The sequence below is a fragment of the Lynx canadensis genome, chromosome F2, assembly GCF_007474595.2.
Source record: "Lynx canadensis isolate LIC74 chromosome F2, mLynCan4.pri.v2, whole genome shotgun sequence".
Taxonomy (NCBI): domain Eukaryota; kingdom Metazoa; phylum Chordata; class Mammalia; order Carnivora; family Felidae; genus Lynx; species Lynx canadensis.
Genome location: NC_044320.2, coordinates 73,264,183 through 73,336,271, shown reverse-complemented (window position 1 = coordinate 73,336,271; position 72,089 = coordinate 73,264,183). Strand labels below are relative to the sequence as shown.

Sequence of the window (72,089 nt, the reverse complement as noted above, 5' to 3'; positions counted from 1 at the left end):
AAGTATAGTTGGCATACAGTATTATTAGTTTAAGGTGTACAACATAGTGATTCAGTAATTATATACATTACACAAATAAATGGATTTTTTTTTTTAATTGCACATACCGTGCCTCCATTCCAGAAAGTCTGTCTAATTGTTCTGGGGTTGGGCTCAGCAACTGTGTCATCAAGGCTAAGACCCACTGCCCTCTACTGTTACTAATTCTGTCTAGGACATATAGAAATTATTTTGTCTCTGCTTGAACATCACTAATAACAGCAAATTTACATGTAGCATTTATCCTATTTTCCAGACAACTCATCCTTAGGAAGCTCTGTCTTCCACATAACCACAATTTTCCTGCCTATGCGTACATTGGTTGGTCAGGTCCCACCTTTTGTTGTACACTCATATTCTCCTCCATATCAGGGAAGGATTCATGCTTTGCTGATTCTGCAGAGTCTCTGTCCTTCCCTGATATTTTTGCAAAGATGGAATTAATCAGGCCACTCTCTGCTTCAGTACATCTGTTCCGTTCCTTGGAGCTCTCAGGCTTCAACTCACCCTGCTTTCCAGCCTCATGGCCTGCATTCTTCTTCCCTCTTCCTAAATTCTCTTCCCTCTCCAGCCTACTCAAGGATCACTGTGTTTTGTTCTGAAATGGCCTTCCTCCCTGGGCTTATTCCTACTTATCCTTAGATCCCAGGAAGGACAGCTTCTCCTTCTCCCCACTTCTCACTCAGGAGCTGGCCTCCCTGGTCTGAGCACCACAGTACCTTCTTCATATCTTTCAGAAGCAGTTACCAAGTTCATGTTTTCCAGTGTATGTGTCACTGCCTTCCCACTAGACTTTGATATCCTCACTGTAAAACATGTATCTTACTCACCATTCAATCTTGAACTCATAGCAAAGTGCCTGACTTAAGTTAGAAGCTTAAGTAAAGTGAATGAATGAATTAATGAATGAATGAATGCTGTATATTTTCCAAAACAATCCCATAAAAGGCTTCCATTTTCTAACCTAAAATGGTGTTTGTTCTTCAACTCTTCCCAGAGTGGCCTGGTTCAGACCTTTAACCAGTCTTGGTTGCTTTTCTCTTAAATATAAAACTACAGTTAAAAACTAAAAAAATCTTCCCATTGCTGAGATCCTTCTTAAAGTGTAATATTCCACTGAACACAACAGACGAGACGTGATTTCATGATGTAGGACACAGTAGAAACAGTCCCTCTACTGCTGTCCAGAATTAGTTTACAAAGGAAACTTTATGTACAATTGCCTTGTTTCTAGCGACCTCACCGCAATCATGGTGAACTTGCTGTCACTTAAACCCCCAGACTAAATCTCCCATGTGCTGACGTCTAATTAACCTCTGTTATGAATTTAGTTTGTTTTAAGAGTCAAAGGAATTCTTTTATTATGGTAAAATATATATAACATAAAATTTACCATCTTAGCTATTTTTCAGTGTTTAATTTAGTGGCATTAAGCACATTCATATTGTACTACCATTACCACCATCTTTCTCCAGAACCTGTTCATCTTTCCCAACTGAAACTCTGTGCCCTTTAACAACTCCCACTACCTGCTCCCACCAGCCCCTTAAAACCACCATTCTGCTTTCTGTGTATGAATCTGATGACTCTACGTACCACATATAAGCAGAATCATACAACATTTGTCCTTTTGTCACTGGCTTATTTCTCTTAACATAATGTCCTCAGCAGTGACCCATGCTGTAACATATTTTACATCATTATACATGTATGCCACATTTTGCCTATCTATTCATCCATTGGTGGACACTTGGGTTGCTTTCTATAATAACATCTATTGTATCAGGCTATTCTACCCCCAGAAGTACATCTAGATCCTGACTCTATAACCCCCCCCACGTGTGGTATGCTTGCAGCTTCTATTCACCTGGGAGGTGTCCTCAACCCCTTTATCAAGTGGCAGTGTTGCTTCTAAAGGACTTTGCAGGCCCTCAGCATACCCACGATCCTTCCCAACCTTGAATTTTGACCAGGGCTTTGGTCACAGTAAAGTCTTTCTCACATTTAAGGACCCTATTCAAACATCAGGTTTTCTCCAACACCCTCTCTCTTCCTAACACTACAGCTGAGGTTCCAGAAAACCTTTCTGCTCCGCAACAGCCCCACTTGTGATAAATTGCAAGTATTTTAATTACGTGTGCTTCCTCCTCTCTACTATGGGCTCACGCTAAATATAGCTTTAAACCCCCAGGGCTTAGTTCAGTAGATGGTACATACTTGGTACCCAGTAAATGTTTTGTTCTGTTTTTAATGAATGAATAAAAACACGAATCCTCACTGCCTTCCAAAATTGAAGAAGTAAATTGAAGACCATATATTCTGTGAGTAATTTTCATCCTCTGTCCTCTAAAATGGCCTAGTGTTGTTGTTTTTGTTTTCCTGCATTCCAATATAAAGCTGTCCGTTAAACACGATACACCGATCCCAAGTAAAGATCAGATTATTTAACAAAAGAAAGATTTGAAAGAGACCTACCAGGAGAAAGAACAATGATAGATCGGCAGAGCAACATTGTCTTCTCGTAACGTTGTCTGCTTTCCTCTGTCACTTTATGGGGCACCTGGGTGCAAGGCTTCAACGCAGAGAACTGTAATGATTAGATCTTTATGCCTAGCTGGCCCACCCTGCGGGTGCGTAACTCACTTTGCGGACTTCCAGCTCCCAAAGGCTTCAGATACAAGTAAGATGGAGTTGACTTTGATAACACAGAGGAGCAGCCTATCAAGAAATGGCTCTGTCCAGCAGCAAGCGGATGCTGCGCTTTCAATTGCATAAAAATGGTACCATTTATTTTGTGGAGCGGCACGGTAGCAACACATAATGAAGATTAAACAAACCTTCCAGCCTGCTGGTTACTGCAGCCACTCCTTCAAAGCTTCAGTTGCCGTTTGAAAGTATTGCTAATGTGGACCGAATTTGCCACAACTAGCAGGAATCCAACATTAGAAAGGACGCATTTAAGTTACAAAAGAGACGCGCTAACATAAATGTATGGAGAAAACACAAGGCCGGATTCTCTGTGTCTAGTTTCCAGTCAGTAAGTTTCATTTGCCTAAGTGAGCAAATTCACCCAGATATTGAAAAAAAATGTACCTTTATCCGTTAACCCTAACCTTCAAATATGTCCTTAAGTAGATGCATTTATACCTGCTACCATTCAAAGAAAGACTGCAACCTTTTTCGTGGTTACGTGCGTTACGTGGGTTATGTGGTTACGTGGCTTATGTGACTACGTGGGTCACGTGTGTTATGCGGAAGTGTCTCGGATGCCGCTAGAAGCTGGAGAAGAGGGAATGAGGTGTTCTAACCCCTCAAACCTTTCCCAGTGCAGCAAGTTAGTTTTAGATGCTCCCCACGTGGATCATCTCCAAAACAGAGTCTATGATTTCAAAAAGCCTGATAATCACGATACTAAAAAAAATAGAAATCTAAGGCAGCAGAATCTTAGGAAAAGGACCCAGGACTCAGATCTAGGAGAGCTGAGATCCAGGCTAAGCTGAGCACTAATCAGATCAATGCTAATTGGACAGACCACAGAATTGAGACCTCTCTGGGTCTCAATGTCCTCGTCTGAGAACCGATGCAATGAATAAGAGTCCATAGTGCGTTTCAGCTCAAAGATTCTGAAATGCACATGAAAAATTTTGAATGATATTAATGATCACTTGTGGGTATGTAAACACAATTTCTGTTTCAGACATTTTAAAAGAAATGTTATTTCTTCATGCAGTGACATTCTGTATAATAAATGTAATGTGTGGGAGTCATCGATCTTTAAACGTTGTTTCTCATCATTGGTGCTTAATCTCAGTGCTTCCTTAAAATTCTGTCCCTGTTGTTTTTGGTTGCCTGATTGAAAACTGCAAACATCTGAACCAGACCTCCTATTCAATTTGCTCAACTTATTAATTATTTAAATTATGTGGTTCAATTAAACTGAAATGGAGATCCCTAGCACCCCAAGGTGATTAAGAGAATATGAGATCTAATCCATAATTCAAAAATTATGAAGATATGATTGAGCCCAGGAGCTCAAGGCTGTTCCATATGTCACAGCAAGTGTTTCTGTATGTTGCTAATAAAATCTTGAATGTACTGCTAAGTAATAATATATTTGACTTTCATGGGGCGCCTGGGTGGCGCAGTTGGTTAAGCGTCCGACTTCAGCCAGGTCACGATCTCGCGGTCCGTGAGTTCGAGCCCCGCGTCAGGCTCTGGGCTGATGGCTCAGAGCCTGGAGCCTGTTTCTGATTCTGTGTCTCCCTCTCTCTCTGCCCCTCCCCCGTTCATGCTCTGTCTCTCTCTGTCCCAAAAATAAATAAACATTGAAAAAAAAAATAATATATTTGACTTTCTTGGGTATATCACACCTAAGATAAGCAAGCATTGAAAACCATATACATACACATATATTTCCACACATATATACATATACACACACATGGATGTATATGTGTATACACACAGGATTTTCAGAGAGCTTATCTCATTTAATTTGCACAACAGCCCTACGAAATATGTGTATATATGTGTGTGTGTGTAATTAAGAAATTATCAAAGAAGTTAATGACCCTGCCCAAATTCACATCTAGTAGGGATCAGAGATCCAGAATTATGAGATCTTATTCACTGTTCTATCCACTACATCTTGTACGTGCAATGCAAGGACCTTGAGGGAGACGTCCTTACCTATGGCACTCTCGCCATCTAGTTGACAGACAAAGCGTGGAGGAAGCACCATATGACAAAGGCAGCATTATTGAGATGCCTGATGAGCAGTATGACCCACGGGGGCTGTGAGAACTCAGAGAAAGGGAAAAGATTGGCTGGGTAAAGAAAAGCTTCAGGCAGGAGGTAGGATCTGACCAAAGTTTTGAAGAATGAAGTTTTGAGTCCATGGGGAAGCACAGGAGGCATTCTAGGGTAGGAACAGAGGGCACGAGCAAAAGCTTGAGAGGCAAGAATGAAAAAGCATCATGCAGTTCGAGGAAGTGGTGACGCCCAGGCCCAAAGCTGAGGGAGAGGAGGAGGACCATAGGGTTCTTTTCATTACTATGCTTCAAAACACACACACATGTGGTATACACATTCTTTTGCATACAACTGTTACGCAATAAAAGTTGAGCAGATTTAGCAAAGTATATTCAGGGAATAATTAATCGAGCCTCCTGGAGATAGATACAGGGCCTATAATTTGAAGACAGGAAAAGAAGATTTGGCAGATGGGTTGAAGTCAAAATGAGAACTGACTTGAACACAAGAAAGAAACAATTAACAGTTAAGGACAATGGATATCATTGGGGAAATATTTTAAGGTCCGTGTAATGACGTTATAATATCTTTGCAAATATGAAAACACTCTTCTGTTCACTGATTGCAGCAAATTATATATTTAATGAATAACCCTGGATAATCCTGCATATTCCCCTGGTTCTTGTCCACACAGTGGTTGCTGGCAGTGACCAATAAATGGGGCTGAAAACATGGACATTCTATTCGCGTGCTAGGAAATATTTATGTTTCATCAATCTTCTTATCTTCAGCATGCCAGTCACCTAAATCTTGTCGATACATAACCATCTAATAAACAAAGCGATTTAAGGGGCGCCTCGGTGGCTCAGTCGGTTAAGTGGACAGCTTCGGCTCAGGTCATGATCTCGCGGTCCGTGAGTTCGAGCCCCGTGTCGGGCTCTGTGCTGACAGCTCAGAGCCTGGAGCCTGTTTCAGATTCTGTGTCTCCCTCTCTCTCTGACCCTCCCCCATTCATGCTTTGTCTCTCTCTGTCTCAAAAATAAATAAACGTTAAAAAAAAAAAACCTAAAAAAAAAAAGCAATTTAAGCTAGTTGGTGTTCTTCTAGAAGCCAGAGATGATGTCTGTCTGCCTCACTGTCACATCTCTAGAGCCGAGGATTTGAACTTCTATAGCCATTCAGTTAGTACTTGTCAAATACACAGATGAAAAAGAGAGAAAGGGAGGGAAGAAAGGAAAGAGCACTTACCTTCCGTTTCCTTTTCCCAAGTACATCTGTTTGTTTATCACCTACAAAATCATTCTACACATAGTTATTGAGTGCCTTTTATGTGCTAGTCAATGTCCTACATGCTGGGGATACAGCAGTGATCAAAATGGATAAAAACTGCCTGCCCTCATGGAATAATTTCTAAATGAATGCCTCAGAAATAAATTCTTTATCATCCCTGCAGAATGTGACTTCTGGTTTGATAAATTAAACTGTGTGTGTGTGTGTGTGTGTGTGTGTGTGTGATTTTGTATCAAAGGATTTTACTAGTTTTCAGTTAAGAGATGCTAAAACATTTTTTTTTCAAGTTAATCGGATCTTCCTAAACTTATGCAGTTAAAGCCTGCCACACATTAGATACTATTGCTCTGGTATTGGAATGGTGTATTTAGGGAAAGGAATAAAGAAATCCATTTTGTTATCATGGTATTTCCCATTTTGTAAGGTTCTAGTACAGAAATGATAACATAACTCTTTATAATAACTGGAAAGGGCCTACGATACTTTCAGCCTAACAAGGTCATGTGAAGACTAAGCCACGGTCTTCATTTCACATTTCTGGATATGGGGCATTTGGCAGACCTCTGGTTCCTTTTCAGCAGAGATCAGTGGGGAGGGAGCTATTGGAGGTATAAGTGTGGCTCAGTCTTTCAGCGATCACAGGCAGACTCTTGTTTTATTGATTAAAAGGAAAAGGATTCATCCTTGGATAGAATGATCCAAAGTTATCCATGCTAATGTGAGCTGAACTCCCAACGAATTGCTTGGGAACATACCAAACGCTATGCAGAACTCTGGTTACAGGTAGATTTTACTTAACTATAGGGCCAACGTACCATTTCATTAATCTCCCTTCTCTCTCCACTCCAAGGTATCAGTGTGGTGACGAAGGGATAGCCCCATGCAAGACCAAGCCTGCGACGCGGTGTAAATAACATTAACATCCTACAATTTTTAGGCATCTCTTTATCTCACAACAGCACACATGCTCGCATCTGCTTCACCGTTGGAGCCCCATAGCTTAACTAGGCCTTTTTAATTAAATTGCTTTCTTCAAAATCTTAACTGGATTTTCATTCCTGGCTTTGTCTTCCTTCAGCTAAATTACGAAGAAGAAAGTAATGTGCTATCATTATTTGTCTTAATTCCTAAAATAATTTTATAGGTAATCTAATAGGTGATTTTCAGTTCAAACAAAAGCACCCAGAGAAGGTCCCTGTATGACTGTAAGATACCGACTTGTCCTTTAAATTCCCACCGTCCTGTATTAGAGAATTCTTCCTGGAGGCACGGAGGATGAATGTTTAAAAGCTCATTAACTGCTAGTCAAAATAAATCCTTAAAAAAATGTATTTTAATCATACGGAAGGTCCAAATGGCTTTCCAACCAGAAACAACTTGTACTCTCCCATCATATTATTAACCACACATTAGAGTTTGTGAATTGCCTGACCCCACTCCAGTAAAATTCTATGATGGCAGGGAATGTGCCTATGTGATAACTGAGTAGCTGCTGAGTAAATTTATGCCCTGAGGTTAACATTTTCCTAATTAAAGAAAAAATTTAATGTTTATTTACTTTTGAGCATGCGCAAGAGAGACAGTGCATGAGTGGGGGAGGAACAGCGAGAGAGGGAGACACAGAATCTGAAGCAGGCTCCAGGCTCCAAGTTGTCAGCACAGAGCCCGATGTGGGACTCAAATTCATAAACTGTGAGATCATGACCTGAGCCAAAGTCGGAGGTTTAACTGACTGAGCCACCCGGGCACCCCAACATTTTCCTAATTGGTATTGAAAGCATAATTCTGAACAAAGGATATATGAATACGTAAATATAAATATATATACCACTTTTTATATGTGCAAATGTATGCATATATTACGGAAGACAGAATGGCTGTTTTTGTTCTGCTAAGAAAAGCAAATGACTATCTCACACTTTTTGACACCTTTCACTGTTTGACAAGGCTGTGGAAGTTTCTCCGGCATCCAAAAAGGACAAATTATTTTGTTAAAGGTAGAATGATTAGCAGAGAGAAATTCTGACATATCAGGGCAGGGAAGGAACATGGAACAAGCAAAAGCCAATGTTTTCTAGAACTTAGCATCAGAACTTTCTACATCAAAGGATGAAGAAGACAACAGATGGTTTTCTCCTTCCTACCATCTCTCCTCAGGGAACAACAGCGATTTCTCTCACGGGCCTCTCTATTTTGCCAATTTTGCAGGCTAGTGTTATCATTGATGCTGGGAGAGGGGTAAGTCCCTAATTGAATATTGCCAGATTTAACAAATAACAGGAGGCTATGCCTCGGTAAATTTGAATTTTAGATAAGTAAGGAATAATTTCCAAATATATGTCCCAACTGTTCTATTTGAGAGTCCTGTATTTTCTCTGGCAATCCTACCCCCATAGCAGATAAATTTGAATTTTAGACAAACAAGAAATAATTTTGAAATATATGTCCCAACTGTTCCACTTAGGAGCCCTTTATTTTCTTTAGCAACCTTATCCCAACCCTACCGTGCTTCCCTAGAAGTATATTTCAAATTGATTGCAGGCTTCCTAGAGTTCGATTTCTTTGTTTTTATGCTACGCCTGTGCCATTTGGCCTCTCTCAGGGCTGAACGATTAACTACACTGGAGATGTTTAAAAATTTTTCTCAGGATAGGGGCACCTGGGTGGCTCAGTCCGTTAAGCGTCCAACTTCAGCTCAGGTTACCATCTCACAGTTCACGGGTTTGAACCCGGCATCAGGCTCTGTGCTGACAGCTCAGAGCCTGGAGCCTGCTTCGGATTCTGTGTCTCCCTCTCTCTCTCTCTTTCTGCCCCTCCCCACTTGTGCTCTCTCTCTCTCTTTCTCAAAAATAAATAAACATTCAATTTTTAAAAATTTTTCCCTGGATATTGTATTTGTATGTCATGATGACTTCCCAGTTTTTGCAGAGAGTCCACTCACCCACCCACATCGTCTTCCAGCAAGTTCTCCATAGTAGCTACAACGTCCCAAATATTGGCATAAAGGGGAACCCCGCTGACATATTTTTCAGACTAGATCAAACAGACTTCCTCACCTAAAAGAAGTCCGCATAGCCTTGTTGCCTTCTGACATAGGGTGGAGAAAGAATGAAAGGCAATGTGGGCTTCACCTCTGGCTCTCGAGGTGACTTTCCCTACAGACGCCAGGCAACTCATTTCGAGATTTTTGTGTCCCTCCCCCTAGCATGTCAACGTTGCGGGGGAAGGGGGGTGATCATCGCAGCGTCTCCTAACCAAGAAGAATATTACAAGACCAGGATGAAACGTCTTTCGGAAAGGTGACATTTTGTGGGAAAATGTACCATCACTTGTTTAGAAAATGCCTACTCCTCGGAAGGCCTTAGGATGGCATAAAATAAGTTTACACGTGAACTCTCTTTTAAAATAAAATGATGTCTCATCTCCCCGGCTTTCTGGGAGAGTGTTCCATATTAAGCCAAGGTTTTAGAAAAATATTTCTAAATCTTGCCTCTCTGAGCATACTGGGAAAAAAAAATTTGCATTTTCTTGATGATTCTAGGGCAATGTTAAAAACATTGGTTCTTGTGGGCGCCTGGGTGGCTCGGTTAAGCACCCAACTTCGCCTGAGGTCATGATCTCACGGTTCATGGGTTTGAGCCCCACCTCAGGCTCTGCGCTGACAGCTGGGAGCTTGGAGTCTGCTTTGGATTCTGTGTCTCCCTCTCTCTCTGCCCCTCCTCCACTCGGGCTCTGTCTCTCTCTCTCTCTCTCTCTCAAAAATAAATACACATTAAAAATTTTTTACTAATAAATAAATCAATAAACATTGAAAAAAATAGTTACTGGGCTGCACTACATGAAACAAGTAACCAAGAAACAAACATATAAAAAGATTTTGTACTTTTGAGAGTTTCCAGGGCCACTGCGACATGGAGGGCGGTTTGCCCTTGTGCTAAATGGCCCTGGCTGCTGGCTTTTGCAGTGCTGTCTCTCAGCCGCCGTCATTCCTCACGGTTGTCACGGGCCATCATTCCTCCGTGCCGCTTTCCATCTCGTGTAACATATCCTAGAACAAAGCGCACAGAATCTGCCACTCAGAGGCTTTTTTGCTCGCTTCTGTTTTGCTCCCTGTGGTCCAAGTGCTTGAGATGCGCAGTTTCTGGAGGACTCTGGTCTATGTCTTCATATCCCCCGCAGGTCCTGTGGACCCACGACACATTTAACAATCATTGATCTTTACCTGAAATGTTGAGTGGTTAATACGCCTCCAGATACATTACCACCTACCACCAGTCGGCTGGAGTGCCGCATTCCCTCATTCTGAGCACGCCTGAATGCACGTTTTACTTCTTAAGTTGAGCTGTCTTACAACTGATAATGTGTACTTAATCGGATAATGTTCCTTGGATTCCAGAAACGCTGCTCTTAAGAATGACACATCTGGGGCGCCTGGGTGGCTCAGTCGGTTGAGCGCCGGACTTCGGCTCAGGTCGTGATCTCACAGCTGGTGAGTTCGAGCCCCGCGTCGGGCTCTGGGCTGACAGCTCGGAGCCTGGAGCCTGCTTCGCCTCTGTGTCTCCCTGTCTCTCTGCCCCTAACCCACTCGCATTCTGTCTCTGTCTCTCTCAAAAACAAAACAAAACATTGAGCAAAAATTAAAAAAAAAAAAAAGATACATCTTCAACTAATGAGGTTGTGGATGAAAAAATTAGGAACCTTTTTAGGACTTTTCCACCCAAGAAATTTAGAGATTTTTTTTTATTTTGTTTAAAAAAATTTTTTTTTAATGTTTCTGTATTATTGAGAGAGAGAGAGAGACAGAGTGCGAGTGGGGGAGGGGCAGAGAGACACGGTACCATGAGAAAAGAAGTAATATTACAGGTATTACTAGTACAGCTTTTAATCACCATCACATCTATACCGTTATTTCCCCCCCACACTCCAAAGGCAAATATAATTTTGAAATATGGGCTTCAATTCCATTTTTCTATTTTGGTATGTAGCCTTTCATTCCATAGATAATTTACAATACCTACAAAAATACAATTCTATTTCACGTTACAGAATGATCTCACAACTCTGTTGTGTAATTTGTTTGTCTCCTTCCGCCTTATGTTTTGAAAACTAGCCAATATGTACGCAGTTCTCCCGTCATATAGGAAGCCATTGCTCCTCTCTTTGAACTGAACTATAACCTTCCTGGAAGTGATCACAGTTTATGAACTCGTTCATCTGTTGATGGATATGTAGTTTGCTTGACATCTTTGATGCCTACCAACAGGCCTCAGGGCACATGCTTGCTCATGTCTCTTGTGCTCATGTGCCACGTCTCACAGTGGGAAGATGGACCCAGCTCAGGCGACCCATGAGAGTCAACGACAGTGCACCTCCCTTCCCTGCTCTGCCAACCGTGATGTTACATTGGTAGCTTAAATGTGACCATAGCGGGAGCACTTACACCATGAAAAATGGCAGACCTACACATCAAACTCTCCACCTTCCAACCAGAAAGCCAATCATTAAACATTTACCAGTAAACCACTGATACTCTCCAGCCCAGCACTGGATGTATATTCCCTGAAGCAGAATTGCTAAATATTAGACTAAGCTTGTTTGCATTTTTTCTGGATGCAACCAAAGTTGCTTCTCCACCATGTACTCCCGCCAGACAGTGTATGAAAGCACTGCCTTTGAAATATCTTCACAAAGGCCTGATGTTGCCAGGCATGTTAACTTACGCCTGCACGATACGTGGAAATCAGCATCCCATCACTGGTTGCGTTTATAGTTCCTCACTGGCCAGTGAAGTTGAACATTTTTTGCATGCATAGTAGATATTTGGATTTCCTTGCCTTTAGATTGCTTTGCCCATTTTGAAATCGGCCAATCTTTTTTTTTTTTTAATTGAAGTATAGGAGTTCTTTATGTATTCTGGAAAATGAATCTTTTCCTGTTACACAACATACGATATTTTTTTTCTCAATTCGTTGGTTGTCTTGTAACCTTGTTTATGAAGTCTGCCACGTACTAGCTATGTGACCCTTGAGAAAATTACTTAACATCTATAAATCTCGTATTTCTCACCAATGAAATTAGAACAGTCATTGAACCCACCTTGTTGGTTGTGTCAGTACATGTATTTATATGTATCAGGGGCAAGCAATTCTTGTTATTGTTGTTGCTGTTGTTATTATTACATTGCTCTGTGGAAGTTCTTGGTTTTCATATAAGGTTGTTTTTTTGTTTCATTTTGTTTTTATGGTTGTTTGTTGAAGACGTAGTTCCCAAATCCAAAAGGAGAGGAGATAGGCTACTCTTTGTTTTTCCACCCAAAGTTTTAGAATTTTTCACGCCAAGGCCACTTATACCTTTGACTTTGCATTTTCTTCCCTTTATTCTGAGTACCTAGCCAGAAGTCCTACAACCACTAGGTACTCAGTATGTGTTTACAGAAGAAAGAAAGGAGGGCAGGGGAGAGGAATTAAGCTTTAATTTTTATAAGTGGTCCTTCTTAGAAACCCAAAGTGGGGACAGATGATGGAAGAGCTAGAAGCATGAGTTAATATTAACCATACTTACAACCTCTTAAGATGGAAATCCCTTATTCCCTTGTCATATTTATGTCAAACCTTCTAGAAGCTTCTAAGACAAGCAAAGGCACTTAGTATTCGTGCCTTCAGATATTTTACCCTGCACATAATGAGTTCTTCCTTTATTCTCTCCTTAGATAATATCTAAATCTTGCACCCTAAATTCTCTCTCCCTGAATCATGGTTTTCTCTATGTATTCTTGGGCTTTGGGGTGAATCTAATTTAAATTAACAGTCAGGGCGCCTGGGTGGCTCAGTAGGCTACACGTCCAACTCTTGATTTCTGCTCAGGTGGTGATCTCATGGTCTCAAGATCAAACCCTGAGTCAGGCTCATCGAGAAGTGCAGAGCCTGTTTGGGATTCTCTCTCTCTCTCTCTCTCTCTCTCTCAATAAATAAATAAACTTTAGGAGCGCCTGGGTGTCTCATTCGGTTACGTGTCTGACTTTGGCTTGGGTCATGATCTCACGGCTCCTGGGACTCAGGTCCGTGTTGGGCTCTGTGCTGACAGCTCCAAGCCTGGAGCCTGCTTCAGATTCGGTGTCTTCATCTCTCTCTGCCCCTCCCCTGATCGTGCTCTCTCTCTCTCTCTCTCTCTCTCAAAAATAAATAAATAAATAAATAAATAAATAAATAAAACATTAAAAATAAACTTTAGGGCGCCTGGGTGGCTCAGTCGGTTTAGCATCCAGCTTGAGCTCAGGTCACGATCTCACGGTTCGTGGGTTCAAGCCCTGTGTCGGGCTCTATGCTGACAGCTCAGAGCCTGGAGCCTGCTTCAGATTCTGTGCCTCCCTGTCTTTCTGCCCCTCCCCTGCTCACACTCTGTCTGTCTGTCTCTCTCTCTCAAAAATAAATATTTTTTAAAAAATTTTCTAAAGACTCAGATGAGTCTTTTTTTTAATGTTTTTTTAAATTTATTTTTGAGAGAGAGAGAGGGAGAGACACAGCATGAGAAGGGGAGGGGCAGAGAGAGAGAGAGAGAGAGAGAGAATCTGAAGCAGGCTCCAGGCTCTGAGCTGTCAGCACAGAGCCCAACACGGGGCTCGAACTCACAAACCGCGAGATCATGATCTGAGCTGAAGTCGGATGCTTAACTGACTGAGCCACCCAGGCACCCCTAAAATTTTTTTTAATAAAATAAAAAGATAAACTTTTTAAAAATTTACAAAAAAATAAGTTTACAGTCAAAAAAGAGGATGGGAGAATATACTGTCAGGCCTCTTGTTTCCTCCCAAGGCCCCACTCAGGGATCCATAATCCATGTGGATGAGCCATGGAACTAGTACACAAACCCCTCAAATTTATAAATACCGAGTCGTATCTATAAGACTGAAAAGTTAATGGTACCATCACTGGCAACTGGGCAGTCCTCATACTCGAAAGCTTGGGAGCCACCAAAGTAAATGGTAAGAACTCGGAGAGATAGATTTTCAAGTGCTTACCTAGATTTGAAAATTTCAAATTCAAGCCAAGCTGGAAAGTCATGAAGTTCACCATCCGGTGATTTTTACCTTATTGACACGTTCTCTTTGCTTTTATTCCATCAACCAATTAAGTTCCTCAAATGTTAAATTCTTTGGGATTAGGGGTTTTATCACTTTTCTAATGCCTCTGTCCATTCCCATGATTTAGATACATTTCTAATGTCCTGCTTACCACGTAGTAGCAAACGGAAATGCTCTGGTTTACAGGTGGCTCTTGAGTTCAAATTATTAGCCTTTCTTACAACCAGAACTTTTCGTGGTCAAACATCATTGTGTCTGGTACACTTTTTTGACACTAATGGGAGTTTTCATCCATCAGCTCCTAAATGCGTCCACAGTTCGTGGTGCAGTGCTCTGTCTCAGGCAACATTTGCACTTTTGCACAGTTACCAACTTGAGCGCTCAGAAGCCTCAGATGCAATTGCTAGAATCTTGCATTAAAGTTTGTAAAAATAGGGCCACATGGGTGGCTTGGTCGGTTGTCTGTCTGACTCTTGATTTCAGTTCAGATCATGATCCCAGGGTTGTGGGATCGAGCCCCGAATTGGACTTCGTGCTGAGCACAGAGCCTGACTAAGATTCTCTCTCTCCCCCTCTGCCCTTCTCCCTTGCTTGCTCTCTCTCTACTTTTCTCAAATAGATGGATAGATAGACCAAGTTTACAAAAATAAGTGAAAGTGGAGAAAATAAGAGTGCTGATACTAAGGAAAAGATCATTGTGACAAGAGTGAAATTGCCATCACGCTAAAATTAAAATATATAAAACTTCAATCAGATACGCCTTGTCTTCAAGTGATCATTACACATTCAGTCTTGAATAGAAAGACTAACATAAATGTGTAGAAAATGCTAGAAATACATATAAGGAAGTATGTCTAAGGAAGGATATGGAATTATGGATTTGAAGAGAGTATCGTGTGTACAACTGGAAGACGGTATTGTGACAGCGTTTGTCCTCTGCTCCTTGGGAGAGGAAGTCGGTTCAATTGGTCTTAAACCCCAGCACCAAGCACAGCGTCGTCTCCTGATGGGCACTCAAGGGATGTGTGTTGAACCAACTTGCTTAATTGTGTACAAGCCTCTACTTCTATTCGCCCCAGATATCCATGACCACTCTCACCATGTAAGAATTTAAAGTACTTCTTAGTGGCTACAGTTTGCCTTTGTTTCTGTTCACCCGCAAGAAAGCATTTCCGTCTCGGCTCTACGGCTAACCCTCACCAAGATTAAGCTACTCACATCGTCTAAACAGATGCTGACTCCTATGTTAAGTGCCAAAATTCAGCTTCACACTCTTCGTACTTCCTCCATGTCTACGATTTCACTCACCAGCCATCTTGGGGACAAAACGAATGGATGCAATTTTTACGTATGTGCAAAACGACTCCATTTGAATGAATCCCAGTCCTTCTGCTTCTGATGTGCAAGCTTTTCACTGGTGCCAGTGAGAGCTTGGCTGGAGAAAGCCTGAAGGCATTGGTCTGTTATTGGAGAATGGAGAGGACAGAGCGTTTTATGAAAAGTGGGATCATTATAATGCTTCCCATTAAAACATTTTTGGTGCTCACATTTCAAGCTTAACACAGTCGACCCTGCAAATTGGCAATATCCCAGATCCAAGAACCAGTAATCTCCTCCGTGCTTCCTGAGGCTTCTTAAGCAGTGAGGCAGGCAGCTCCTTCTCTTTTCTGATCACCATCAAAAGAATAAATTACTAAACAATAGACAATCCCGCTTCATTTAAAACATATGAAGGACTTCACAATGCTATTTCCATCCTTTTTTGGTCAAATGGAACAGTTGTTTTAAAGGCATAGCATTAGACCTTAAAAATTATTAATCTAATTTAGAATGATTTAATCCATTACAATACACAAGTCACACTAAGTGCAGGCTGTCGATTTCAATGAAGTTACAAAATTGCCTTACAAACGTGGTCTCGGAAAAATCTATTTCTTCGAGACGTTGTGACAAGATCTTTCTTTCAGAATGTCAAAGATCTTGCTGAATAATTAGGCTTTTTTTAAAGCAAACAGATCTTTGTTTTTTTAAATAACGAATAGAGACTCCCTATAAACATAACCCTGATCTGCATGCTTTTGGTCTGCGGTCTGACCCATGAAGTTATTCTCTGCTGTGAAGCAATACATTCAGTCATAGCCTTGGTTGACACAGGTATTTTGCTGATATCCCTGGGTTGAGCAATTTCTGTCAGTCAGGGCGACAGGAGCCAAATTGATCTTTTGTTTCTGAAGTTTCATTTATCCTGCAACCTCCAAAAACAAATGACGAATTCAGCTTTACTCTTGTGACTAAGAGAGTGGTTAGCGATTTCTAACAACTTAAAAAGAGCTTGGAACCGATGGTTTCAAATTCAGATTGATGTACGACTGTTTCAGCCACAAAGGAAATAACGACATCTAATCATGATATTCTTGAAGTCAGTAGGGCCGCCTGCTTCCAATCAGTAATCCTCTACGCCAAAATGTTTTCTGAGAAGTATGTGTATAGATGTATTTTTGAACTTCCTGTGTGTCCTGCTATAAGAAGAAAAACATCCCTGAAAGTATAATCCTGCCAAACAGGAAAAAGGAAAGAGAGATGTGAGCTGACGCATGCTCTCCATGACCCTCTGAGACGTCCTTTTAGGTGGCAGTTAAGGATATTGTGTCACATAGGATCTGGCAAAGTAGGGAGTCACAAAATCAAATGTGTCCGGGAGGACACCTGACAAGAAAACAAAAACGATTGTGTGTGTGTGTATGTGTGTGTGTGTGTGTCTGTGTCTGTGTCTGTGTGTGTCTGAGAACATAACAAAATAAACTACAGTTTATTGATGAAATTTTACATTAGGAAATTCTATCGTCAAAAGCTATTGACTAAGTTTCAATCAATCAGTGTTTCTGAGTACCCGCTTCATGTGAAGAATCGATCTAAGCACCATAAGACATAGAGGAGAAGACATTTACGAGAGACGCACCTTCAAGGAGCTTATCACCTAGTTGGGCCAAACAGACCAACACACAGAAGGACGACAGCCCTTAGAAGCAGAATATAAATGACCAAGAAGTGGCAGAAACAGTCAGTGTTGTGCCTCGAGGGGTCACTCTGAGCCAGGGAGGTCAGTAAATATTACCCAGAATAGAAAAGAGAGAAGTGACCCCAACCATGTCAGTCAGAAGCTAATCCTTGCTGAATTCTTTGATCATAAATATGATCCTTTAAAACTCAATTAATACAGTGCTCCATTCACATGACTTCAGGGTCTCCCCTCCCCTTCTTTGGCAAGGGCCAAGAGAAAACCTCACTCAATAAAATACAGTGTTGACACTTCTCAACAGATGTTGAAATAATAATCGCCATGCCTATTCTAGGCTAGATCTAACAAAAAAATATGATAAAAGTAACAAAATTTGAATTGAACAAAGTTAAATTAAAGAACAAATCTCATTAAAATGTTTGCCTTCCTGAGGTAAAGAGCAAAAGATCAAGAATGAGTAAAGATGTTCTTGTTAGTAGAAGTCGTGCTTAAGATACACTAGCCAAGTCAAGTCTCAGCTAAATGACACAAGCCAGTGATGCCACATCCCGGTGGCAATGAGAGAGAGGGATTGAGAGAGGGAAAGGGGCAATCAACCACCAAATAATAGAAATACTGGAGAATGAAGCTGGCAATACTAAAATAATACTCAAAGAAATAGAGTTCACCTGGGGGTGCCTGGGTGTGGCTCAGTCGGTTGAACGTCCGACTTCAGCTCAGGTCATGATCTCATAGTTTGTGTGTTTGAGCCCCACGTTGGGCTCTGTGCTGACAGCTCGGAGCCTGGAGCCTGCTTCGGATTCTGTGTCTCCCTCTCTCTCTGCCCCTCCCCCCTCCCTCTCTCTCTCAAAAATAAATAATCATTAGAAAAAAAGAAATAGAGTTCATCTGGATAGAGAGAGGATCCCAGTATAACAACTATAGAAGAAACACCAATTTCTACAAGAATAATTGAGGCCTTCAGAAAACAGGTGACATCAACAATTAAGGGCACACAATTCTAAAAACAAAACAAGGCCAATGAGGAAAAAAAAAATAACTGGCAATGAAATGGCTAGAGTATTAGATGCAAATGTAACATCGTACATAATTTCTAAATGAGTTAAAGTGTAGAACACACACTAAAAACTACATATAAGTCAGTAAAAAATTTAAAAACACGTTTGGTGTTTTTTTTTTAATTTTTAATGTTTACTTATTTTTGAGAGAGACAGAGCGTGAGCAGGGGAGGGAGAAAGAGAGGGAGACACAGAATCCGGAGCTGACTCCAGGCTCTGAGCTGTCAGCACAGAGCCTGACTCGGGGCTCAAACCCATGAATGGCGAGATCATGACCTGAGCGGAAGCTGGACGCCTAAACGGCTGAGCCACCGAGGTGCCCCTTAAAAACCCACTTGTAAAATGGCATGAATAAATGTCTTAAAAAGAAAGCAATGAAATTCCCAACTGACAGCAAGATAACTCCTAAAATTTCATATTCTGACTTATAAAAACTGATCCAAATAACGTCCATGCTCACATTTCACTGGAGAGATGGAAAAAATGTAAAGCAAAAAAATTTCAGTTACCACTACACGTCTGTGAAACCAGCCGTAATAAGTACAAATGGTAGTCAACGTGAAGGACCAAAGCTGCAGGAAACGAAAGGTATTCCCAGTAAACTCTCTGACACTGTCAAACAATATTTACAAAAATCTGTAACAACATGGAGTGTCTACCCACATAGCCATGGGAGAAAGTGGGGGGCAGGTGGGAGGCGGGTCCGAAGCGAAGTGGATCCCATGGTTCATTTCTGAAATTTACAACTGAAGAAATAGCAATTTACAGGTTGTTGTTGTTTAATAATATGGACCTAATTACCTTAAGAAACAGACAAGACAAGCTGTGGCCGGAATCGTGAGGAAACGGTGAGGCAGAAGACTGCTGTTTGTAATAAGCCTTGGGATATTAATCAGTGTTGTGATCATGCTTTGTTTTGAAATTTTTTTCTAGCATAATTAATTAATTGATTTGAGAACCGTGTGGGCATCATGCAAATTTTCCACTTCCTTATGTGCAAATTTGGCTGCAAGAAACACGAGCAATATTGCACCCAGCTGACCTGGTGGGAATACACAACACACACACACACACACACACACACACCCCTCAGATATCTACCAGCTGTCTCCATGCACCATGTGTATGAACCACACCCCTCCACAGCCCCTATTATGCATCAGTATCACTCTTGAAGATGAATAGCGATAAGTGTGGCTGTTTCTTCCTAGTCACGCCAGCATTGACAATTTTAGCTATTTTTTTTTATTTTGCTCTTAACGAAAGTATTTTTAAAATGTTATGTCCATTCTGATCACTGTGTGTCAAGTCAATTTATGTCACTGACGACGTTTTTGTCATGCCCCTAACTCCATTTTTTGCCCCGCGGTCTTTGTTTGTTTGTTGTCGGGTTTGTTTGGCATGCGTAATTAATAGACTAGATTTTTTAGAGCAGTTTTAGGCTTACAGAAAAATTGAATGGGAAGCATAGAATTCCCCCAAACAGTTTCCTCTGTTATTAACATCTTGTACCAGTGTGGTACCTTTGTTACAAGTGAGGAGCCAATATTGATGAATTATTATTAACTAAAGCCCGCAGTTCAGTCTTTGTGTTGTACATTGTACGGGTTCTGACAGATGTGTAGCATGTATTACCGCATCTTACACAATAGTTTCACTGCTCTAAACATCCCCTGTGCTCCCCCTACTCACTCCCCCCACCCCACTAACACTTGGTAGCTGCTAATCTTTTTACTCCCCATAATCTTTTTACTGCCCTACAGGGAGTAAAATATCATGTAATTGGAACCGTACGGTATTTAGCTTTTTCAGACTGACTTCTGTCCCTTAGTAATAGGTATTTAAGATTCTACCACGTGTTTTTGTGAGTTGGTAGCTCATTTCATTTTATTGCTGAGTAATACTCCATTGTATGGATGTGCCATAGTTTATTTTCCCATTCATCTACCGAAAGGACATTTTGGTGACTTCCAAGTTTGGGCAATGACGAATAAAGCTGCTATAAATATTTGTGTGCAGGCTTTTGTGTGGACATAAGCTTTCAACTCATTTAAGGGCAATTAAGTTTTGTTTTATTTGTTTTAGAGAGAGAGAGAGAAAGCACCAGCTGGGGAAAGAGACAGAGGGACAGAGAGAGAGAGAGAGAGAGAGAATCACAATGAGGCTCCATGTCGAGCACGGAGCCCAGTGTGGGGTTCGGTCCCCCAGGACTGCGAGATCATGACCTGAGCTGAAATCCCGAGTCCAACACTCAACCCACTGACTCAACCCACCCAGACGCTAGGAGGGGCAGTTAAGCTTTTTAACTCAAGGAACGCAATTGTACGGTAAAAGTAGGTTTAATTTTGCAAAAAAAAAAACAGCAACAACTATGAAACTGTCTTCCAAAGTGGCTGTAACATTTTGCATTCTCACCAGCAATACGGGAGAGCTCCGTTTACTCCAGATCCTTGCCATCACTGGATGTTGTCAACGTTTTAGATCCTGGGCATTGTAACAGGGTGTGTAGGTGTACCTCATTTTTTTTATTGCAACTCCTTAATGACTTGATATTGAGCATCTTTTCACATGCTTATTTTCCATCTGCGTATCTTCTTTGCTAAGGTGTCTTTTCAGACTTTCGCCCATTTTTTAACTGGGTCGTTTCTTTCCTCGCTGTTGAGTTTTAAGAATTCCTTGTGTATTTTGGATACCGCTTCTTTATCAAATATGTATTTTGCAAAGATTTTCTCAAAAACCTGGCTTGTCGTTTCCTTTTCTAAACAGTGTCTGTCACAGAGCAGAAGTTTTTAATTTCAGTGAAGTCCAACTTGCCATTTTTTCTTTTGTGGGTCATGTTTTTTATTGCACAATTTTGCACAAGTCAACGATTTTTAGGAATTCATAGACTGTGATAGCCACTGACCACATTGAACCTTTTCAACCATTCATTTATTTGACCAGATAATTCCATTTTGATTAAAGTCCCTAAAACAATTGGTGCCGATGTACTGAGCAGCACAATTTACAGTGAAAAATAGGAAACCTACCGCCAAACAGAGGAGAATGGAGACATAATAATAGAGAATATTAACGTTATAAAATACACTGTTGAAGATTGTTAACACGTCAACATACTTGGCACACAAACAGAAGTTCATGGAAATGTTAAGTGCAGAAAGTGGCACAGAAAGTATTATTTATCCATTAATTTCAACTGAGAAAAAATACGACCTGACAAATAGAAATGAAAATCCAGAAACATGTTTTCGTTAGAATAAGTAGCACTAGTTGCTGTAAAACACATTCCAAAGTTTCGTAGTAAAAGTTGAATTTTTCATTCATGCAAAGCCTTATTTCAGGTTAAGTAACCGCTAAGGGACCCAGGATCCTTCTATCTGGGGCTGTACCCCAACCCCCACCCCCACCCTGGGCTGTGGCGCTCTTGGCCCTTCCTTCCTCTGCGTTTGGCTGGCAGATGAAAGAAGAATTTGGGGGATCACACAGCAGGTTTTCACGGCCAGGTTTAGAAGGCTGAACTTGACCTGCACACACCTGGCCACATCTACCTTGAAGACAGGCTGGGAGAAGTGACCTAGCTGTGTGCCCTAGACATGAAGGGATGCTTCTGTGCCTACATAACGCTGCACTTGACAAAATTAGACTGGTGTTCTTAGGTTTCTTTCCTTTTCAATTTTGCTGGACTCCGTAGTAATACATAAATATTCTTTATTGTCTTAATCTATTTAGTTCCAGAGTCCAGATTATGAGAGTTTAGACACCACTTATGCCACTTATCCAAGTCTATCAGGTTCCTGTGTTCAGATAGGAAGAGTTTTGATAGCTATGATTTACTCCTTCTTTCCTTAAAAAAAGAAAATTGAAATTTGCAGCCTCTCTGGATTCATCCCCTATCCTTCATGTCAGACAATGCCTCCTAAACCGACTTGGAGTATTGCTGGTCCTATTTAAAAATTTTACAGCAAGATGACATGCCTTGCCAAAGAACAAGGCCGAAAAATCATTTCTGTGATTCTTTATTCATTTCTGTGATTCTTTATTCCTAACCTAAATTTGTGTGTGTGTGTGTGTGTGTGTGTGTGTGTGTGTGTGTGTTGTGGTCGTTGCTTTGTTTTTTAGAGAGAGAGAGAGAACACGAAGGGGAGAGAGGGGCAGAGGGGGAGAGAGGGAAGATTAAGCAGGCTCCACACTCAGCACGGAGCCCAACCCAGGGCTCGAGCCCACGACTCTGGGATCATGAGCTGAGCCGAAATCAAGAGGTGGACGCTCCACTGACTGAGCCACTCAAGCGCCCCTAAATTTGTTTGTTTGTCTGTTTTCTAAGAGAAAGCAAAATTCCTAAGATTTTCTTCCCTGCGTATTAACAACTAGCGTTTGGTTATGCATCGAGAACATTCATCAGGGTCAATTCTTGTAGAAATGTTTCATATTAACACAGATTGTTTATACAAGGGCCTGTAAACATGTATTTGAAGCGTAGAACATCTTTATATGATAATCCATTTCTAAAAATGTTTTTTTTTCCCCTGTGGCAGCTCTTCCTGCCCATGGGTTCTCTCCCCGTGTTTTAATAAAGTGCTTTAGAAAAAAAAAAAAAAATCCGTTTCCATGATCACCTTAACATTGTTCTCCAGTCACCTTTTTTTCTTTTAAGATTTTATTTTTAAGTAACCTCTGCACCCAATGTGGGGCTCAAACTTAGAACCCCAAGATCAAGAATCACAGGCTTTATCCACTGAGCCAGCCAGGTGTCCTTCCAGGTACCTTTTAAATTTAACAAAAGTTTTGAAAAACGTTTGAAGGTTTTCTAAAGTAAGTTGATTGTTAATATCCTTGTGGTTTTTCCAGATTTTTTACTATTAATTTGCCAATTTGTATAAAATGTCTCCTACAGGCTCTTAATATATATTTACACTTTATCTATGTTTACCTTAAATAATATTTGCATGTTTAATGTATTTAATTCTGTAATTATGGGTGTCTGACTTTATTTTTCCTACAAAGGTTTTATTATATTCTGTTAATATATATTATATGTTCCAAGATAAATCACTATCCATCTATGCAAGGCTTTGTTGCTAAGTTATTACATTTATTTTTTTATTTTATCTTCTAACTACATGCCATTAATGTAAGTGTGCAATTGATTTTTTGAAGACCACATTAAAATCTTGCCATTTTGTGAACTTCTAATTTTTTGGTTGATATCCTTGATTTTCTGTATGATTATACAATTAGTAGAGGTTGACTTCCTAACAAACTATCCAGGAAACTTATTTGAGACTTTCCTTTAACTAGCTTCTTATACAGTAGTTTTAAGGTTTCATTAAGATATACAAAGTTCAATCTGTGTGCACTCTTAGTTTTGTGATTAAGTAAACCTATTAAAACCAAAATATTTATAAAATTAACTGAATTAAGGAAACTGTGACAGATTGGAAATTATATCATCTGACCTAATTGGATTTGGAATTCTATTTCTATAGACGTTAAAAGAACAAATTACCAATCCATTGCTATCCTAAGTGAATAAGTGTAACGTAAAAAATTTTACAAATGCACTTTTTGTATAACAATAAGTATACTATAACACATTTTGTAAATGCATTTTTTTGTGAAAAATAAAATTTTACTACAATGGCAAAGGCTATTTCTGAAATGAATTCTGAGAATTACAGTCAGTTATCAGATCAGGAACTGTTTGGAGTGTTACAGTATCACCACCTACTGGAGAATTAGAATTGCAACATTTTCATTGTGGAAATCCTCATCAAATGGCAATATTTACTGAATTTAGACATCCCTAGACGCATAACATTTCTTAAGATGTTGGGGTCCTAACCCCTTACTTTACACACATGTAAAAATAGACACAGAAGGGTTAAACAGTTCAATGATTTGCCTAAAATCACTAATTATGCATAAGATGAGTATATATGCTAAATTGTAGATAAGACTATACGACATTTCTACTAGTCCTCAGTCCCATGATCTGTGGTCTCTATCCTGTGTCTTCTACTGCAACACTCATCATGCTCATTGTCAGTGACCTTTATGATAAAGGCGAAAAACACTCGTGTTTTCCTACCAAATTATTTAGCATAATTTCCCATTTTTCCTTTACTGCCTCAGAATAATGAAGAGCTAAGTGTTCACTGCATCCTTAGGTTTTCTCCTACAAATGAATGCTGATCAAATTATTTATATTAGCAGCCAGTTTCTCAATATCTTTCTTGCATTTTCCCACCCACAATCTAAAAAGGAAGACAGCACTTTCCAACCCTCTGCCTACAAATTAAAAGGCTGCTGGAAACTGTATGAGAAAGCAGGCTCCCTCTCAAACTGGGAGAGAATAAATTAGTGTTAAAGTTTGTTAGTAATTTCACAGCACTGTATCTATCAGAAGCTTACCTAATGTCACTTTGACACCACAATTCTACTTCTGGATATTCATTCTCCTGATAGTTTTGCCCAAATATTCATTGCAGTATTATTGGTGATAGCAAAAACAAAACAAATCTGGAAACAACCTAAATGTTATATAAAAAGATACTGATAAATTATGGAACACTGACACAGCCAATACTGTATGGAGTACTGTTCAGCTATTTTTTTTTTTAATCACATGGTTCTGTGCACACTTATAAGAAACAAAGCCTAACCTTTATGCTTAAAAAAAAAAGAGCCAGTTTTTATTTTATTTATTTTTGAGACAGAGAGAGACAGAGACAGAGTGTGAGCAGGGGAAGGGCAGAGAGACAGACAGACAGACAGACAGAATCTGATGCAGGCTCCAGGCTCTGAGCTGTCAGCGCAGAGCCTCACGTGGGGCTCGAACTTAAAAACCACAAGATCATGACCTGAGCTGAAGTTGGATGCTTAACCGACTGAACCACCCAGGAGCCCCTGTACTTGTTTTTTTTTTTTCTTTTTTTTTTAATATTCAACACATGAGATTGAGAGTTTATAGGAGTATAAGTATCCATGTGGGTTTAGTTCTTTGTTGACTAAACTTGAGTTTTCTGTTTTTATTTTGTAGTGGATTCTTTACAAAAACTAGAGTGTATTGAATGTACCTACCTTTTAGGCTGTTAAATAAACCCCAATCTTCATATTTAATTATCTGTAATTTAGCAAATGGGTTAAGGAGTCCTTCAGCTCTAAAAGAGAGTTATGACCTTACACTGTCATTTAAAAAAATTTTTTTTAATGTTTATTTTTGAGAGGGGCAGAGAGAGAGAGAGACAGAGAGACAGAATCTGAAGCAGTCTCCAGGCTCTGAACTGTCCACTGCGGGACTTGAACTCATGAACCACAAGGTCATGAACTGAGCTAAGTCGGATGTTTAACCCACTGAGCCACCCAGGCACTCTTAGTCTAACTCTTGATGGCCACCTTTGATGAAAATCTTTATTTGCACAAGAATACAATTTGAAAAAATTGTAATTACTTTACAACCATGCAAAAACTTTAATATACCTGAGAGTCTTTGTCTTTTCAGTTAATGTCTTATCTTTTTCCTTCATCAATAAATGTAATGTTAAAACTTCTTTGGTGAGGTGACTGGATTTCCAAGTTAACCAAACGCTTTCCTACCAAGTATTTCTCAGTCTAAATAATCTCTAATTTGCAAAAAGACATGGGCCTTGTTAGAGCAGTCACCCTCAACGTGGTTTGGATGGCCCTAAAAGGGCACGTCTGCCCCCAAGTAGGCAGAATTAGACAATATCTGTGGTGCACAGGGTTGAATAGTGTCCTCCACAAAATTCATGTCCATCCAGAACCTCGGAATATGACTTGATTTGAAACAGGGGCCTTTGCAGATGTGATCAAGGTCATGTTTAAGATAAGATCATCTTGGATCAGGGTGGGCCCAAAATCCAGTGGGACTTTTCTTAAAAGAGATGCAAAAGGAAAAGACCCAGGGATACTGAGAAGAATGTGATGTGAATATACAGGCAGGAGTTGAAGTGATGCATCCTCAAACCAAGGGAGGCCAAGGATTGAGGGCCACCAGCAGAAGCTGGGAGAGTGGAAGGGACTGGGTTCTCCCTCAGAGCCTCCAGAAGAAACCAACCCCAGTGACGCATTGACTTCAGACTGGTGGCCTCCGGAACTGGGAGAGAAGGTATTTGTGTTATTTTAAAGCCTAGTTTGTTTGTGATGTCCAGTCAACTTTGCCATGGCATCCCCAGGACACTAGTATACATGGGACGCCTTCTCGAGGATGGGATGCCTGGGGTCAGGTGGGGAGTCCAGTAGAGCTCTCTTTCCATGAGGTAAACCAAGATTTCAGTTTCAAGATAGAAAACCCATGAGGCTCAGCTGTGACTTTACTCAGCACTCCACAGCCTGGGCCAATCCACCTCCCCCATGCCCCCCATACAAACGCTTCAAGGAAACAACCTGTGAGGGCAACACTGAGAGAACAGCTCAGGAAAACAAGATCTTTATTTAATTCCCGTTACAGTGCAGTAAAATGTCGTAGAGAATGAAGAAAATGATCAGGCTTTTTCAGAGAAAGCAGCATCTGTTGGAGGGGCGCCTGGGTGGCTCAGTTGGTTAAGTGTCTGACTCTTGATTTTGGCTCAGGTCATGATCTCAAGGTTTGTGAGATCAAGCCCTGTGTCAGGTTCTATGCCGAGTGGGGAGTCTGCTTGGGATTCTCTCTCCCCCTTGCTGTCTGTCCCTCCCCCACTCACTCGCGCATTTTCTCTCTCTCTCTCAAAATAAATAAATAAAACCTTAAAAAACTGTCAGAATGTCAAGAAAATTTTAAGCACATAGGCAGTGAGTTTGATGAAAGGCCATATTTGGAAAACATCTTCGAAAATATCAACACATGTGAACCTCAGCCACCTGATACTAGGTCATGCCGTGGTCTCCAAAATGATTCTGGGAAAGAGAATCTTCTCAGACAAGGGTTAAATGAAGTCTTCCTCTGAGACCACCAAACTGAAGGACATTTGGTTAATGATCCTAAGTATCTTGGACATAGAATGTGGGCAGAGAGATATTCTCCAGGTTTTCAGTGTATTAATGGCTGGGGCTTAGTGTCAATCACCCTACTATCCATGCAGGCTTAGAACAGAGCAAGACATAGTTGGTTCAAAAGAAATACAGTATTTATAATATAAAATATTTATGGGGCGCCCGGTGGCTCAGTTGGTTAGGCATCCAACTCTTGATTCCTGCTCAGGTCATGATCTCGTAGTTTGTGAGTTCAAGCCCCACCTCGGGCTCTGTGCTGATGACAGGTCCCGGTTGGGATTCTGCTTCTCCTTCTCTCTGCCCCTCCCCTGCTCATGTTTGCTCTCTCTCTCTCTCTCAAAATAAATACTTAAAAATATAAAAATATTTACACAGTATCACTGTTTTCACAGCATTTAAATCCGTGAAAAGAGTGCACAAATCAAATTTTACAAATATAATCATATCTAAACATTCTATAGAATGTTTTTATTTGTAAGAACCACAGAAAATACCCTTTTGGACACTGAAAGAAACCTCCTGCGGCAAAAATATTTATTTTGTTATTAATCTCTTTTGTTTATAAGGTACTTAAGTATCTTTAAAGTGAAGAGCCCTCAGAATTTGTTTTCTGACATGAATTTTGGTTTGTTTTTAGAGCTTTAGTGCAACATAATTGCCAAAAAAAATTGTGAGATATTTCAAGTGTATGTGATTTTGTATATATAGTATATATTTAAATATATTAAATATGATAATCATATTAATATGTGATAAAGTTAAATATGTAAATATTTAATACATTACATATTGCAATATATACTATTGTATATTTAAGTATATTAAATATGATGATCATATTAATATGTGATATATAGTTAAATATCATTTAACATTAAATGATATACATTTAAATATTGTATATATATACATATATAGTGAAAAGATTCTCCACAATCAAGTGAACCCACCCATCTCCTCCCATATTTGCCTTTTTTGGGAACCAGGGGGACACTTGAGATCTATTCTCTTAGCAGATTTCAGTTATGCAATGTAGTACTATCAACCATAGTCACCATGCAATTCGTTAGCGCCTCAGACCTTATTCACCTTGCACCTCAAGGTTTGTACCCTTCCACAGCCTCTCCCTGCCATTTCCTTACCCCAACACTTGGCAACCACAATCTCCTCTCTGTTTTATAAGTTTGGCTTTTTATTTTTTTTAAGCTTCCATGTATAAATGGTACCATGAGGTGTGTGTGTGTCCTTCTCTGAATGATTTCACTTAGCACAATGGCAGGACATAACCCTTGAGTTCCTACATGTCGAAGAATGCAGGACGACCTACAGGGGTTCTCTGAGACGCATACTTAGCCATCGGGCTTCCTTCTCTAGGCGGGGACGGTACCTGGTGTTGTCTAGGAATTTAGGGTGAAATTTCCTTCATTGCATTTTTGTCATTCACATTGCCTGCCCTAATTCTGGTCCTTTCTGCAGATACTGGGTGTGTTTGTCTTGTCGTGGTGTGTTTGCGTTGGGGCCAGGAAGAGGGGTGAAGGTCAGGTGCTGGGAAGGACCTGGGGTAATGAAGAAGAAAACGACTGGATCTGTGCTCTCCACAAAAAGCTGAGGGCTTAAGGAATAGCTTGGTAAAATGTGCGATCAAATCAATCAATACAATTTGATTACACTAGACTCTTCAAATGGCTTTTTAAATGTTTTTATGTGAGTATAATTGACACAGTAGTTTCGAATGTACAACATTGGGATTCAACCTCTCTACATTATGCTGTGCTCAAAAGTGTAGCTCCCATCTGTCACCATATAACACCATGACAACATCATTGACTATATTCCCTAAGCTCTGCCTTTTATTCCCATGGCTTTATTCATGACATAACTGGAAGCCTGTATCTCCCACTCCCCTTCACCCGTTTTGCCTTTCCCCCCACCCCCTCTGACAACCACCAGTTTGTTCTTTGTATTTATGGATCTTATTCTACTTTTTATGTGGTTATTCATTTGGTTTGTTTTTTAAATTCCACATATGAGTGAAATCGCACGGTATTTGTGTTTCTCTGTCTGACTAAATTCACTTAGGATAATACCCTCTAGGTCCATCCCTGTTTTCACAGGTGTCAAGATCTCATCCTTTTTTATTGGCTGTATCGTACATATCTATATATCTATATCTATATCTATATCTATATCTATATCTATCTATCTTATCCCCATATCTTGGCTGTTGTAAACAAAGCTGCAGTAAACATAGAGGTACATATAGCTTTTAGAATTAGTGTTTTCATTTCCTTTGGGTAAACACCCAGTAGTGGAATTATAAATATTGGGTCATATGGCATTTCTACATTTAATTTTTTGAAGAACCTGCTAAATATTTTTTCAACTTTCCTTCCTAGGTTATTTGGCAAAGAATGGGAACAACCCCTGCAAATTTCACCTCACCAATTCAACTCTCCCTCTCCCTCCCATTCTCTCTCTGTTTCCTAAATTCAGTTTTACAGGGGCACCTGGGTGGCTCAGTACGTTAAACATTTGACCACAGCTCAGGTCATGATCTCGTGGTTTGTGAGTTCAAGCCCCACGTCAGGCTCCGGGCAGGGGAGCCTGCTTTGGATTCTGTGTCTCCCTCTCTCTCTCTCTGCCCCTTCCCTGCTCTCTGTCTCTCTCTCAGAAAACGAATAAAACTTTAAAAAAAATTTTTTTTAATAAATTCAGCTTTATGTTTCTATATAATAGCTATCAAAGTAATATACTTAATCCGCTTTTAATGTATATTTTATACATTTATACATTTATAACACCGTATGGCTGAGAACTTCAGTCAAGATTAGAAGGAATCTGAAGCTCAAGTTGGGAATCTCAAATTACAGACAAGTCTGTGGGCTGGTGCCCCCTCTGGTGGACAGTTTTTACATTGCACATGCTTTTTTTTTTTTTTTTTTTTTAGGGGCTTTTTTTTTCTTTTTTTAATGTTTATGTATTTGAAAGAGAGCGCACACAGGAGTGAAGCGGGAGAGTCAGAGAGAGAGGGAAAGAGAATCCCAAGCAGGCCCCGCGCTGTCAGCACAGCCCAAGTCAGGGCTTGACCTCACGAACCGGGCGATCATGACCTGAGCCGACACCAAGTGTCAGACACTCAACCCACTGAGCCCCCCAGGCACCCCTGTCGCTTGGCTTTGTGTAGGTCCTACAGCAGAAAATGGTGCAGAAGCTGATTCTATGTGCCGGGTGATTTGGGGTTCTGGACGTGGCTGCCTGAGACACAGCTCAGAGTCCGAAGGGGCTGCTGAATGTTGGAGGCCAACCTTAATTACCACTATGGTCCTTTGTTGGGAAGGTGCGTAAGCCCATGATGCTGCAGTGTCTCTGACTCAACACGACCGGAGCGCTTGTAAGAGTCAGAACCAACGCAGTAGGTCCGTGTTTCCCAGAGCGGGAAATGGTGGCCTGCGTGTAGCTTCCTGACCGAGGCGCCGGTCCAGAGCCCGTGCAGGGTAACCTCCCACCCGATGTTGCTTTCCAAGACCCAGGAGCATGAGTACCTCCGCACCACTGTAGCCCACTGAAAGCACCACTGTGGCAGGTCGACGGCACGTGGGTGGCTGAAATGGCAGGGACTTGGTCAACAGGACTGAGCGTCGCCCTCTGGACAGGGCTGAGGCCTTGGGCCTGCCCCGGGTCTTCCGCGGCTCTAGCTGCGTCGTCCTGTTCTGTGTCGTCTTGTCGTCGTGGAACGGCCTCTTTTACTGAATGCTACCTGGCTGGCTTCAACCGGGTGTTTAGTTCCTCTGTGAAGGTACTCAATGGCTCTATTTTCAGTCACAGGCGGATAGAAATGCAATACTACAAGTTTGGTGGCCGCCTTTCTTCCTTTGTTTTTACCCTTCCTCTGCATGGTCATTTTGCTCCGGCTAAATACTTCACTAACAAAGATGGTAACACATTACACAACTGAGAACAGGGAAGTTGGGGGGTGGGGGGGGAATGCCTCTGAACAGCCAAAACAGATATTGCAAAGCCCATGTGTGAGATTGATGTAATGTTTGCATAATCCTGAAACCACTATCTGAGGACAATGCTCACATCTTTTACTGCTATAAGGGAAGATCTCAGTGCTTTTAGAGGTAAAAGAGAGCAGCTTTCTGGGAAATTTGCAGTGATGATTGTCCCGATTTACTAAGTATCTTTTCCATAGCTACATTTCCTAGTCAGCTATTGTTGGGGAAGGTCATCAAAAGGACATGACCTCTAGAAGATACTTGCAAATGATACACCCCATAAAGGGTTAGTATCTAGAATATGTAACGAACTGATACAGCTCAACACACACACACACACACACACACACACACACACACACAAATAATCCAATTACAAAATGAGTAGAAGTCATGACCAGACATTTCTGTTTTCTTCCTAAAGTCATGACCAGACATTTCTGTTTCTTCCTAAAGAAGACATCCCGATGACCAACGGACACTTGAAAAGATGCTCAACACCACTCATCATTGGGAAAATGCAAATCAAAACTACAGTCAGATATCACCTCACACCTGTCAGAATGGTTAAAATCAAAAACAGAAGAAAAAATAAGTGTTGGCAAAAATGTGGAGAAGTAGGAACATTTGTGCCCTGTTGGTGGGAATGCAAACTGGTATAGCCACTGTGCAAAACAGTATGGAGGTCCTCAAAAAATAAAATAAAATAAAATAAAATAAAATAAAAATAGAACTATCCTATGATCCAGCAATTGCACTACTGAGTATTTATGCAAATAATATGAAAACACTTATTCCAAGGGATACATGCACCCCTATGTATACAATAGCCAAGATATGGAAGCAACCTAAGTATCAATTGATAGATGAATGGATACTGAAGATATAAATATGTGTGTGTATACACATATATAACAGAATATTATTCAGCCATTAAAGAATGAAATCTTGCCATTTGCAACGACATGGATGGAGCTAGAGGGTATAAAGCTAAATGAAATAAGTCAGTCAGAGAAAGACAAATACCATATAATTTCACTCACATGTAAAATTCAAGAAACAAAACAAATGAGCAAAGGGGCAAAAAAAGAGAGAAACCAAAAAACAGACTCTTAACTACGTAGAACAAACAGATTGTTGCCAGAGGGGGAGGTGGATAGGAGGATGGGTAAAATAGGTGAAGGGGATTAAGAGTACACTTATCTTGATGAGCACTGAATATATATATTATATATATATATAATATATATTATATATGTGTGCAATATATATTATATTTATACAATTTTTGAATCACTATATTGTACACCTGAAATGGATAAAACACTCTATGTTAATTACACTGGAATAAAAAAAAAAAAAGACATGATCACCAATTGACCCAAGAGCTATACTGGGCACTTGGAAGTTCCTCACCTCTTCCCTGTGCTGGGAAACTGAATAGACTTGCCTCTCCTACTTCCAGAGGCTGCTCCCAGGTCATGGCCTTGAGACAGTGATGTGGTGTTGGCAACACCTGCATGGTATATATGACTGAAACCAGTTAAGGCCTCTTTATAAACTTTCAAGATTTGGATGGTGGGTGCTGGGATCCATTCATTCTGTTGCCCAGTACAAGCGCCATATGTAAGTTGCATTTGCTTAGTGAAACCACCACCTACCATACCAACCTGGAGTGGCCTGTCTCTTTTTCTGGTCTCTCCCTGCCCTCTGCATATGGGGGCCAGTTTCACATTTCACCTGGGAAGTTCCTGGGAGGGTTATGAACCAACGGCCGTATAGTATCTTTGTCACAATTTTAGCATTAGATGAAAGAGACTATTCACTCTTAGGACCAGTGCTTCAGAACCAGTGCAGGAAAACTCTTTAATACTCCCCTGTTCGTAATTTATGAATCACACTGAAATAGTCAGTGCTATTCTCTGAGATTTCCACTTCTTCAAAGCACACCATAGGATTGTACTTCCCCAATTCCTTGAGTTGGGGATGGCCATATGATTTTCTTTGGCCAACCAAATATGCTTATTCGAAGAAATAATGGTCCTTTGGGAGCCTACACAATGCATATATTGGTGAGCTGAATGGTGTCCCATAATTCCCTCAAGCTAGCTTCACTCCTTTTCATTCTTTTTAATTTTTACTCCCCTGATTGGATGAATTCCACTGCCTTGTCTTGGAGTTCTTCACTCTTAAGAAAGAAGGAAATCCTGCCATTTGCAACAACACGGATGGACCTTGGGGGCACTATGATAAGTAAAATAAGCTGGATATTACATTCTACCACTTATATTGGAATCTGAAAACAAAAGTCAATCTTACAGAAACAGAGAGTAGAAAACTGGCTGCCATAGGGAAAATAGGAAGTTAAAAGGTACAAACTTTCAGCTACAAGATAAATGAGGTCTGAGGATCTAATGTATAACACAGTGACCACTGATAACACTCTATAATTAAAATTTGCTAAGAAAATAGCACTTAAATGTTCGTGCCGTGTGTGTGTGTGTGTGTGTGTGTGTAAATGTGAGGTAATGGGGGTGTTAATTAAGTCAGTGAGGGGAATGTGTTCATAATGTATACATAAATCATTACAGTGCACACTTTAAATATCTTACAATTTAATTTGTCAGTTATACCTCAGTTTTCAAAAGAAAAAGAATTTGTATCATGTCAGTGGAAGTAAGGGTAGAAAAGAGAAGACATGCTCAAGAGATATTTTGGGGGGAAACTTAAAAGATTTGGTAAACAATAAATGGTGTGGGTAAAGCAAAAAGGAATTAAAATGACTCTGATTTGTAGCTTTTGCTAAATGGTGATGTAATAAACGCGAAACTAATAAAGAAGGTTTATAGGAGAAAAAAAAGAGTTTTTGGTTTAAGACACGTGTTTTTGAGACATCCAAATGAAAATTACGGTTGAAAAGACGATTGGAGATGCGGGTCTGGAGTAGAGGAAAGAGCTAGGTATTACAAAAATAGATTTGGAAATCCTAAATGCAGTCAATCCTCTATTCACATTTCCATATTTGCAAATTCACCTACTCGATAAAATTTATTTGTGACCCCAAGTCAATATACATGGGGCTTTCGTGGTCATTGGCAGACATGAACACAGAAGCAAAATACTCGAATTACTCAAGGAGCGTGTTCCCAGCTGAGGGCAAAGCCGGCAATCCTCTGCCTTCTTGTTTCAGATCTTCGCTGTATGCAAATATCCTTTGCAAGGTCTATTTAGTGTCACATTTTTTTACATTTTTGTGCATTTGGTTGATGATTTTGTCATCGAAAAGGGCCCCAAGTGGAATGCGGTACTGCTATTCCGAAATCCAAGTTCATAAGTACAAGGGTGTAATGCACCTTGTAGGAAATGGAGGAAATGTATGTGTTAGATAATCTTCGTTCAGGCGTGAGTTATGGTGCTATTGGCTATGAGTTCAGTGTTAATGAATCGACGATGTATATTAAATAAGATGTCTTTTAACAGGAACAGAAAACAAGGCTATATATCAATTGGTTGATGAAAATATAATCGGAAGCTTGGAGAACCCTAACCTTGTATTTCCTCTGGGAGCAATGGTTCAGTACTCACTAGTTCAATGTTCTTGGCAACATTATAGGACATAACCACGGCAAATAATGAGGATTTTCTGTGTAGAATAGTCAGTACGAGACTGGGAGACATTGAATAGCGAAAGCATATACAGCAAGATAGTGAGAAGGCTAAAGACAGAATTCTAGGGAATACCAGTATTTAGAGGGTGGACGGAAAGCAAAATGTTAGGGGAAGCTCAAAAGGAAAGGTCAGGTAGGTAAGCAGAGAGTGCCAAGAAGTATCCTGAGGAAATTTCATTAAGGGAGCAATCCCCAAATGTCAAGAGCTGAAAAAAAAAAGCTCCCGGGAGACCCACAGATGGCATAAAGGAAAAGCATGTTTTTAGACCTAATAGACCTGAATTTATTTATTTTTAAAAGATGTCGATTTATTTACTTTGAGAGAGAGAGAGTGTGTGTGTGCATACACATGAGGAAGGGGCTAGAGAAAAAGGAAAAGAGAGAGTCCCAAGCAGGCCTGGCACTATCAATGCAGAGCCCGACAATAGGGCTCGATCTCACGAACCCTGAGACCAAGACTTGAGCTGAAACCAAGAGTCAGATGCTTAACTGACTGAGTCACCCGGGGGCCCATAATAGACCTAAATTTAAAACTTGGTTCTGCTACCTAATACCTGGGTGATACAAAAAAAAAAAAAATTCAGCTTATTTCCCTGGTCTTTAATTAATTCTGTAGAATGAAGACAAATCCTAACCCAGTAGATTGTTGTCGTTTACGTGAAATAATGAGCAACTAAAAATTCTCCATATTCTGTAAACACCAAAAAAGTCAAGATTAACGTGTTTTAAAGGGTCGTATACTACAATGACCGCAGATCTTGCTACATTCCAGCAGAAGTAAATTACACAAGTGTGCGTTTCACTTAGGTTGGGAAGTTCGCAGCGAGATGCAGTTTATTAGTCCGTGATGGATAGGACTGCATTTTATTGTCTTTCCTATCCATATATGATGATCTCTGTTGATATTTCTTGTTATTTCTTGCAGAGTTGCAGCTCTGTCTCTGGAGAGAGTCAAATCTCGGTTTGAGTTATGGATCCCTACCTCCGTCATTCACTAACTCACTCATCCACTTATTAAAGATTGATATTATGTTCCAAGCTCTACATCAAGGCACTGGAGATAAAGAAATGGCCTGTAGCCTCCAGGATCTTACCATCTAATGGAAGGAAAAACGAAGTATAACAAGGTATAAAATTACGTTTCTAGTTTAAGCACCCCAAGGAACAAGACATATTGTATGTTGAAGCAAGTGTGAGACAGAATCTCCTGGATTTTATATCATAGAATAAATGTCGTGATTCTTGAACCCCCCCCCCCAACCACTTTGAGAATATAAAATAAAAGATGGAGGGCAGTGAGGTATTTGTAATCATATCTCTTTGGAGAAGAATGGAAAGAAATACTATAGTTTTCATCACAAGCTAAAAGAGAGGGGAGTTCCAAGTGAACATGTGAATGTCAGCTGATATTTTTTTGAAGTTAACAAGATTTGAGTGAAACAACACAAACGTATGGAGGAACTCAATGACATGACATGAGCAACTTCTTTTGTGAATCCTCTAATAAGCTAATAATTTACAAATACTGGAATAAAAGGTCTTTTTTCCTTTTTTTTTTTTTTTTTGCTTTTCATACTATTAACAGCTATAGACACAGCATACTTTTAAATCTTAGCTTCATTGCAGGGGCACCTGCGTGGCTTAGTCAGTTAAGCATCAGACTTCGGCACACGTCATGATCTCACAGTTTGTGGGTTCGAGCCCCACGTTGGGCTCTGCGCTGATAGCTCAGAACTTGGAGCCTGCTTCGAATTCTGTCTCCCCCTCTCGCTGCCCCTTCCCCCGCTTGTGCTATCTCTCTCTCAAAAATAAATAAATAAATAAACATTTAAAAAATTAAAAAAACAAAGTCATACCCTTAACTGAGCCACCCAGGTGCCTCTCTCCACCACATTTTTAAATCTAGAGTGGACTGCGAACAAAACAATAAATCAAACCCTTCCTTACGGTATTTGCCAATTTCTCAGGTGTGATACTCCCATCATGGTAAATTTCAAGCCACCGCATGCTGTTGCTGAATGCATAGAGTTAGGAAGAGGGGTTCAGTAGCGAGCCGTTACATAGTATCTCCACCATATGGATACAAGAGATATAAATAGCCTCAACGGCATAGATAATAATAAAATGCATTCAGGTAATTAGGCAACAATGATTTTTGAGTATTCATTATGTTGGTTTTTAATATGACTTCATTGTAAGTTTATGTAATTTACTTTTTAATAATGGTTATGTTCTACAACTGCTTGCGAAATTCCTGAAAAGTTAACAGGCTCTCGCAAGCCAGCCTAAGCCACTTCTTACACACCATTGACTTTAAGTACATTGAAAACATAGACCTCACTGTCCTGGCTGTCACTCTCAAACTACTACAATATGGATTTTCCTCTGTATGAAATTAGTAGTGATCTTTGGTACGCCGATCTCCTCTTCCTTTAATCCAGCAGACACTTTCTGGTCCTAATCTTGCTTGATTTTCCGTAGGGGATGACACTGTTGGTCTCTTCCTCGAAACCACCCTGTCACTAGTTTTTCCAGTCTCTCGCCTTCATCCTACCTGACTATTCCTTAGGTTTACTTTGAATGCTCTCCTTTCTCCACTGCGTCCTTCAGTGTTGGTGTTTCCGTGTATTGTCAGTCCTCATAGCTTCTCGTGTTTCACATTGCCACGGGAAGCCTCACCTACTCTGCTCTCACTAGTCTGCAGTCAACACCAAATCTGTCTGTCTCCACACCAACGTTCTCTCCTGGTCTCCTAGAGTCCACATGCACAGTTGCGATTGTTCCGTGATGTATTTTCACTGTATCGTTTCTCATGAATTTCAAATTCAAAATGTCCTTAACGGAATGGCTTCTTTCTGTCGAAGTTTGTGTCTCCCTTTCTACTCAGCAATTTGCGGGTAGCACCATTTCTCAAACCACCTGACCAAAACCTGGAATGTCATTCTTTATTCTTCCTTCCATGTATTTCCCACGTAAACTCCAGCATCATCGGGTCTGACCCTAATATCTCTACCAACTGTTGCTTCTTTCTGTACTCACTGCCACTGAGGAAACTTCTAATTTCCTAACAATGCTTCATCCTACACACTGATGCCTCTGTGATCTTTTGAATCACAAATCCTTTCGTGGCTCCCAGTTGCCTCAGATCGGTGGTTCTCAACCATGGTCGCAGAACAGAATTATCTGCAGAGATTTTTTCAACCAAGTTTATAAATGTATAATTTACGTATAATAAGGCATGCCTATTTTAAGTATGCAGTTCAGTGTGTTTTTAACAAATGTATATACCTGCGTAATTACCACAGCAGTCAAAATATAAAACATTTCCATCATCTCAGAAAGTTCCCATATGCCCTTTTCCAGACAACCTTCCCAGGGCTTATCTTCCCCAAAGGGACAACCCTAAGCAACCACCAGCTTTCTGCCCGTAAAGATTAGTTTCGCCTGTTCTAGAATTTCATATACATTAAATCACACAATATTTACTCTTTCGCATCTGGCTTCTTTTACTCAAGATGTCTTTGAGATTCATCCATGGCGTGTGAGTCCATACTTTCTCCCTTTTTACTGTTGAGTAGCATTCCACTGTATGAACTTATCAAAATGTTACCCATTCAGTTGCTGATGGGCATTTGGATTATTTCCAGTTCGGAGCTATTATGAATGCAGCTTCCATGGACATTTGGGTACAAATATTGTTGTAAACATGTTTTCATTCCTCTTGGGTCAATCTTAGGAGTGGAAATGCTAAGCCTTATGATAACTGAATATTCAGCTTTAGAAGAAATGATCTTCCAAAGGGGCTGTGCCATTCTCCATTCCTACCAGCACTGTGTGAGAGTTCCAGGCAGAAAGCCAGAGAAACACAGCTCATCTTGCTTGTTTCCCTTCTCTGGGATATCACAGACCTGTACTGCCAGTTATTCAATACGTGAAAACAGTTATTTCACGTACTTTGTCAAGTTTTTTAATTGTTGGGAGTGAGAGTGTAAGGGTAGGGCTAACCTGTAGCCTTAAGAGATAACAGCTTTGTTTTAACACTATAGGTTAAGAGATAACAGCCTTATCCTATCAATCAAGGGATGGATTAGCGCTTAATTGGATTGGGGCAAGGGCCTGTTTGAACTGTTTCCACCTGGGAACTATGCCTTTGCTCTGTTCCCAGGTGATAATAAGACGATGTGGTCAGCTCTAAAAACTCGGTACCCCGGTTGTTTGAGACGACACTCTGGTCAAGAGTGTCAGTCCCGATTGATTGGTTTGCCTTGCCTCTCATTGCAATAAACTTTGTTGTGACTGTCACTAGTACCCATAGCATTCTGTTTCAGGAGTCGTGTGGATGCAACAAGAGCAAGTCTAGTGCCAGCTGCAAAGTCATGGCCAGAAGCAAAGTCCACTTGGGAAGCAACTTAAAAAAATATGAGCTTGAGTCCCACCCCATATGAATTAAATTCGAGTTTCTGGGGTTAAATGGGGGAGGGAAGGGGGTTCTGATGTGAGCTCTAATGCGCAGCAACACTTGAGAATCACTGGCCGAGAGGTAAGGTTCAATCTCTTCACTAAGACAAGATCTTTCAGAACCTGTCTGTGCTAAGCCTACATCTTCAGTCTAGATCTGTACCCCACCCAACCCATTTCTATCCTTTGTCATTTCCCCTAAGCTTCAACCATGTAGTACTTTATCAACATGAACATGGCGTCTCAAACCAATCCCATTCCTTGTGATCCCTTTTGGTCCGTGGTCGATTGGAAGTACTTATCCTTTAAGATTCGGCCAAAATGTCCTTGGCTCTATGGAACATAACCAAGAGCCAGGGATTTCTAGAGCAGATGTTGTATGAAAAAAAGAATACTGGAACCGCCAATACCGGATTTGGTACCTGGACTGCCATTTACAACAGGGTGAATCCAGCCATTGTTTACCGTCTGGTCTCCTTGGGTACAACACGATAGTAACAGTACGTAACGAACAGAGAGACAGACGGGATTACACACCGAGCGCACCTAGCAGGGTGCACAGGGCAGGTACCAGCAAAATACTCTCCTTCACACCCCACATCCCACTCATACCATTCAATGCAAAGCTCTATTGCAAATCGCATTTTATTATCTGTTTACATCTCTCTTTTCCCCACTAGATTGTGAGTTTTGGAATGACTGGGGCCTACTATTTTCTACCTTTGCACCTCGGGGGCATAAAAGTGTCTGGAATAAGACACGAGGAGTTTAAACCCATCTCATTTGAATGAGGAGGGTTTCGCAGTCTCCAGCTCTGCGTGCAAAGAACTTTCACTGTGTTCTTCATCCTCAACACCGATTCACGCACTGGGGGCGAGCGTACCACCCAGTGTTTGCTGGGGAAGATGGGCTAATTTGACCAAGACCAGAAAAGCAAGGTTGCGATTTTTAACAGACAATGCGTCCAGAGGACGTTTCCATTGTTGAGTTAACAGAACCTACACGTCTACGCCGCCCTGTAGGACGGCCTACACCACCACCAGGCGCGTGGCGGAGACAGCGCGCGGCTTACGTAGATACGTCCCTGCGGAAAAAAGTCTCCGAGCCTACTTCCTTTAAGGAAAAGAGGATTAAGGCCCGGGAGGGACGGCGCCGGAAAAGGGCGACGCGCGCCCCACGCTCCGGGGAGGTGGGGGCGCGCAGGCACCGCCCCTCCCGCGGTTGCCGGGCAACCGGCCCGGAAGTCGCGGAACGCGCGTCGGCGCAGGCGCCTGTGAGCAGGTGCAAGATGGCGGAAGGCGGTGGCGCCGATCCGGGGGAACAGGAGAGGTCTTCTGGGCCGCGGCCCCCGAGCGCGCGGGATCTGCAGGTGCGGCGAGCGGCCGAGGGCGGGGCGCGGCGGCGGGAGCTGCGCGGCGCGGTGCGTTTCGGAGGCCGCCCCTGGCCGCGGCCGAGCCCTCGCCAGACCCCGCCTGGGGACCGAATTCTAACTCCCGCGATGCAGGTCTCCCCAGGGCGGTGCAGCGGACAGTGGTGTTCGTGGAAACAGGTGCCCGAGCCCAACGCTCTGGTGCCCGCGCCTCTTTCCCCTCCACCCGATTTGCAATTTAAGAAGCAACCGTACATTTAAAATGGCATTGTGTGTGGGGTGGCTCACTGGTTGGTGCCGCCTTCGGGAGACTTGTAGAAGAAAGCTTTCCGGTGGCCGCGGGCAGTCAGCGGTCACTTTATAAGTAATGATACGTGCCGGCTTGATCTTTCTTGTCTCGGAGGCTGTTTTCTGTCTGGATTACTTGTGTATAAAAATGATTGCTTTTAATCAGGGAGCCTTTCCCTTTTAGAAGGGGAGCTAAGGTATTTCATCCTAAGGCTGTGCATCCTCGTTGTAGAAACTGTAGTGCGTGAAACATTGCACGTAAGAAACGGCGGCTTAAAACTTCATGATGACATTAGTTAGCTAAATAAGAATGGGGCAAATCTCGCTTTCTCAGATACTTAACCCTATTGTCCTCATTTAGGCTTTTTTCCCCCTGTCTCATAAGACCGTTGATACAAATTCAACAAGTAAACAGTCATAATAAGCTGTGTGATTAGAAGTAAATGACACGGAATCTGCATGCGTTGGTAGAGAAGTTCTGATGCAGTTACACCTTCAGTTCTGCTTCTTTGAGCAAGTATTGAACCACCTGCCATGCATCGTTCCGCTAAACCCCACAGAATGGAGAGACGAGTAGGACATCAAATCCACAGTTGGTACTGGCCACTCTTGAAGGGGATAGAAGGGGAAAAGGCATTTCTATCTGTTTGTTGCAGAAATAATATATGAATATGTTGAACATAGCATTTTAAGGCGGAGTATGATTGAATGCCAAGTTAAGCAGGACATGAAGAATTTGGAGAATGGACAGCTCAGTGTCAGGTTAGAAGACAAACTGGGGAATAGTCCCAGTGCTCGTAAATTAAGAAGTAGAAAAGAAGAAGTAAATATTTGGTTCCTTTTTCTTAAAAGGAGAAGAATACTATACCTTTAACTGGTTAGTCCATTCTAATACTAATTAAAGTGAAAACCCTGTAACTTAATATCCTGTCTCTAACTTCAATCCATTTCTTCTTTTCATGTGAAAAATGAGAAAAGTTTGGTTAATGATTGCCTGATACTTGTCAGATTTACAGACCTAAGGCAGGGGATTTGATATGATTAATGGTTACAGATGTTTTGGTGAATGTCACTAATTGGAGAATGCCGACCTCTTCACCATCAGTTAGAGGATAGGGATTTTTTGTTCTTATCTACTTTCTGGTAGGTTGGTAGGTGGATAACTAATATCTTATGAACGTGATTTGGATATTAAATACATTAAGTATTGATAATGTTTCCTTTAGAATTTAATAAGCATCTGAAGAACTTGCAAATAAACCTGAAAACAACCAAAGTGATGATGTACGAAGAAATAGAGTAGGTTTAAAAGAATGATGTTCTTCTCCCCAATGAGTTTCTTTAATATCAATTATTGTTTTATTGTCTCGTTATTGTTTAATCTAGCTCTGCTTTCTTAAGTGTACTTTTCAGCAGATACTTCTTTCTGGAAAGCTCGTTCTAAGAGTCACAATATTGTAGAGGAAAAGAGTAATGTATTACTAATTGGAACACGCAAAAGATACCCCTAAGTATGCATATGTTAGCTGCCAGGCAGTGTAGGGTTTGTTGGCATCTAAATCAGAAGAGATTTCCTCATTTAGCACAGGAGGAAACATGGACGGCTGTCCCCCAGAAAGCCTCCCGGCACTGTGAGCCTCTGACTTACAAACCGCAAAAATCTCCTTTGTATAACAAACCAAGAGCAGATCTTAGCTCCCTTCCTGTACCCCCAAAGTGGGAAACATTCAGTGGGAAGGCTTAGGATGGGATTGTTAGTGACAATACTAACCCTAAAAACCTCAGTGTTCGTAAGTTTCTGAACATTTTCAGAGACTTTTCTCTCTTCTGGTTCCCCTCAATCAATCCACACGCACATGGGTTTAACACTTGGTTAACATATTTAATTGTATGCTTCTCTCCCAGTTTTCCTCCAGAATCGTATCAAAAGAAAAAGGTTTTTGTTCTCAGTGCTGTGTTTCCCTATAGATTGGAGTTGGAAGTGATTAGAGATGACTTCAGTACTTACGAGAGTCAGGACGGGTTGGGGGAAATAGTGGAGTTCTGTAAGTGGGCAAACGAGTAAGAATGTCTGATCCTGTGTTACAGTTGCCACAAGTATCCTAATTCTGATGGCTATCAGTATTCCATATCATTGGTTCTCAATTTAGTGCGTGTCCGAATCATCTAGAAGGCTTGATACAGCACAGATTGCAGGCTCCTCCCCCCACCCCAAGAGTTTCTCACTCACTGGGTCAGGGTGGGGCTGGAGTATGTGCATTTTCAAAGCTTCCCCGGTAATGGTGATGTTGTTCTTCTGTATAAAAACCATACCTTCTGGGGCGCCTGGGTGGCGCAGTCGGTTAAGCGTCCGACTTCAGCCTGGTCACGATCTCGCGGTCCGTGGGTTCGAGCCCCGCGTCGGGCTCTGGGCTGATGGCTCAGAGACTGGAGCCTGTTTCCGATTCTGTGTCTCCCTCTCTCTCTGCCCCTCCCCCGTTCATGCTCTGTCTCTCTCTGTCCCAAAAATAAATAAACGTTGAAAAAAAAGAAAATTAAAAAAAAAAAAAAACAAAAACCATACCTTCTGGCAGTTGTCACTCTAAGACTGAGAATTCCAGGAGTTTTCATCTTTTGCTGTCTGCTTGATTAATCTCATTCTCAGTTAGTTTTCCTACAGGTTTCGTTTCATGCTTTTCACATTTTAAATTCTAGAGAAAAGATGATCAGTGCTTATGTGCTTGATTCCCTCTGTGCAATTGAAAAAGCTTCATAATCTCATTGTTTAGCCCGTGGAACTTTCCGTCCTGATGATTCACATGCTTCATTACTTCATAATGCACACATTCTCATCTCTTTATTTGACAGATATTTTGTTGTTGTTCTGTTGGTTCTGACCAGTACTTTAGTTTATTTTGATCCGTTTAAGTAATCATTTCCTTTTCTGGTGTGTTGTCTTTTGCTATGTCAACTAATATAAATTAAATTTCTTTGTAACATTTACGAATGAACTTACACCACATGATGCTGCAGGGACATCATGAATCCCAGCATTCATTCCCTCTAAATATCATTTTTGGTTACTTTTTTCCCAAAAGATTTTCCAGAGATGATCATGCCTATTTGGGGGACATTAAGGGAAATTTTTGAATTGTTCAAGTTGTCAGAAGTGGCAACAAAATAACTTAATGCTGAAATTTTATGAATAACTTTTTAAAATTCCAATTTCAAGAACTATGTTGGATTTTTCTTTCCATTTTGAAGGTACCCAGCCATGTATCTCTAACGCATTATTTAGTAATACTGCTTTCTAAAAGTTATATAAACCATATGTACAATTTATTATCTTATATTTTTAAAAGTTCATTTGCGTAAACTTGATGAAATTCAGATGTCTGTTAAAGTTTTAAATAGAATAATTTTGAAATTGTTTTATGTGCTTGGATTTTGAAAACTTAAACAGCTAAATGAAATAATTTTTATCAGAGCAGACTGATATGAGTGTAAAACATCTTCAAGTATTTTTTTTTAATTATAGGAAAATTATACACCCAACTTTGAAAATATTATCAAATGCAGTTTTTGAAACAGGTGAATAGTTAATTGAAAACAATTAAGCAGTTATTGTAACTTTAATTTATTCTAGTATGTGTGGCATTTTGATTAGTTTTATCAAGTGAGAGATACTTTGGTTTTATTTTGGAAGGAGGTCATCTGAAGCAGCAGCCTTTATTTTTCATTAAAACTTTTACAACTCAGGGGCAGCTGGGTGGCTCACTCAGTTAAGCGACCCACTCTTGATTTCAGCTCAGGTCATGATCTCACGGTTCCCGGGATCAAGCCCCAAATGGGGCTCTGCGCTGACAGTGCAAAGCCTGCTTGGGATTCCCTCTTTCTCTCTCTTTCTCTCTCTTTTTCTGTCCCTCCCTTGATCGCGCTCTCTCTCTTTCTCTCTCTCTCTCTGTCTCTGTCTCAAAAATAAATAAAACTTAAAAAAAATTTATGACTCAATCACAAGTTAATATTCTACTCTTCATTTCTACTTGTCTGTAAGAGTTCATTCCTAGGGTTATACTTCATAACAAATCTGTTGTTTTATAGTTGGCCTTGGCGGAATTATATGAAGATGAAGTGAAATGCAAATCTTCCAAATCTGATAGACCTAACGCTGCAGTCTTTAAAAGCCCACGAACACCACCTCAGAGGTAAGTTTTGTTTCGTTTTTGTCTTGTTTTGGTTTTAAACATTGCATGTCTTTTTAGTTCACCAATCCTCTTATTTTAAATGGCCTTGGGAATTTTTTCTAAAACTATAATTTCTAAAATACATATTATTTAGGTCGTATTCCTAGAACAATAATAGAAGGCTAAAACATACTTATGGAAAAATTGTCTTAAAGTCCTGATACTTTGGTAGACATCATAAAGAAATACACACTGAATAGTATTTTTGTTGGACCCTGTGGTCCTTTTTGAGTCATAGGACACACTGAGGATATGACAAAAGCTATAGCCCATCTCCCCACAAAATAGCATTTACGCACAATTTTATTAATTGTTTTTAAGGATTTGTGTTTCTGAAAACCCACTCATGGAGTCCCTATATGCCTTCTATCCTCCATTTAAGAACCTAGAACTTCAGGAACCTGTCTGTGCTTTCACGGATGATGACCCATCAAATAAGTGATCTCTTAGACAGTATTTGCTATTGTTAAACCCCTGAACTAGAAGGAGAACCACTAGATTTAAGAGATGAGAGCCAGGTACACTTCATTACCATGAGTTTTCCTGTTTCTAGCAATGTTTTCATTAATGTCTTTTTAATACTGCGAATTTCATCACTATGGAGAAACTTGGAATTTTTCCATTATATCTCATTCACAGAAGGTCTGTCATTTTACCAGAAATTTAAGACTTCACTAGAAATTATCCTTTCTTTTTTGTTTGTCACTACTCCACATCCTTTTTTCTGTAGGGGAGATAAAAATGATGTACCTTTTTTGGACATGAATGAGAAGAAAGAAAATTTGTCCCCGAACTTTTTATTTTATGAATTTTCAAACCCATAGGTAATCACAAGATTAGTACAATGAATATATGCTGTATATGCTTTCCCTATATTCCCCGGTTGTTAACATGTTACAGCATTACATCTGTAAAAACACTCTGTTACTCAACTACTTGGAAGCAAATTGCAGCCATCATAACGTTTCATTAGGTACTTCAATAGACTATCCACTAAGAAGAGGCACAAACACCTTAATCACCTGGTAACGTATCACAGCTGAGAACATGAGCAGTAATTTCCTGAAATCCTGTAATGTCTAGTCCGTAAATATCTCTTCAAGCCTTTTTTGGATTTAGGATCTAACCAATGGCCATCCACTTGATTGCGCTGGTTTTGAATCTGAATCCAGAGCATTCTTCTCCTCATCTGTTCGTTGTTTGCTCTTAGCTCAGCTGTATAATCCCAAATTCGTTACACTGACATTCAAGGTCATTGTTTCTGCACCATTAGATTCTTGTTAAACATATTTATCAAGGATACTAGTAAGTGATACTGTCTGCCCTGTATTGTATCACATCAGGAGCCATATGTAATCTCAGGTTTTCTCACTGTTGGTGATATGTTCACTTGACAAAGGGGCAGATCACCACATCATTCCGTTGTAAGATACAGTTCTTCTTTTGTACATCGGCAGCTTGGTATCTTGGCACCGTTTGAATATCCTGTCCTTTCATTTTTGACATGTATGTGTGTATGTACATATATATGTAAAATATATATAGAATATATTTTAACTTCTTGACTTACACATTCTCCAAGGTTTTGAAAATACTTAAAATATTTATGTACCACAGTTTTATTCATTAACTGTTTGACCATTGTTTCGCCAATTTGAGCGTATTTTGAACAACTTAATTTGTTTATGATATAACAAAATAGTTGACTACTTATAATAAGGTTAGTGTATTAATGTTTTCCTTGCTATTCAAATATAATCATTAAGATTTTTTTTTTTTATTTTTTTAACACTTATTTTTGAGAGACAGAGCATGAGCAGGGGAGGGGCAGAGAGAGAGGGAGACACAGAATCTGAAGCAGGCTTCAGGCTCTGAGCTGTCAGCACAGAGCCCGACTCCGGGCTCGAACTCACAAACCAGGAGATCATGACCTGAGCAGAAGTCGGATGCTTAACCGACTAAGCCACCCGGGCGCCCCAAGATTTTTTTTTTAATGTTTATTTATTTTTGAGAGAGCACAAGCAGGGTAGGGGCTGAGAGTGGGAGGCAGTGGTTCCAAACAGGCTCCAGGCTGGACAGCAGCGAGCCTGATGTGGGGCTCGAACTGTGAGATCATGACCTGAGCGGAAGTCAGATGCAAAACCAATTGAGCCGCCCAGGCACCTGAGTCTTTAAGATATTTTAACGTTTATTTATTTTTGGGACAGAGAGAGACAGAGCATGAACGGGGGAGGGGCAGAGACAGAGGGAGACACAGAATCGGAAACAGGCTCCAGGCTCCGAGCCATCAGCCCTGAGCCTGACGCGGGGCTCGAACTCACGGACCGCGAGATCGTGACCTGGCTGAAGTCGGACGCTTAACCGACTGCGCCACCCAGGCGCCCCTGAATCTTTAAGATATTTTAATGAATGGTTTTTTTCTCTTTTATTTTGTCCTGTCTGAAACAGTGTTGCCATTAATAGTTGCAATTTGGTAATGCCATTTTGAAGAACTTTGTGCCTCAGATTTGATCTCTGGAAATATTTACATACCCAAAAGGAGGAGGTGCCCTAAAAGATATTGACTGAGGCTTAAGCTGTGTTTAATCTGCTTAGAATACAATGAAGCAAGTTATTGGCGATCTTTTTTTTTTTTTTTTTAACTCAGTATGCTATTTCCTAATACTAAGTATATAATTCTTTTGATTCCATCCTCCACATTGACATATACTCAGTTTCATTGCATTTCTGCTGCTTTATTTGGTACAGAAGACCTGCTTATTTTCATGGTTCACTTTCTTGGGCAGTATTGCATATCAAATTATTTCTCTGCTCATTGTCATTTTTAAATCCAGTATATTTTCACTGTCTGGAACTCTGCACATAATGCGGTCTATGTTTGTAATTTAGGAGAGGAGGGATAGAATCTACAGAACTCGGAAGATAGCCTGACACCAGTTTTAACATATTCATCTGCAAAAGTTGACATCTAACAGAACCTAAAAACAATGTGCCTCCTTGCTCACACTGAACGACTATGAAATTGGAGTTACTCAAAAATTTGAGAACTTAGAAACAAAAAAGTTCTTTTGAGTCATCAGGCAGTAGTTTTATTTTGAGAATTAAATGAGATAAGTGTTTAAGATGACTAGCACAGTGTTGGAACCTAGCTGGACCTTAAAAGATTATTAGGATACAGGTACCACAAAAGACAAGGGACAGGGTTCCTAAACAAATGGGCACAGAGGAGAAAATGATAAGTATGATGAGAGGGATCCGAATAGGAGCCAGCAGAACTTTAGTAGACCAGCTGCAGATAAGGTTGGCTAGATAGAGTGCTGGCAGGGTGTGCTTCCTGGCCGTGTGACCTGTGCATTCACACAGAGCCCCATGCTGCGAAAGGCCCCGTGCTGGGGTTAGTGTTGTGCCGTTACTATATTGAAATTCCGAACAAATTTTGAGCAGAGAGACTCCTTTTCGTTTGGCACTGAGCCCCGCAAATTACATAGCCAGTCCTGGATAGAGCCACATTATGGGCAGACAGCCTTGAATGCCAAAGGGGCTTGTACTTGTGTAGAAGGCAATGGAAAGCCAGCATGTGTTTTTTAATGTCAATTTTATGCTAAAAACTGCAACACAGTGAGAAAAGCTTTGTTTCTAGAGATAGAATCAGTTCTAATTTTTTTTCCTCTCTGTTTTAATAAGGTTTTGCCAACGGACAAGTTTTTGAAACTCCCTAAGCTTTAGTTTTCTCTTTAAATCAGAGATAATACCACTGTTACAAGGATTAAATGAGCACATAGTTACTCCTTGATAAGTGGTAGCTATTGTTACATATTTTAGAAAAATAGGACTGGGGATACAGTGTAAAATTAGTAGTAATGGGGAGAACAAGATAAGGAGAGAAATTAAGAAGAAAACAATGACGGTAATCTAAGAAATGTGGCAATAAAAATTTGGACTCAAGTGGCGTCGGTGGAATGGAGGAGAAAGAGTACAATCAGTGTGGGATACTTCCAAAGGATTTACTGTAGAAACATGGTAACGTGGGATATAGGGAGCAACTGAATAGGAAAGAGACCTACAGGCTGTACAGGGAAAAAATGTGACTGTTCATGAGAAGATTTGTGTGGGGAATACAGGTTTAGTTTTGGAGACATGAATTCGATTCAGTAGGTGCTTTTAAGTTCAGCCCTGGACCCCGTAAGTCACAGGAGGCTAAAAACATATTTGAGAATCGCCTGTAGAAGCGGTCGTTACCTAGGGAAGTGCACAAATGTTTTGATGATCAGAGGAGTTCACGTTTGAGGACAAGAGTCAAGGATATAGGCGTACTTAATTATGAAAGAGGAGAGACGGATGGATTGTGATCTAAATATAAAAGGAAATATAAATAGGGAAATAACATATAATAAGAAAAATAAAATAAGACTTCTGGAAGAAAGTGGAATATCTCCACGACCTTCAGGTAGGCAAAGGTTTCTTAAACTGGAAAGAAAATCATTAACCATAAAGGAACTAGTAAATCCTTTCCCATGTCAAATTTTTCCCGTAAGGTCTTTGTAACCAGGACTGAGATAAAAAGGAAATAAATACATAGTTGTGCTTTCCAGAATAGAGACATGGGAAGGAGCTACAACAGGAAATAGCTGCGACAGGCAGCTTTTCTTTTTGTTTTCCTTTCCTCCCTCCTCTTCCTTTCCTTGCGCACAGCTGCCTTAAGTCCTCTGCTACCCCACCTTGTACCACCACTCGCCTTAAGAGCCAGCCATGGTATTGTTCGGCCTTGCCTGGTCTACCCGGCCCTCCGAGGATAAGCTTGGCCCCTGAGGCTTCCATTGTCTGCTGCTCCGGGCAGACTCACCTCTGTGCTTGCCTAGTGCCCTAGCAGGATGGGGTCCAGCCCACCGCACCCCTGTCCTCAGCAATCATGAGCTGGTCTTGTGTTCGCAGGGTTCTGATGGTGCCCACCTGTTCTCCAGGTGGATTTTTCCTTCGCTTACAGTGAATTAAGAGCCATTCTGCCATTCTGTCTTTTCTGTCCCGTTTTCCATATACTAATTTTGCAGAAAGTCTTATAGAAAGGCTATTCTTAGCCTCCAGTATTGATGTAATTTCCCCTCTTTGTTTTGTGAGTCAGTTCAGGACAGATTTAGAACTGAACATATGAGCTTTGTTATCTTATTCTGGTTGTCTCCATGTTGATATTTCGCTGGTTATATTTTCTGATACTCTTGACTGAAAAAAAAAATCTTGAGAGATAAAATAGATAAAATCTTATGTAAAACATGATGTGAATTTTATGTTCCCTAGGACCATTGTGAAGTTGGAGTCAGACTAGAAATTAGTCACTATGTAACTAATACACTGGAAAAATTGTGGTCTACATTATGCACCTTTGATACAGGGAATTATAATTTTTGAATCCAGAAGTCTCTGAGGAATAAATTCCCTGTGTGGGAGTAGGTCCCTTCACTAAGTAGGTCCCTACTGAATGTGGATTCGTCAGGGGAAGAGACTTAATTCTGATTGTCAGCGCTGCTTTGCCCACCACACCAAGAGTGCCCACGTTGTGCGAGAGAGGCGTTTGCTAAGCACTTACAGAAAGGGGATGGGAGAATTGACAAGCCAGTTCTCGTGTGGGATGTGAATTTGACTGCCATACTCTCCACAGACCCCATCAGGAGAAAGTGTATGAACCATTTACTATTTCATTCCTTAATCCCATTTTTAAAATTAAGAATTTCCGCAGAAGTCATAGAAATGGTTCTTCTTAAACAAAGGTCACGTCGTAAGACTCTGTAGCTTTTTACTTCAAAGGAGTTTATGTTTGTATTCTGAGTTTTTCTTCATGAACTTTAATGTCGAAAGGTTCTATTCAAGTGAACGTGAATACAGTGGATTACATATAGTTCAACCTTCAACTGGGAAGATTGTGAGTGAACTTTTCAAAGAGGCAAGAGAACACGGGGCTGTCCCTCTGAATGAAGCCACAAGAGCTTCAGGTGATAACAAATCTAAGGTAAGTGCTAAATTTAAAACTGAAATACACTGTTTATATATTTGATCTCGTCTATAGGTTTTTATCTTATTTGGAAGTATTGTTTTCTGACTACATGTCTCTGTTTTAAACATTTGCTCTATTTTTATAAGATTATAATCCATTAATGATTGAAAGTCGCAGCAAGTTTTTACGTTTCTGTGAAACTTGCCTGTTTACCCTTCCTTAAAAAATAATTATAGATTCACATGAATATGCAAAAAGAACACAGAGAGGTTCTATGTGCCTTTCACCCAGTTTCCTCCAGTGCTTATATCTTACATAATTGTCGTACAGAATCAAAGCCAAGATCTGACGCTGGTACCATGTACATGTATAGTTCTGTGTCGTTTTCTCACATGTGTAGATTTGTGTAATTGTCAGCCCAGTCAAGGTACCGCTCTGTCATCACGAGGATCTCCCTCATGGCGGACCCCGCTGTGGTCACACCCTCTTCCCATCCCTAACCTCTTGCCACCTAACCCTGTTCTCCATCTCCGTAACGTCATAACGTTGAGAACGTTATACAAGTGGGATGATATAGTAATAGTATGTGACCTTTCGGGATTAGCTTTTCTTCACTCCGCTCCATGCCCTGGAGATCATCGGAGTTACTGAGTGTCTCAGTACCTTGTCCTCCTTAGTCCAGAGTAGCACTTCATGGTATCGATGTGCCACAGTTGGTCGAACCTTTTGTTTACTGAGGGACGTTTGAGGTGTTTCCAGTTTGGGACGATTACAGATAAAGCTGCTGTGAGCAGTCGTGTCCACGTTCTCGTGTGGATGTCAGTTTTCCTTTCTGTGGGATAAATGCCCAGGAGTCCAGCTGCTGGGTCATAAGGTAAGCGTATGTTTAGTTTCTTAGAAACTGCCGAACTCTTCACAGTGAATGGCAGAGCCAGTTTCTCCATTCTCGCCAGCATTTGGTATTGTCGCGATTTCAAATTTTAGCCATTGTGATAAGTGTGTGGTTATAACTCATTGTCGTTTTCATTGGCGCTTTCCTAACGGCCAGTGATGTCAGTTTGCGTTTTCCTGATGGCTAGTGATGTGGAACATCTTTTCATGTGTTTATTTGCCATTATCTTTACTCCCCCCACTGCAAAATAACTTTGGCCTCTTTTCAAATTGGATTGTTTGTTACTGTTAAGTTTTGAAAGTTCTTTAGAGATTTTAATAGGTATGAGTCCTTTGTCAAATATATGCATTGCAAATATACATATATGTTTATATATTTACGTGCATATGTATATGTATTTACATATATATTTATACTTATACGTACTTACATACATTTATAAATCTATATGCATATATATATCCATACGTGTGTGTATATGTATATGTGCGTATATATATGTATTCGAAGAAAGACTAAGAGAGCGCAAGCTGGGCAGGGGCAGAAGAGAGAGGGAAGATCCCAAGCAGGCTCCTTGCTGCCAGCACAGAGCCCCATGCGGTGCTCAAACTCATGACACCCTGAGATCATGTCCTGAACTGAAAGCGAGTTGGACACCTGACTGAGCCACCCAGGTGCCCCTGGATCACAGATATTTTCTTCCAGATGGTAGTCGGGTCTTTTCATCCTCTTATCAGGGCTTGTCACAGAACAGAAGTTTTTAGTTTTGACAAAATCCAATGTATCTTTTTCTTTTTATGGATTATTTAGTCTATAGAAAAGAAAGGAATGTGATCATTAAAAGCGTATTTATGATATGGAAAGTGATTAAAAGGAATGGTATTTTTACTTCATAAGCCTTCCTCCCTGAAAAATAGAAGACCTTGTGATCAGTGTAATAAAACAAAAAGTACAATCATAGTTGACTGCAACAGTTAAATAAAAGCAGCTTATAAAATAAATACGCAGCCTTTCTTCAGAGTAATTTATACCCATTTATAAAATTCTTCCTTGACTCTGTGAAACTGTTATTTATTTTGTGAAATATGATTTAAACATAATTTTTATGATAAGACATAAAATATTAATGGTGGCTTTTTAAAATCTGTTTATACTTGAAATTAGATATTTCAGTATGTAAATACATTAACAAAATTTTTTTTTAATGCTTATTATTTGAGAAAGAGATAGAGAGCAAGCAGGGGAGGGGCAGAGAGAGAGGGAGACACAGAATCCAAAACAGGCTCCAGGCTCTGAGCTGCCGGCACAGAGCCCGACACGGGGCTGAACCCACAGACAGCGAGATCATGACCTGAGCCGAAGTCGGCCGCCAACCGACTGAGCCACCCAGGCGCCCCTGTAAATGCATTTTTAAATTTAAAATTGGTCTAAATTATTTCAACTCAAGTCACTAATGTTTTTAGGGAAGAAACATAGTATCTTACTTGAGTATACTTCTCTGTAACATAAGAGCTTCATTTAAATAAAAATTTTTCCTCGAAAGTGTAAACCAGTTGGGCTAATTATAACTGATCTAGTTTTAAAATCTATATCATACATTATCATAACGTTTTTCACTATAAACCTTAGTGAATTTTTCGCTCATTTGCAGTGTATTTTAGTCATTTACAGGTGGAGGATATAGATTGGGCAATTCCTTTTGTAAGCGGTCTGAATACATCTATGGAGAAAACCAACTGCAAGATGTAGGTACAGTAGCCAAAATGAAAAATTGTAGACATTTGCCTCTAGTTACTGCTGTTTTAAATTTAAAAATTGATAATATAATCTCTTTTCTGTTATTTTTTGAAACATGGATTTTAAAAGGATCAATGTGTAAGCTTTTAGTCTCAAATTTTATATTTTGTATCTCCATTATGCCTTGTACTTAGATTGTAAGTATTTTCTATACGTTGAAAGAACGTGTGATTCACTACCAAAATGAGCTTTACGTACATATGATAATAATTACCCTTAGTGGTAGACTGTCAGAATATAGAAATAGCTGAGTTGTAAACAGTCATTCTTTGTTTTCGCCTTTTAAAATTTGGAGTTACAATTTCATTTAAACACGTATAGTTTAGCCTTGGAGGGTCATTGGAAATTCTCTCTTGCCCCTTGACATAACCGTTTAAGCCCTGTAGCAGACAGGAGTGTGGGTACAGATGAATGAGAAGGGTGGGTGTGGAGTGACAGCTGTGTGCTCTCAATCCTTTCATTTTCTCAGTGACCCAGAATAATTGTACTTCAAGGCCAGGGTCTAGCTGTGGGACCTTTGGTATTTCAGCCATTGTTGATTTGTTAAGCTACATACAAATCTGCCTGGCAAACACATGCTTTCATTTATGTCTTTATTTTAACTGTGAATAAAAAATAATAACTCCCATGTTTTAAATAAAGTGGGTGGCTTAATATGTTGTGAAATATCACATTGGAAGCTTAAGATTGTTCAGTAAGATGGATTCTTATATGCCTTTGTCTTTTTTCCTATGCTCAAAAGGTTCAGATTTTGCTTAAACTGTGGAGCAATGGTTTCAGTTTAGATGATGGAGAACTGAGACCTTATCACGACCCACCAAATGCTCAATTTCTGGAGTCTGTTAAAAAAGGGTAAGATGTGTTGTGTTCTGTTTGTCACTTAGGGTGGGACTTTTTCACGATACTGGGATGTATTATGTAAGTGGTTGCTGAGGGAAGGGTATCTTTAAATATCTAAAGGGTATATTGCTATCTGTAAGTCTCTGGTTCTTAACTTGCTGGGGAGGGACAGTAGACATTGGCCCCTTCCAAAATCTGATCAAGCTATGGTCCCAGTTCCAGGAAGAAACCTCTTAATGTAGTAAGTCAGTGCATTGATTAGCATGTAGCTGTCCATGCACTAAGCCACTCTCCTGCTTACTATTAACAGGATGACTCTTATTGTATGTGTACCTGAAATTCAGCAACTTATATTAACATTTTTAAGGTGGCTTTACTGCTGGCAGAAGATTTCAAAAGGTTAGTTGGAGTAGTGGTTCGTGAAAGTAAACCATCTATACGATGCTCTGACCCATCTAACGAACATCATAGCTCACCAGCCCTTCTTGCTAAAGGATGAGGCATCAAGTGATTTTGCTATGATTATGAAAGCTTTTCTGCATCAATGTGATCGTTCCTAAGTAGAATCGCAACTAAACAGAGAAGGTTGGTGAGTAAGTGGGAGATTTAAGTAGCAGGGAAGGGGCTGGAGTAGGAGCTTATGCTCCATCCAGGAACTGAAGCTGGGGCTTTTCCAAGCGATGTAAATACGTCCAAGGAGAGTGGCTGAAGTGGAGTAGAGGTGAAACTCATTGGCGTTGAGGGAGTCGAGAACCTCTATTTTTAGAACACTCATCAGCATGAATTTTGAATTTGAATTCTACAAAGATAATGTTTGGATACCAAAAAGTGCTGTAGGCGATATGCTGGCGTCCTTGAGAAAGGTAGGAAGCTGTCCTAGAAGGCAGTATGTGGCGAGGGTAAATACGAGGAAATAATAGTTTAAGACAGTGCTGTGGACCGGGAGACCTGCAGTCACTGGGAAGAGCTGGGAGCAGCTGGTTAGGGAAAGTGAAGATCTGCTAAGGGAAAATCAACATTGCTATTGAAATTGATGCTTGTTTCAAGATGGTGGAAGACAAGACCATGCTGATGTTGGATGTACTATAATGTAGACCAAAACTCATTTATTCTTAAATGAAAATAATCCACAAACTTTATGGACTAATATTCAAGCCATCCTAAAAGGAGTTTTAATTTGAAGTAAAATTATGATCAAGAACAGTTTTTAAAAAGACTCCTTGAAAACAATGATTTGATGTGAGATAGTAGTTGGCAACTGTAGAATCACCTTCCTCTTTTTATGACAAATATTTTGTGCCACCACCTTCACTGTCCTCAGAGAAGAACTCACAGATGATATAATCTGCCCCTGCATATTATTTCCCCAAAAAATGATCTAAAATGTACTTTAAATGTATTGAAATAAAGGAAAGTAATTTACCATAAAATTGTACATATTTTAATTTATAATTGCTTCATCTGACCACACCAGAAGACAAAATAATAGTAGTCAGATAACTCGCACCTATGTGCAGTCTTACCCCTCAAAGAAAATGTGACCGACATAAACGCGGAATGATGAGGTGTGTGAGTTTGGCAACATAATTGCCATCAGTGGCGTTGAAGTCAGGGGCTTGGTAAAGCTCCAAGCAAACCAAAGTGCAGTCTTCTCTGTTTATATGATACACATATTCCTGAAATTTTCGAAGTACATTAATACAATGCTCCCCGCCCCCCAAAAAGTGTCTTGCTTTTTTCTAAGACAGACCCGAAGCCTGAAGTTCTAGACTCGGACGTTACCGACAGTGTTGTCATCCATGTGAGTCTCAGGCAGGGCATTCAGTGATTCTGTGGAACCCAAGACAAGACTTGATTCGGCAAACAGAACCCCTGTGGCAGACCATCTCATACCTGGGTCCCGACCCTGAACGGCAGCACTCGTGAATCACTCGACAATCAAAGACACCTATCGATTTTTAAACTTCAGCTTCTTCCAGAGAGTTTAGAAGTAAATATCTATATTAACTCTTATGTCCTCATAGGAATTTGCTAGTGTTTATTTAGGGATAAATTGCCATCTTACAGTTTGGCTTTCTAAATGTTAGAAGCACTCCAGGATCACTGATGACAAAAAGTCCCTGTATTGAGAACCACTAAGGAATAATGTGATACAACTTTTTTTACAAATTCTGATTCCAGTATCGTTATCATACCGTGTTACATGCATTTCAGGTGTACGATATAACGATCCAACAATTCCCACATCACCCAGTGCTCAGCACAAGTACAGTCCTTAGCCTCCTCACCTGTTTCACCCATACCCCACCAGCTCCCCTCTGATAACCATCCGTGTGTTCTCTGTAGCTAACCGTCTGTTTCTTGGTTTATCTCTCACTTTTCCTTTGGTTGTTTGTCTTGTTTCTTAAATTCTACATATGAGTGAAGTCATATGGTATTTGTCTTTGAGTATTTCACTTAGCGTAATACTCTGGCTTCTTCCACATCATCGCAAACGGCAAGACTTCATTCTTTTTTTTTTTTTGGCTGACTAATATTCCATTGGGTATATACAGCACATCTTTATCCATTCATCAGTCAGTGGACACTTGGGCTACTTCCGTGTTTTGGCTACTGTAAATAATGCTGCTATAAATATAGGGGTGGGTGTATCCTTTAGAATTGGTGTTCTTATATTCTTTGCATAAATACCCAGTAGTGCAGTTGCTGGATCACAGGGTAGTTCTATTTTTAATGTTTTGAGGAGCCTCCATACTGTTTTCCAGAGCGGGCGCACCAGTTTGCATTCCCACCAGCAGTGCGAGAGGGTTCCCTTTTTGCCACATCCTGGCCAACACCTGTTGTTTCTTGTGTTTTTTTTATTTTAGCCATTCTGACAGGTGTGAGGTGAAATACCTCATTGTGAAAGAATTGGAAGATGACACAAAGAAATGGGAAGACCTTCCAGGCTCATGGATTGAAAGAGCAAATACTGTTAAAATGCCTGTCCTACCCAAAGCAAACCATACATTTAACACAATCCCTGTTAAAATACCAACAGTATTTTTCACAGAACCAGAACAAGCAATCCTGAAATGTAAATGGAACCACAAAAGACCCCGAGTAGCCAAAGCAATTTTGAAATAGAAAAGCAAAGCTGGAGGCATCATAATGTGAGGCAGCTTGAAGAAGGAAAGATCTACAGGGACTAATCCATCATCGTGGGAATTTCTATATTGTAACTGTTTCCCAGAGTAGCTCACAACTTGGTTATAATCATGTCAACGGTGTAGATTAGGTTTTTTTTTAAGTGAACTAAAACCTTTTTCCCTTTTTAAAAGAGAGATTCCCCTGGAGCTTCAGCGTCTGGTTCACGGTGGCCACGTGAATTTGGATATGGAGGACCGTCGGGATCAAGAATACATAAAACCTAGACTGAGGTTCAAGGCTTTCAGTGGAGAAGGACAAAAACTTGGAAGGTAAAATCCTAAAATGAGAAAAATACTTGTCTTTGTCCAGCATGAGTTTTCTTCGAGAATAACAAAAGCAAAACAACCTAGCAAGTAAAAACTAAAACGTGAACTGCGAAGGCCTTGCCGGTAGAATTACATATGCAAATCTAGTGGTAATGTTGGTAGCTCATACCTAGATAGCAGTCACCACATCCCTGGCCCAGGAAACACCTTAAAATACATGAAGTCACTTAATCGTCACGACTCTTGGATATAGATCCTGTGATGACTTCATCTGCTGCCGCGGCAGTCTGCCCAAGGCGACGGGTCCGGGAAGTGGTTGCTCTGTGGGACTCAGACCCCACACTCTGGCTCGAGCTGGTGCTTTTGACCCTGTGCGGTCCTGCCTCTTTCTGATTACACGGGCGCACAAGGGGAGATTGTAAAGGGTTGTTGATCGGATGAGACAGTCGGCATCTTAGGTCTCAGCTGTGAGCTTGCCTGTCCGCCATAAGGCACTGCTAAGCTCTCGCAGCAGGAGCTGTGTGCTGAGGTTGGTTTGTGTTCAGCACATTTAAAGCCACCAAACCCTTTCTTCAAGTTAGGGAAACCCAGCACGGAGAACATTTCACACGACCTGAGCTTGGATTGCAGAAGGAAGGCATTGCTCTGGAGATGTTTCTAAAGAGCCCCTAGGACTTTGGTGAATACAGTTCAGAAACCAATGTGCGTGGCATCATGTGTGTGTGAGCGGACTCCTTTATGATAGCCGTGGCTTAAGAGAATTTTCAGAAATCTTGCGAACTCTGTTGGTAAAAGTCACCCTGTCTTTGTCCACGTATTACGAGTGACACGTAAAATAGTAACACGGGCCTTGTTTCCATCACAGCCTTTTCAGTGCGTCCTTTGTTCCTTTCCACGTGATTCCTTCCCATCCAGGTTCTTTTCCCTTGCCTCGTGCACACTGGTTCGCTATTCCCCTCGCGTTTCTCAAAATAGGGAAGAATTCACGTCGGTTCTTTATGCTCATCTCTCATACCTCGAGTCTCCCTTTCTGTATCCTTTTCTCCTGACAGACACTGACTTCTGAGACAGGTAGGGAACACAGGGACATGTGTGGCCCTGGCTTCTCTTAGGACCCAAAGCCTTCAGTGCCCACTCACAGATCTGTTTGGAAATTTTCTCCCTTATCTCTCCTTACCACTAACACGGGTCAGCTTTCTCCTGACGGTTTTCTTCCTCTCTTTTGTTTTTATAACTGTGACCTTCAGATGTAGCACTCCTCATTTCTTAATGTTTAGTCAGATTATGATTTTTAATTTAGAACACAGGTAAAATGCCCAGCCATCTCTCTGCTTTGTACATAGTCTTTCTTTTTTATTTAAATTTATGACCAAGAATTAATGTTACAGTGCACACCTTGGTTAGTAGAACAGTAAATCTAGAACTGAAAATGAAGAAAGTAGCATAAAGGGAAGATAGCTGAGACGAGCCAGTGATTACAATCAACAGTTTCAACTCATAAAAATAAGGATGTTATCTCATTGTTGTATCTTACAAAGACCGGTCTTTCTTCTCATAAGGCAATTAGCTAGAGAACATGACCCCCCCAAAGAAAGGAGGTAATGATGACAAAATATATGACAAAAAATACCTGACAAAATGACAAAAATAAGTGGTGATAATGCTGTGTTGTTAATCATTAGCCATATTGGTCAGGGTTTTCGAGTGTAGAAAACAGAATCCACTTACTAGCTTAAAAAGGGGCTTCTGGGGCGCCTGGGTGGCGCAGTTGGTTAAGTGTCCAACTTCAGCCAGGTCACGATCTCGCGGTCCGTGGGTTCGAGCCCTGCATCAGGCTCTGGGCTGATGGCTCAGAGCCTGGAGCCTGTTTCCGATTCTTTGTCTCCCTCTCTCTCTGCCCCTCCCCTGTTCATGCTCTGTCTCTCTCTGTCCCAAAAATAAATAAACGTTGGAAAAAAAAAAAAAGGGGGGCTTCTGACAGAACCCTGGATAGTTTATAGAATTTCTGGAAATAGCAAATCAAGCTTTCTTTCCTGGAAGAAACAAACGCAACAGAGAACTTTCTAGAGTGAAGACTTCTGTGTCCCCCTCAGCTGCTCAGTGCCCATGGAAGCTAGGGACCAGACACTGGAACATTCTGTCATGGCTGCTGTAGAAGAATCAAATGCCTCCAAGACCTTGGGGACCAGAAGAGCTGCAAAACCTTGGCCTCGTAGTGCTTACGTTCACCATGCAAGTGTGTATCTGTCGCTCGGCAGAAGGGTGGGATTATATAAAATTCTCGCTGCAAGGGCATCTGAGAAATGTAGTCTTCAGAATTTTCAGCTTCTACTGTGTGGGAAACGACACTAGGAGATTAACATGGTGGTGTGAGCCTCTCGGATGCACATGAATCGAAACGTAGAGTAGTAGAGTACATGTTACGTTCTCAGAAAGTGAAGAACTACATAGGACATTTCAGAAGGCTTTACGTTAAGAAGTCTGTTAAAATATAAAAGTTCTCTAACAGTTCACCTTTACAGATCCAGAAAGCAACTTTCTAAAATGGCTCATTTCCTAAGAATTCCAGATGACGACTGAACAGAAATCACAAAACAGAGGCAAACAAAACAGAAATGGAAATAAGTCCATTGTTTTCCATAGCCGTCAGTCGAATTGCAGACAGAACGTTACACAAGATAGGGATGCCTGGGAGCCTCGGTCGGTGGAGCTACCGATTCTTGATTTCAGCTCAGGTCGGGATGCCACGGTTGTGAGTTCAAGCCCCGTGTCGGGCTCCGTGCTGACAACACGGATCCTGCTTTGGATTCTCTCTCCCTCTTTCTCTCTTAAAATAAATAAACTTAAAAATACATATAAGAACATTACACAGATGGAAGCTAACTTAATTTTTTACTGGGATATGACAAATACAGGAAAACCTAAATGCAATAAAAATATTACCTAGTTCCTTCGTGTAATGTTGTAGGAGCAAGCAGATCATAGGTTTGAAGCTACAAATGTACAGTGGCAGAATAAACTGTTTTCCTGCATAAAAATTAGTGAGCTGGAGTAGAACCCAACAAGACCCAGGAAATCACAGAATCGTTTCTGATAAGCAGGGCTAGTAAGTGACCGTCGCTGTAGGTTTGTGAGCTTGTGTGTATGATGATGCAAATCATGATTTGAAGCAAATCTCTCTGCTTAACAACAGTGGCTGCCTGTTCTCATACTGTGCAGTGCAAAAGAACCCACCTGCCACTCACCTGTTCTGAGTTTTGACTTCATCTCGACCCCTGGACCCTAAGGGCTCTCTCCTCTAAAATCTAACAATCCTTCCCTTCCTGCCTTTTCTCCCTTTTCTTATCTCAGCAATTCTGCAGCCCCTTGCCTTGCTCTGCAGCCTGTGGATTTGTCTGCCCCTGTGCAGCCCAGTACTGTCGGGGATGTTTGCACCCCCATGCCGGGCGCCCCCATGCCGGACGGGCAAGCTGCCCTCTCCCACTCTCAGAGGGCTCACCCCAAATGTTTCCTGCCCTCGGCCGACTTTTTTTGCTTCCAGCTTCCCTGAGAAAACGGAGCCTGACCGGAATTAAGTTTCTTAATATATTCCTCTTAGCCTCCAAGTTTAGGAAATCCATGCTTACTGCCCTCTCTTAAGTTAGAAGATGCTTCTCCACCTGACCAAGAGACTCACTCTCCTTCCAGACAACCTCCGTCCTTCCCTCCAGTTTGCCTGGAGAGTTTGTTTTATCAATTAACTTCCCTCTTTCTCTTCATTCTCTTTTTAACGTAATACTTGAAACATGCAAACAGTGTATCAAAAATGTCATTCTATTTTGATCAGTTGAATGATAAGGAGAATGTTTTAATAAGTAATAAAGAGGTATAACTTTGAAGGCTAAATATTAAAGTTGCCACAACTTTTTAAAATGTGTTTTTATACCTTACTAACCAGCTTACTCAGCTAACTATCTTTCGTGGCTTTGAAAATGCCTTTCAATCTCTGTGACTCTGTTTTTTTCCTATAAAGTGATATGGTTGGCCTAAACCTTCTTGTAAATCCATTCCTGTTCTCAAATGTTATTATTCCACATAAATTCATTTTGACATACACACATCTTATAAAGAAATGCATTGAACAGCTTTCCTTACCTAGTTTCCCCACCTGGTACTTTCTTTTTATAGTTTGAGAAGAAGCTTATCTGGTCAGAATCTGTTTTAAAAAAAAATTCTTTTAACCTGTTTTATTTTTGAGAAACAGAGAGACAGAGTGAGAGAGGCGGGGGCGGGGGAGGGAGGCAAGGGGAGGAAGGGCAGAGAGAGAAGGAGACACAGAATCACAAATAGGCTCCGGGCTCTGAGCTGTCAGCACAGTGCTGGACGCTGGGCTCGAACCCATGAACCGCGAGATCATGACCTGAGCTGAAGTCGGATGCCCAACCGAGTGAGCCACCCAGGCACCCCGGTGAGAATCTGTTTTTTTGGTTTTTATGTATGTATGTATGTATGTATGTATGTATGTATGTATGTATGTATTATTTTTGAATGTTTTAATTTATTTTTGAGGGAGAGAGAGACAGAGTACAAGCTGTGGAGGGGCAGAGAGAGAGGGAGACACAGAACCCGAAGCAGGCTCCAGGCTCCGAGCTGTCAGCACGGAGCCCGACGTGTGTCTTGAACCCACGAAGAAGCGTGACATCATGACCTGAGTCGAAGTCGGACGCTTAACTGACTGAGCCACCCAAGCGCCCCCAGAATCTATTTTAAACAGAAAGCATGAAAGTACAGAAACAGCATCCCAAGCCGACTCTGTGCTGACACAGGGCTCGATCCCACAAGCCGTGAGATCATGACCTGAGCTGAAATCAAGAGTTGGACGCTTGGGGCGCCTGGGTGGCGCAGTCGGTTAAGCGTCCGACTTCAGCCAGGTCACGATCTCGCGGTCCGGGAGTTCGAGCCCCGCGTCAGGCTCTGGGCTGATGGCTCAGAGCCTGGAGCCTGTTTCCGATTCTGTGTCTCCCTCTCTCTCTGCCCCTCGCCCGTTCATGCTCTGTCTCTCTCTGTCCCAAAAATAAATAAACGTTGAAAAAAAAAAAATTAAAAAAAAAAAAAAGAGTTGGACGCTCAACCAGCTGAGCCACCCAGGCGCCCCACAGAGTTAAGCTGTTGAAAGAGATTGGATAAACCATAAATTAGAATCCTAGGATACACGATAATTTTAGTATAATGAAAGAAGTTGGAGGAATTATGGGAGACCCAAAGGAAGCCGTGTTCTTACTGGTCCAGATCCCAGGCAGGAAAACTTGAGAGTCAGCTGTGGACGTCAGTCATTATTCCACTGTCTTCACTGTTTCACGTCTTACGTATTCAGACTTGTGTTCTAATTCTTCAATTCTTCCTTCTCAGCCTTACACCTGAAATAGTCAGTACCCCTTCGTCTCCTGAAGAGGAGGATAAGTCCATACTTAACGCCGTTGTTCTCATTGATGATTCAGTGCCAACGACAAAAATTCAGATCAGATTAGCAGATGGGAGTCGTTTGATACAAAGATTCAATAGTACACACAGGTGAGCTCGATCGCAGTTTTACACGTGGTTCCTCATCCAAATAAAACTATGCGACGTGAGCAGAGGAATAGGAAATTCATTAGATACACTTTTTAAGTATGTTTTTGACAGAAGGAAAATAAAAGGATCATAGCTGTGTGAAAGGTCAGTGTTAGAACATCCTCTGTGAACTGCTCACAGACTAATGCAAATTCAGGTATCTCTCCAAAATAAAATTGTTAAAAGTTGCAGTTTTGCACTGTTGCTAAAACCATGTAAGTGGGATCAAATTTGGTTTAGTATAGTATATATAGTAAAACTTTATTTGGACTTTACTCATTTAAAAATTATAATTCTGATTGGAGTTAACTTCCTACTTAGCAGATTCTTCATAATATACATTTGTGGTGTAGAAAAAGTATAATTGTGCTATTGACAAGCACTGTCAATAAACTTTTCAATGTCATTTTAACATTCATTTGTACTTTTGTTGTACTCATAAGGTACCATTTTTATTTGTTCATTGATTCCCTCTAAGGGATATATTTATAATCTTAGTTGAGTTACCAGGGATATGTGAAAGTCAGTTTTTAAAATGATCCTTATGACTTACACCTTTGGTAGTTATAAACTCACCTTGACCCAGGCCACTCAAAGTACCTTTTTCTGGGCCGTCTGCTGCTAAGATATTTTATACTCTGAAAAAAGTGTTAATAACATTGTTGACATTTATTTTATGTATAAAAGACCTAAAGATTATCTCTGTTTACAGTTAAAGGAAGTATTAGCTACACTCAGAGTGAATGCTTATGTTTTATCTATAGTCCAAGATAAATCCATCCATTGAAATAATGTACGTTTTTAAAAGCTACAACACATTTAAATAAGGGTTAGGACTTATCATCGTCTAATTTTAGCTAAAAGCTTACATTAAAATAAAACTTTTAATATCACAAATCATTTTTATCTTATTTCTTCAGGATCCTGGATGTCCGGGACTTTATTATACAGTCCCGTCCTGAATTTGCAACTCTTGACTTTATTCTTGTGACTTCATTTCCAAACAAAGAGCTAACAGATGAAAGCCTGACACTACAAGAAGCAGATATTCTTAACACTGTGATACTCCAGCAGCTAAAATAACATTGCTCCTACCCATGCAATAGCATGTAGGAAAGATAATGTGCCATAATAATAAGGAAAATGCGTATAGCATTAAGAAAACAAACTATTTTTATTATTTATACAGATAAATTTTGGGTTTATTCTCATTCTGTCTTCCAGCCTTAGAATAGATGAATTTGGACGAGGAATAGATTTTGAGAGAAATATGTTTGAGGTTTTCGTTGCAGGGCTGGCTTATGTTGATAGCCTGTAAATGTCCAGGCAAACCAATTTGTTACATGCTCTGTATTAATGTAACAACATTTGTTTGCAGAGAAAATGAACAAAATCCCATTTTGATAAATGCGTTTGGTAAAATTTGCACTAAAGTTGCTGCATTGAGCAACAGCCATCAAGAAATCTTGTGATCAAATAGTTTGAAATTTTTTCTGTGTCATGTACTGAAAAGTATCTGTGTTCTGATTTTGAAATACGTTGATCGTATAATTATTCCTCCTATTAAGATTGTACGCATCCTTTTTACTGATTTAGCTATATTACTGTGTCAAAAAATACAGTTTGGCCTTGTATTTTACAGAACTTTGACCATCATAAACCAGAAGCAAAGACATAAAGGCCAGCAGTTCTTGAGAAGATCTGTTAAACAGCACTTTAGAGTAATTACAATCCCTCCCAGAGCCTGTCTTGATCGCATTCATTTATTTATTCAACACATTTTTCTAGGGGACCCACTATATATACTGAACACTGTTCTAAGTGTTCAACCCAGAATGTATTCTACTCCAGGGCACAACGAGTGTACAAATTCAGAAATGTAAATTCCGTCAGCCAGACTGGATCTAAAGAACTACCAGCATAAATATTTGCATTTCTGCCAAAGCCAGCTACTTCCCGAATGAGGTAGGCTACATCAGGAATGATAGAAAAGCTTTTTCTTCTTCCCAGATACCATTTCATCTTTGGTCACCACTCCTGGTTCGTTTTCTGTGGCTGCTGTAACAAATGACTACAGACTTAGTGGCTTCCAAGAGCACAGATTTATGATCTTGTAATTCTGTAGGTTGGATGTCCACCATGGGTCTCACTGGCTAAAATAAGGCATTGACAAGGCTGTGTTCCTTTTGAGAGGCTCTAAAGGAGAACCTTCTCCTTATGTTTATCAGGTTCTAGAGGCCACCTGCCTTCCTTGGCCTATGGCCCCCTTTTTACATCTTGAGAGCCAGGAATACTGCCTCTCTGACCCTTCTCTGTTGTTAATTACACCTCGTTAACAACAACCGGGAAGGGTTCTCTGCTTTTAAGGACTCATGTGATTGGATTGGGCCCACCAGATAATTCTGGATTATCTCCCCCCTTACAAGGTCTGTGGTAACCTTAGCCGCATCTTTAAAAAGTCCCTTTTCCCACACGAAGTGGCACATCACAGCTTCCCTCTGGAGGCTCCAGGGGCGAGTCTGTTCTCTGCCTCTCCCGAGGCTGCTGGCATCCCTCACTCTGGCTGTGTCCCGCCAATGCCTGCTTCTGTCCTTCGTCCTTTACTACCGACTTTATTTCTCCTCTTTTCCTCTTACAAGGACCCTTGTGACTACCTTTGGCTTACCTAGCATAATTACCAGAAAAGTCTCATCTCGAGTTGCTTAACTTAACCACATCTGCAAAAATCCTTTTCCCACGTAAGGTAACACATTTATGGGTACGGTGATGGGAACAGGGACGTTTTGGGGGCCGTCCTGACTACCACAGCCCACTCCTGCTTCAAGGATCCATATGCATCCCACAGAAGGTCACCCCATCCAAAGATGCTGGAAAGTGTCAGCCCATTCCAGCATCGACTTAGACTGCAAAGTCTTACCTGGATCCCACCGGTTCAGAAGTCCCACGCCTCCTTTAAAATCCTCTAAATCAAGTGTGAGTGAGGGTCTGGGCATGATTCCTGGGACACAGTCCTCTCCACCTATGCACCTGTGAACCTAGAAAAACAGTTATCTGCTCCCAAATAGAATGGTGGGACAGGCAGACAATAGGGTTTATAGGCATCATTCCTGTTCAGGCAAATGAGAAAAAGAGCCACCCATGCCAAGCAATTTAGAAATGAGCCATGCGCACGCCATTAGGTCTCAAATTCCGGGTACAGCCTTCTGTGGCCCACAGTACCATCTAGGCTCGTGGTGTCCTCCCAGAGCCGTCTTTCCTTTCTTGTGAAAGGTGGCACCTGAGCAGGTTTATCGGCTTGTTTCTCACCTGTGGAATTGTGGGAAGTCTGACCGTCTTTCACTTCGTACCATCTCCATCCATTCCAACGTAAGTGAGCAGTAGCTGCCCGTATAACATCCGAAGAAACTTGGGGATCTTGCGTGCGTGTTACAAGGGTTCGGTCCAGTAGACCAGAGGCCCCTGCACAGAGCATTCCTAGCTGATCGCGTCTCCCTTTGTGGCTTTTTCTGAGAAGGCCAAGAGGACCGATGGGTCACACCCTTAATCTCTTCAAAGAACCTATAGTGTGACAAAAAAAATTCAGGCCTTCCTCAGGTATTCGCAAAAGGTTCCATAGCTGCACCCTCCTCTCTTTCCCCTGAGCCGGCTTTCCCGACAGGGAATCTCCTGAGGCCCTTTGTCATTTCGGTAGACTGAGAATCTGCAAGTCATTTTTGAGTCCTGTTTTCTTTAACAGGTATGTCCTCAATTTATCCGGCTCCTCTCACCTCTTACTGTAACTGGCGAGAAGAAAGCAGGCCGCATCTGGCCCACTCTGCTTGGAAATCTCTTCAACCAAACAAATGTCTTCGGTGTATCCCTTACAACCAATGCTTTCCACACAGCTGCTGACCCCATGTTGCTAAGCTTTTTGCCACTCTGGAACCAGAACCTTTTCCTTCGGTTTCCAATAGCACGTTCCTCATCTCCTAGGAGCCCTCATTGGCAGCACCTTTAATGCCCTTATTTCCTCTAACAGTCTGTTTATGACGGTTTACGTAATCTCCATGGCAGTTTAGGTGTTCTCTACCCTGCCCTTTACCTCCTTCGTGCCCTCATGAGCGTTAACATGCGTAGATCCGCTCGCTAACGGCACTCGGGGCCATCTTGCCTCTTTCTGTCATGCTCCTGAAAGCTCTTCCAGCCTCTATCCACTGCCCGATTGCAAAGCTCCGTCCTCATTTCTAGGTATTTGTTCCAGCGGCGCCCCATTTCCAGGTGTCTGGGAAAGCACTATGCCTACTCACTGCCACGTGACGTGAATGCGCCAATAGGAGACCTGGGATCCACCTGCCTCGGGTGCTCTGGTCGTTTTCAAGGAGGTGAACTGACCCGTGGCAGAGGGCTTCCCCCTGGCAGGGCTGGCGGAAGTTCCATGGATGGAAGTGTTATCTCACCTCCACAGAGAAGCTTGTTCTCAGTGTCACGATGCAGAGTGACGTCGTTCCTGAGTCTTCTCAGAGCAAAGGAAGCCATGCTCCTCTCCACCGACTGATGACCGCTTTGGAGAATCTGTGAACAGACGGCAGGCTAAAACGCTTACCAGGAATGAGCTATGGTGTCACAGGAGCAAAATCATCTTCCTTCGGAAGTCATCTGTTGGAACAAATGGACATTTTATATTAAAGGGCATTGCCATATTTTGGATTCACAAAACCCTGTAAAATTGTTTGAAATGTTACTCCTGTAGTTCCTTTTTACCGTGTAGGTCGCGTGCCTGTAGACGCACATACAAAAGCCACTGCCATCTATATATATGATAGTCTTCGACAATGTAGAAGTTAGGAGGGAGAATTGGGCATTCAGAACAACACTTTCACACGTACCACATGGCGTTTTGCTTCCTTAGAGTCATTTCCCCTAATTCCTTTTACTACTGGAGTCACTGTAACCTGTAGGATTTATCATCACCCCCCAAAAAGATGACATTACATCGAGCTGTTAGACAACCACGTGTGAGGGCAGTTGGTTTGCATGACATATGTAATCAAAGAGTTTAAGTGTCTGCTTTACCAATAAAGAATGTTTTCACTGAAAGTCATTGAAAATCCTTTTCAAAATCTCCTTGATTTGCAGGTTTATTTGAGTGACGTAGATTAAAGCATGAATAGCCTTGCCTGTGCTTTAATTTCCTGTAGTGTATCTTCTTGATTGACAGAGAAGAACTGAATTGTAGCTACGGTATCTCAATTTCCCGTTACCGTTTTTGTTTTTATTCCATCAAAATAAAGGTGCGAAATTTTCTGTATGATTTTGTATAAGTCTGTATAATTCTCTGTATAATTTTAAGTATCTTTTAACTCCAAGGAAGTAATTTATAAAAGGAGCCCCAATGCACATGTGTAACTGTGTGTGTGTGTGTGTGTGTGTGTGCGCACGTGCACGAGCGTAGCACCCAAAAATTAACGGTTGGTGTAGATAGCAACATAATCATGTTTAAGGCAACGCCTTTTCCTGCTTTGACCTTCGTGATGGAAGATTGTTTAAAATGAGCACGTGTCGTTTTATGCTTTCACAGTTGCTTTTTGGTTCATATTTCCCGTCTGCAGAGTGCACCTTTCCACGTACCTTTTAGAACATTGTTAATTATACAGCGTGTCAGGCCGGAGTTTCCATGTTTAACATCTTTCCCGTTATGTTCATTTTTGTGTGGGAAAGGCTTGTTTCTTCTAATGTTAGCAGATTTTGTCATTTTTGTCCTAGGATTGGGAATGGTAAACGTGTAATTTTTAGTGTCCCATCAGAATCTGTGTTGATTAAAAAGTAGCAACTACAAATACTGGAACTATTCGGAACATCAGTAGGCTTGAATGTGAATGCATGAACATAGTTGAATCCGAGTGGAGGTCTTGCTCCCAGCAGCCTGGACATTTTAGCCAGGTCTGGGCTTCTGAGCGTAGAAGGTAGTAGGGTAGAGTAGCACCTTATAGGAAGAAATGTTCATTCTCAGCGTGGATTTAACAGTCCCTGAGGTGAGGTGATCATTTTTATTAACATAGTAAAATTACATGCAAATAAATGGTTTAGATACGCATATCATAAAATATAACATGAAGGCTGGGTCTTTTTTCCCCCTTGAAAACACACTGTAAATGTCCATAATGTTAGTAGATGTCACTGAAACGTTGTGTACATAGGTATTCTATGGCAATTCAAACTAATCTGACTTTATATTCTTTTTTTTTTAATATTTATTTATTTATTTATTTATTCATTTATTTTAAGAGAAAGAGTGAGCAGGATAGGGGCAGAGAGAGAATCCCAAGCAGGCTCCACACTGGCAGCACAGAGCCTGATGGGGGGCTTGAACCCACGAGCTGCGAGATCGTGACCTGAGCCGAAATCAAGAGTCGGATGCCTAACCGACTAAGCCAGTCAGGCGCCCCTGACTTTATATTCTTTAATTAAGCTTGTGCGTGATTCATTTGCAATAAGGCCTATAGATAATAAGTACTTGGGTTGAACATTGATTGAGGGCTTAGGAAGAGCAGGGTCCCATATTCGATAGGCAGATGGCACTCATGGTCAACATCCCTCTCAGTTTGTCACCCTGACTTCAGTGTAAATGTGACTTCAGAGAGACCTTTCGTGAGGCCTCAGTCTAAAATCACGCCCTTGTCTCTGTCACACTACCCTGTTTACCGTGGCATTAGCAATACCTGATATTTTCTCGTTAATTTGTTTGGCTTTTACCAACATCTAACATGGAGACGGTCTTTCCTGTACCCTGTCCCCCCTTTCATGTGACGAAAGTAAAACTATTTAGCAACAGCTTGATGTCCTTTACCTAAGGGAAAACAATCCGTGGGTTGGGTGGGGGGTGGGGGGGTGGGGCCGGGAATACACAGCCTCACAAGCCCTGGAGCACTGACCCCAAGGGATTTGGGGCAAGAGCGAGCCTTGTAGATGGTACAAGAGGCAACTGAGAGACACGCATGATTGGCTGGGGGGGGGGGGGGGTGTTCCTTACAAGACTGGCAGGGCCTGTTTTCCAGAGAAAGGTAAGCTACCTAAAGCTGAGACAGGATTATGATTGGTGTGTGCTAGGTTTCCTTGACGGGCATTTCCCATAAGAGCAAGCTTGGGTTTAAATTTGTGACGCGGGCCAGACCCTGGGGGCATCCTACATTTTGTGGATCCCAATATATGAACTCATTTTATCGCCCCAGATAGCCCGTGCTATCCACTGCTGGGGACATCGCTTGGAGCTTAGAACAGTACCTTAAATGTAAAAGTCCTAAGTGGTTAATAAGTCACCAACCAGTGAATTAAGAATGGGACCCTCCGAATGTTGGAAGAATGTGTATATACATATTTTGAAACAGAGATTCAGAGGTGCTAACAGAACTGACACCGGTGACAGAAAACATTTGTCCAGATGTTTGGGTTTTAAAGGAAGAGGAACAAAGTATTGTACAAGTGGGAGACTTGATTCATTTCCAGGAGCGGTGCCACCTATAACTCTAAGTGGATGGCCCCGGCATTTCCCGTGGTAGAACTGGGATAAAGAGAGCTGAAGAATAACGCCCTCCCGAGAAGCCAACAGTAAGAGAAACACCCGACATTGTCTGGATCGCAGTGGTAGGTGCTGTAATTCTACAAGTTCAAGAATAAGGAAGAACTTTGTTCTGTAGGCGTGGTTGAGACCCTCAACTCCTTATGTTCTACTTGATTATTCAGAAAGATATGCTGCCCACCTATCGTGTAATCTAATTGCTTCTAGTCTGATTTCTCTTATGGATTCTATCCTTACATCAGAGTTAAAATACCACTAGCCTCTCAGTAGCTATTACTTAACTTGCTCCCTTTCACATAAAATGTTAGCCGTTGATGTTTTACGGTAGAATGTGATGCCTCGTCATCGTTTATCTGTTAACTTTAATACTGATACCTCAAAAATGCGGAAGTTGATTTTAATGAAATTTACCTGAAATTTATTTAATTGGGAGTGAGCCGCAGTTTATGTCAACTCTCATCAACTGAAAAGCTGCAGAAAGTCAGATGATACTAGAAACTTTGCTTGCACATCACTTGTGCCTTTGAAATGAAATTAGTGTGAGGAACTGTTTGTTGACTTTGGCTTGACTCTCACTTTGGCCGAACTGATAAAATTCTCACTAGTCACTTTATATCGTTCTTGTTCTCTAAATTAACTCCCATTGCCCAATCTTCCACGCAAGCAAAGAAAGCAGAAATGACCTGGAGTTACGGATTTCCAAATAACCTTTATAAACAGACAAGGATATCAGCAAACAGGT

At 40.9% G+C, this 72,089-nt stretch overlaps 1 protein-coding gene across 3 annotated transcripts; it reads left to right on the top strand.

Moving 5' to 3' along the window:
* The first annotated feature begins 40,613 nt into the window (after nucleotides 1-40,613).
* UBXN2B (UBX domain protein 2B) lies at nucleotides 40,614-69,079 on the top strand. Of its 3 annotated transcripts, XM_030303750.2 has the most exons (8): nucleotides 40,616-40,722; nucleotides 45,091-45,194; nucleotides 51,084-51,234; nucleotides 53,773-53,856; nucleotides 54,651-54,760; nucleotides 58,069-58,206; nucleotides 63,592-63,753; nucleotides 64,713-69,079. In XM_030303750.2, exons 1-8 carry the CDS (start codon nucleotides 40,642-40,644, stop codon nucleotides 64,873-64,875), a joined length of 993 nt encoding a protein of 330 aa, XP_030159610.1. In that variant the 5' UTR covers nucleotides 40,616-40,641; the 3' UTR covers nucleotides 64,876-69,079. The 3 variants fall into 3 exon arrangements, with proteins under 3 accessions (XP_030159611.1, XP_030159610.1, XP_030159612.1); XM_030303751.1 differs by lacking the exons at nucleotides 63,592-63,753; nucleotides 64,713-69,079 and adding an exon at nucleotides 60,297-60,984 and having other exon boundaries at nucleotides 40,614-40,722; XM_030303752.1 differs by lacking the exon at nucleotides 58,069-58,206 and having other exon boundaries at nucleotides 40,617-40,722.
* Nucleotides 69,080-72,089: the final 3,010 nt, after the last annotated feature.

Coding starts and splice junctions, on each gene's coding strand:
- UBXN2B (XM_030303750.2), top strand. CDS start 40,642: ATGGCGGAAGGCGGTGGCGCCGATCCGGGGGAACAGGAGAGGTCTTCT. Junction 40,723..45,090: donor CGAGCGCGCGGGATCTGCAG/GTGCGGCGAGCG, acceptor GTTGTTTTATAG/TTGGCCTTGGCGGAATTATA. Junction 45,195..51,083: donor CCACGAACACCACCTCAGAG/GTAAGTTTTGTT, acceptor TAATGTCGAAAG/GTTCTATTCAAGTGAACGTG.